Raw genomic sequence first — 72,089 nt, 5'->3', positions numbered from 1 at the left:
TCATAAACTACGTGGCATATTTAATTTTCAAATCCATGTTTGTAATGTAGTTATGTGTAGCGAAATATGTGATTGTGTGTGACAAACTATCCTAGAAAACCAATGACCTTAAAAATTGCCCAAACATTCATAGACTAATTTGCCAAAGAGTTATACCGAAACACGTGTTCCGCAAACCCGAATGATCGCCATAAAATAAGCGACGCTCGGGATGGCCTGTAACGAATCCCACAAACGATGTTACGCGTAAAGGACGTTATTAGGCAAGCACGCAAATCGAAGTCGCATAAACAGAAAACAGAAAACGAGAACCAGCCAGGGACGCATTTTCAACGCCCCTGGCTGGGCGCCAAAATATCGCACGCCCACTGCTGGGCGCTGAAGTTGCTGCTTGGCTTTCTGGTCAGGCGCAGCAGCCTCGGTGCCCAAGCAAAAAGAAAGTACGTAGCACAAAAAATGCTCATCAAAAGAATTGCTACGAGGGCGTAAGAAAAGCACTCGATTTCAAAAGGCGACTCGCGAAAAATTAATAACTCTTTGTGTCGTCGTTAGGCCTCCTACGACGGCAATGCTCGGCACCAAAACCGAACATGCTAACAACTATGAATGTCACACGGGCAAGTGTTTCGAAAATCCAAAGAACGACCAAAATAAAAAAAACCCCCAAAAAGTGTACCGACAGAAGAAAGAGCGAAAAGAAAACACCAATTTAGAGAGTCGAAGTCTAGACTAAGTAATGCTTGAAACTTTGGGAACCTAAACTTTAGCTTATCTTATGCCTAGGACTGGTCCTGCCACTTGGTGCCGATCAGGGAATCAACGGCTAGTGCGTCTCGAAGATACATCACCAACACCAGGTCTAGTAACTCCAAGCTCCGTCCGTCGTCCCTCATTTCAAGGATCTCCGCTTCCCCAACCTCGATTCGCACCTCCAAACATGTCCATCGAAGATTTGCGAGACCAGATGGTCCAAATGACCCAACTCATGGGCCAACTGAAAATGGAAAACGAAGCCTTAGCAGTTGCGCAAGCCAAAAATGACCTCGAAAACGAGAAGAGGATCGAAAAAATGGTCCTACAGCAAACCATGGGGAGCAAATACTTCTCCCTCGAGCCTGAACCTTTTTCTGGCAAATTACCAGAAAAGTTCAGTTCATCTGACTTACCAAAGTTCAAGGCCACGGACAACCCCCGTGATCATCTACTGAGCTTTGTGAATACCATGAACTTGAAAGGCGTGGACAAGTCCATATACCTACCTGCCTTTCCTTTGTCCTTGGAACCTGTGCCGCTCAAATGGTACTATCACCAGGACCCTAAGCTCTTCCCCACCTGGGAAGACTTTGTCAATGTCTTCATCAAGCAATACTCGTCGAACATGGATTTCCAAGTTACCATGCACGAGCTGGAAGTTCTCTTCCAAAAGAAAAATGAGGGTTTCACAACCTACTTTGCTAGATGGAGGGACCAGGCGGCCCAGCTAATCAATAGGCCTCCCGAAACAGAATTGGTCCAAAAATTCATTGACAACTTGGACCCGGCTTACAGACAACACCTTAGGTACCTGGGACTCGACACTTTCAAAAGGTTTTATGATGTGGGAATAAAAATCGAGGACGACCTCGCCAAAACCATACAGAGCAAACCTGCATATAAGACCAACACCTATAATCGGGGTAACACACCCCAAGCCCAAGAAGTCCATGTTGTAGAAGAGGCTCCCGCCCGAAGATACCCTGTAAGATGGGTCCGAGACCGAAAGTTTGCCCCACTCGGGTCAACTTTGGTACAAGCCTTTGAAAGACTAACCAATCAAGGAAAGTTGAGACCTATAGGCCCCACCCGTGACCCTCCGTCAAAAACAAATATTGGGTCGAAGGTACTTACTGCAAATTCCATCAAGGAAATGGGCATGACACTGAAAACTGCTGGCATCTAAAACATACGATCCAGGACATGATAGAGGATGAAGTAATACCTCTCCCTAACGTTGGCAAACCCAACAACAACAAGAGCCCACTCGGCTCTTGTCACATCTCTCTCGACCAACCAGAGAATTTCGACCCCATGGTGTATATTACACCTCAAGGTGCACCACTCGCTGTGGTACCTATGGATCGAATCGAGGGGGAAGTGTGCGGTGTGTGGAAAGAAGATGCTGAAGATATTTACCTATCTCAAGTCTCGGGCCAGGACCTCTTCACTGAAACTTGGCCCGGGTATGCTCTCATTGACATCACCCCTCAGGAGCCCGAGGTCGACAACCTCACCCGATCCGGAAGGATATACCAACCGGATATTCCCCCACCTCCTATGGACGACATCCCGGTTAGGCAAACTCCTGAGAACGGGCGGCACGCCACCGTCGCGGAAGTCATTGAAAATCCTCTCCTGAAACAACTGAAAAGAACCAAGGCTGAGATTACCATCTGGGATCTTATGTGTACTTCAAAGGAACATCGCGAAAAGCTCATTCGCGCACTTGACCTCATCTCAGTACCCACAGATATCACACCTGACTCATTGGTTAGCCATGTCACGAGAGATGCCGGAGAAAAGGCCATAGTTTTCACTGATAAAGACTTACCCAAAGAGGGGGTGCTCACAATAAAGCCCTTTAGTTAGTGGTTGGATGCAAAGGACAAAACATCCCCCTAGCGCTCGTAGATAATGGTTCGGCGGTTAATGTCTGCCCATTGCGAACCGCCCATTGCTTGGGGCTAGGAAGCGATGACTTCCAAACTTCCTCACAAGGGGTACGAGCTTATGATAACTACCGAAGGCCTGTGTTGGGAAAAATCAACCTTACCATACAAACTGGGCCTGTGGCACGCACCACGGAGTTTCAAATAAACGACATCAAGCCCACTTTCAACCTCCTCTTGGGGCGACCTTGGCTCCATGACTTAGGAGGTGTGGCTTCAACCTTGCACCAAATGGTTAAACTTAACCATAACGGGGTAATACTAGAAATCCGCGCCCCTCCTCTCGACGTCAGTTGTACTATGGTTGGAACGGCCGAAACTGCAGATGACCTTTATGGGTTTCAAATGGAAGAAGCAATCCAGTTCATCGAAGATTATGATCCAGCATTCCTAGACCCGCATGCATCCCGAGTCATCCCTAGAATGCTGTTGGCTCAAGGTTATTTCCCAGGAGCCCCATTGGGCATAAGGAAGAAGGAATGCACATTCCATCCTTTTCCCGACAAATCTACTCCCTTTGGCTTAGGTTATGAACCAACGGAGGAAGATATTGTTGACCGCCTATCTAGGCTACGCCTTAACAAAGCCAAACAAACCACCCTCCTTCCCCCATATCAAAGGACCCTTAACGGGATGTTTGTTCGGGAAGGAGAAGAACACCCATGATGTGATTTCCCTGAACCCTTTGTTCATGATGGCTTTCTAAAACCCGGATTTGAAATTTTCCATGACTGCCACACCTTGGATGAGGCACCCCACCTCACCAAGACTAAAACAGCTAAAATATTGGACAACCAGGCTCTATGGACATTGTTTAACGAATCGAGGCCTATGGAGAACGAGACTGTGATGACTACCCTAGCTTTACAAGATGAAGGTTTCGATCCAACCCGGTTAATCTCTCCTGCATCAACACTAGAAGAGGTCGGGAACGGATGGGTGAAGACATATCAGTGGGTCAACGCAAAAGGAATAGGATTCAAGATGAGTACCGGTGAAGGACCGAAGTTTTATGAGACTAAACCCCAGGCTTGAGCCATATAGAGCACCATTAGTAGTTCTTTAGATTGATAGAAAAAATAATAGAGACTTTAGATGGTCCTAAGGCCCTTTAGAATATGGGTCAGTTTTATTTCAGTGTGTTTTCCTTACTTTCCAAATCAATAAAGGCGTAATATTTCTCCTAAAAATTTTATTCTAACACTAAATAAACACCAAATGTACTTGCAAAATAAAAAAAATATAAAGAAGCGGCCCACTATAGGCCCAACAAACAAAGCCCACTCAGTTTTGAAATAATGCAATGTGAACCAGTTCGCGAAACCCACAAAATAAACCACACTATCCCATCCTCAAAACCTAAAAAGCCAACCAATGTCATCATGAGAGCCAATCCATGCAACCCAAAATCAAAAAGAAATCAAAAATTTAAAACAAATGCAAATGTTACCAAAAAAAAATAAATTCATAAAACATAGAATCCACCAACAGCTATTTCACATAGATTCCATCATACCCTCCACAAAGATCTTCATAAGTTCCGCACCCTAACTCCATTTTCAAAACTGTTTTGAGTCACCAATAGAAAAAATTAATCTGGACAAAAATGTGTTTCACGCTAACAGTCAAAAAAGCCTCCAAAATAGCCTCAAAATTAACTTTAACTACGAAGCAAAATATCAAGGCACAAAAAACGAAATAGAAATAAACGCAAGAACATGTGAAGCAAAAACGTCAAAATTGGCCGCCCAAGTTATTTTCAGCGCCCAGGGCTGGGCGCCGAAATTTCTGACGCCCCAGCCTGGGCGTTGAAACTCTCTGCCTGCCAAAAGTTTTCCTTTTTCCGAAAAGTGCTCGTCATTTTATCCGCACACAACGGAAAAATAACGAACACTTGGAGGGTACAGTACGTATACAAATAGGTTTACCAACAAATTGGTCGAATTTTACGCAACCTATGGAAAACGGCAGATGAAAATAATGGCAAATACTTAACTCATTTGACCGATTAAGTAATATGTTTCCACTTCGGGACATATCTACCGAAATCCGGCATACTAGAACTTATTCTAAAGCTAAGAACTACGCGCGACCTGATTCTGACAAGATACGTAGGCAATCCTTACCAAGGATTCGGTCCAAATAATAATAAAAAAAATTATATTCTTTGTGTAAAAAAGTGTTAGACATATAAACAAAATTGAATGGAAACTAAAAATACGCCTTTATTAAAATATAATAAGAAGGAAAACAAAGTGCTAGGAATAAAAACAAACACAACTGAAATAAATAGAGGGCACCTACACCCTAGCAAAGAACTACACTACTCTAGTTCTTCTGGATCATCAAATAAAGTCTTGAAGAGAGCAATGTTCGCAGGATCCACCCCCATAGTCTTCTGCGCTGCCCCAATATCAATCTCCATAAGAACTGGCTCCTGGACACTAACTTCCAAAGATGCCAAAGCTTTAGAAACATTCTCAGTTATAGCCCGCTCAGCCTCAAGGGCACAAACAGTGGTGGGAGAAGGATTACTATCATCAACTGGACTAGCCACTGTTTCTACAGGCGGCTGAGCCTTCCTAACCCATACATTGTTCCGGCGACGATCTCCGCGAGAGCTTGTATTTCGTTTAACAACAGCAGGCCCCTTCATGTTAGGCATCTTTTTAGGCCTGACACTGGAACGGGGAAGAACTTCCTTTCGCTTTCGATCAGGACGAGCTTTCACAGTCTTAAAACTATAGGTACGAGGTCTGACGGAATCAGGACCCTCATACTTAACACGAATACGAGGTATCAAAAGCTCAGCCGGCTCCCCATTACGAGCCTCGGTCCTCACATCCTTGTCATCGAAACTCATCCACAACTTATAGTTTTCAGAAAGACCCACAAACCCATTTGTAGCTACAGCCCAACGCGGGAGACCATCATAATACCTAGCCATCGCTAAGACCCGTGTTTGTGCAAAGGTCGCTACCTTAGGTGGTACCGTATCAGAAAAGGGGATAGTCTGCCTTAAACCATATTGACGCATGACTCGGTAAGGAAAAATATAAATGGGACAAGATAGCCCCAACAAAGAAATATAAACCGATACATCAGACCCCCCCTGTCATAGTAGTCAAACCCCACCATGGTACCACCCACTTAATAGAACAAATGCCATAAGTAAAAAGGGAGGTCCATTCGGCCTCGTCCTGGCCTTGGTGCAAGTATTTTCGGTTACCCAAAGCCATAGGGCGACAATGTTTAGGATCGGCAGGAGCTTCCAAAAGTCTAAGCCGTTCCGCAAGCCAAATCTGCAAAAACAGGTACGATCGAATCAAAAGAATGAAAAGAAAGAAAAAAGGTTCCTGGGGCGCAGTTTCAACGCCCAGGATCAGGCGCCGAATATTCCAGCGCCCAGCCCTGGGCGCTGAAACTCAGCCCCAGGCGAAAAGAAATATATAAAAGTGGCGTATGTGTGCGCAAAGAAAAAAATAGATTACCTGCAGTAATAGGGGGCTTCCCTTAAAAATTTCGGATTTGGCATCCTTCTTCAGCTCATCCGCACTCAGCAAAGTCTCAGCAACAACCAACGGCATAATAGAATAGCAACTTTCCATCTGGCTAATCAAGGGGATCAGCCTTATGTCACCGAACTCACCATTATTATTCGACAGCAAATAATGATTCAACAAGCAAAATACAAGGGCTCGAATGTTCAATTTTTGTTCGGTCATATTCTTACTAGGCCTAAAATGATGTTTTACGAGTTTTGCCAAGTTAACCTTATCGTCTACAACAAGTTCAGCAAACATGTTATCATCTAGCCCTAGGAAAGCCCTTATGGTTGTTTTACCCTCTTCAATAGTTCCAGGGGTAACAGGAGTAGCATTAGTAGGATAACCAAGGATCGCAGCAAATTCATCAGGCAAAGGACATATTTCGTTGCCCCGAAAGGAAAAAACATGATGATCGGAGTCCCAAAAGTTTAGGGCAGCATGCAGAAAATTATAATCAATATTAATTTGTTGTAAGCCTAAAAGTGCCTCTAAGTGGTATTCTTTTAACAAAGCTTTTTCTGTGGGAGTAAGGGCTCGTAGCCAACGCCTAACAGTCCGTTGGAGTGAGAAAGTAGGGATCGACATGGCAAAAGCAGTAAATAATTAGAGCACAGCAAAAAAGAGAGAAAGAATTTAAGAGTGGTGGAAAATAAGGACGTACCTAGCCCCTATATATAGCTGAACGCACCCAATAAACATCCTGATCCCATTCGGAAACGTGTTTAGAAATCCGAAAATCAAATATTACCAGGAAAGAACTTTCAGCGCCCACCTCTGGGCGCCGAAATTTTTAACGCCTGAGCTTGGGCGCTGAAAATGCAGCCCAAGGCCCAGATTTCACAAAAACACGGAATAGGAAAGAACTTAAGACCGTGTTGCTAAAACACGAGGCCCTATTACAAGTAAGATCAAGCCCAAAGCACCTTTAGCTCCCAAATAAGCAAAAAATAATAATAACATTGAAACTTGGTCGAAACTTAGACTCATCTCAGAAAACGCTCATGTACACTTTTCAAAAAAAAGCAAGTTAAATATCATGGTCATTCTTCGAAACACCAAAAATATGTGTCGTCAAGTCATTGGTTTTCCAAATGGAAAATGTCTGTCTGTCAAAGGGATAATCCGGGCCAAGCCAAAACCGGATGTCGCCTGAAAGCTAAAGTCGCACTCCACGGCTTCACTATAATAGCACACTACTATAGGAGGTCGCTCGCACATACGAGCGTGACCCCAAACATGATTACAAGACGCGAAAAACAACCGACGAGCCCCAACACTTGGGGGCTCGCGAAAAGTGGACTCCAACAAAGAGCGCGCAATCAAAATCACATTCCCTGACTTCGCCACGCACCATATCATGTTTGGATATCTCAAAAAATATATTGTTAAATATACACAGTGTGGACCCACTTATAGGACACATCTAATCAGGAAATATTACGACCCACCAACAGGTTGTAATCACCAAAAGCTCTTCTACATAGGCAAAATAAGAAATTCAAAATGGGCTCGCCCACCCTCAGCGGGCGGGGTCTGTGTCACTAGCCGCGCAGGTCCTCAGTTTTTCGAAGAATAAAGTCTTCAAATTTAAAATAGGCTCGCCATCTTCAGCCGGCGGGGTCTACGGCGCAAACCACGTAGGTCCTTATTTTTTTTTTTTTTTAAATATTCAAAACAAATTCGTCCACTTCTATCGGACGGGGTGTCCACCCTCAGCGGACAGGTTCGCCATCTTCAGCCGGCGGGGTCTACGTCACAAACCGCGTAGGTCCTTATTTTCAAAAACATCAAACAGATTCGTCCACTTCTATCGGACGGGGCGTCCACCATCAGCGGACAGGTTCGCCATCTTCAGCCGGCGGGGTCTACGTCACAAACCGCGTAGGTCCTTATTTTCAAAAACATCAAACAGATTCGTCCACTTCTATCGGACGGGGGGTCCACCCTCAGCGGACAGGCTCGCCCACCTTCAGCGGGCGGGGTCTGCGTCACTAACAGCGCAGGTCCTTAGTCGCAGCAGCGATAACTTTTATTGGTTTTCCCTTTTTCCAAAAATTAAAGGATTGGTTTTTCGTTTTTCCAAAAAAGAGCGATGTGTTGGATTTTCCTTCGTTTTACGTCCTATAAAAACAAGGGGGTTTTCTCGTTTAGCTAGCCCTGAAAATGAGAATCTTTAAAAATGTTTTACCTCGTGATTGGGCTTGGCCAGGCCCAATTACACTTTACAGCTTTAATTTCGAAAACATCTGTAGTTACTCCCAATGACAAAGTGAGGGAGTTTCTACGCATCTTTAGATCTTTCCAATGACAAAGTGAGGAAGTTTCTATACTATCAGTTGACAAATCCCAATGACACGTGAGGGATATGTCGACACTTCAAGTGATGACCCTTAAGTCAAATGTTATCACTCGGGGGCTCGTGAGACCCTCGCAAAACAGGTCACATACACCATGGCTTGTGTGACGCACTCCGTCTAATACTTTGACCATCGTATTACTCCAAGACTCAGTCAAAGTGGGGGCTAACAGTATAAACCTACTTTTGTCCCCATTCCCGCAAGGGAAAGGTTCGATGATGAAAGCATAAAAACTCCACTTGACAACGCATCTCCTATAAAATAAACGAATCTCGATTCCCTATTTCATTTCACCCGAAACCTGCTATTTATGGAAACCTGCTAAAAATAGTAACTGCCGTAAAAGGTAGCGTCTAAAAGTGGCAAATCATAAAAGATAGAAACCTGTCAGAATTAGGCGTTGCACTCCAACATAAATCCTAAATGAGATAGAAAACCGCGAGAATCCTATTCCTAATAGGATTCGGAAATAAGAGTTACATTTTAATCAAAATCCTAACGAGCCTAGAGTTTGTAACGGGCCTAGACGCATTCCGTCATGAAATTGATAAGCGCTAAAAGACTCGAATTAATCTCAAACTCTACGGATTTTAGGAATCCGAATCTGACTAAACAAAGCTGCCCAGACCCTATTTTCAACGCCTGGCTCTGGGCGCCGAAATCTTCGGCGCCCAGGCCTGGGCGCTGAAAGTACCTGGGTACGTCTCTTTTCCTAATTCTTTGCGGATTAGAACTCTGCAATTCTATCTTTTCACGAACTCTTCCCTATAAATAGGCTCCTAGTTTCGACGTGAAACAACACACAACAACACATAATATATTCTGAGTATTGACTCTAAACCCCTGAGCCTAAGCCTCTCGCTGCGAAACTGTCCACGCGTTCTGTCGCAATCGATCCATAAATCGAACAGAACATATCCTGTCCCATAATCGAGATTCGTTAAATAAGAAGGAGAAATAGCAAAGTCAAAGTGGTTAGTTTTCTGAGAACCGTGACGCACCCCTCAAGGGTGCGTCGTAATGTGTCCCTTTTCGACGATTTAACCGCTTTCCTCGCCCTTTTTATGAACTGTTAAACTAACCTAATATGATTGTTCTATCACGCCTAACAAATATAATATTTTTGGGAAATCGGATTATCATGCTAGGTCCCTTAATGTTATTTAAATCAGATAATCATGATCGAATTAGTATTATATGTTGCATATTGCTAAAATCAACTCAGATTAGTTTAATAGTTAACGCATGTCCCTTCAATTATTTATGCTGAGCTAGTAAGGATATCCTGCCTCTGGAGTTATCGACGAGCGAATTACTCCTCTCGGTAGTTACAGTCCCCCGAACCCTCAATCTCTACCTTGCGGGTGTATATTGAGAGATCCCCACACCAGGGATCACAAGGGAACCTACGGCCGTCGTGGTCAAACATAATTGCACTCCCTTTATGTTACGATAACCGGGTTTTGTCAGTTTTTCTCATTGTCGTTAAAAACTGAATGGCGACTCCTATATTACTAGTCAATTGGTTGTATACTCACAGGAAATCCAATTACACTTGATTGAATAAAAAGAATCGTCACACCCACGAGGGACAAGGTCACGCATTAGCTTCGCGCTTTTTCGACCCCCTCACAACTGGCATGATAGCTATTGTTGTAGGAAAACTTAATTAGATCTAGGCTATCTTCCCATCCACCTTGAAAATCAATCACACAAGCTCTTAGCATATCCTCTAAGGTTTGTATCGTCCTTTCGGTTTGTCCATCTGTGGCTGAATGGAACGCTGTACTCATTTTCAATGTCGTACCAAAGTTCTTCTGCACACTCTTCCAGAAATTCGAAAGGAACCTAGATTCCCTATCTGAAATGATATCCTTAGGAACTCCATGTAATCTCACTACATGTTTGATGTAAGTTTTGGCAAGTTGTTCCATTTTCCAGGTTTCTTTCATTGGTATGAACATTGCCTACTTAGTCAACCAATCTACTACTACCCAAATGGTGTTATTTCCACTTTTTGACTTGGGTAAACAAGTGACAAAGTCCATTGAGATACAGTCCCATTTCCAAATCGGAATTTCTAAGGGTTGGACCTTTCCTTGAGGTCTCCTATGCTCAATCTTAACCTTCTGACAAGTCAAGCATCTTGCCACGAATTCAGCCACTTCATTCTTCATTCTTGGCCACCAATAGACCTTCTTTAGATCTTTATACAGCTTATCACCTCCCGGGTGAACTGAATATGATGTATTGTGACCTTCTTTCATTAACTTTTCCTTTAGTTCACTACACTTTTGAGGCACGCACCATCGTCCTTTGTACCTCAAACTTCCATCATCGTGGATCTTAAAATCCATCTCCTTTCCTTGCGAAATCTTTTCCTTGATCCACTCTAACTTAACATCTCCAGCCTGATTCTCCCTGATTTCATCAAATACAGACAGTTGGATGGTTAAGGCATTCATCATTCCCTCAATACATTCTCCATTTACTATCTCTAGATTCAATTGTTCCATGTCTTTTCACAACTCGTTAGCAACTACTAACGCATTCACAATATGACTTGATTTCCTGCTCAAGGCATCTGCAACTGCATTGGCTTTTCCTTCATGGTATTGAATATCCGGATCATAATCCTTGATCAATTCCAACCACCTTCGTTGGCGCATATTCAAATCCTTCTGCGTGAAAATGTATTTCAAACTCTTATGGTCCGTGAATATCCTACATTTCACACCGTACAGATAGTGTCTCCATATCTTTAATGCAAACACTATGGCGGCTAGCTCTAAGTCATGGGTAGGGTAATTGGATTCATATGGTTTCAACTGCCTTGATGCATACGCAATCACCTTCTTGTTCTGCATCAATACACACTCTAAGCCATTCTCATAGGCATCACTGTACACATCATATGTGCCACTCTCATCTAGTAAGGTTAACACCGGCGCAGTTGTCAATCGCGTCTTCAAAGCTTGGAATGCCTCTTCACACTAGTCATTCCACTCAAACTTCGCTTCCTTTTTCATCAAGGTTGTCATTGGTTTGGCAATTCTAGAAAAGTCTTGCACAAAGCGTCAATAATAACCCGCTAAACCAAGAAAACTCCGAATATCGGTGACACTCTTAGGTGTAGGCCACTCACTAACAGCTTTTATCTTTGCAGGGTCTACTACAACTCCTTCCTTAGACACAAAATGTCCTAAGAATGCAACTACTCCAGCCAGAATTCACACTTCGAGAATTTGGCGTACAACTGGTTGTCTCTCAGGGTACTCAACACTGACCTTCAGTGTTTAGCATGGTCCTCCTCACTCTTGGAGTATACCAAAATATCATCTATGAAAACCACTACAAACTTGTCCAAGAATGCTTGGAATACTGGGTTCATTAAGTCCATAAAAATTGCAGGCGCATTGGTTAATCCAAAAGGCATAACTGTGAACTCATAATGACCGTATCTAGTCCTAAATACAGTCTTTGGTATATCATACTCTGCGATTCTCAACTGATGATAACCTGACCTTAAATCAATCTTTGAAAACATTCGATCATCTATCCTAGGCAAAGGATACTTATTCTTGATTGTGACTTTATTGAGCTCTCTGTAATCTATACAGAGTCTCATGCTTCCATCCTTCTTCTTCACAAACAAGACGGGCGCTCCCCAAGGCGATGCACTTGGTCTAATATAGCCTTTCTCTAGTAATTCCTCCAATTGACCTTTCAATTCACTCATTTCTGCCGGAGCCATCCGGTATGGGGCTTTCGAGATAGGTGCAGTTTCGGGTATTAGGTCTACGGTAAAGTCAATAGGTCGGTTGGGCGGCATTCCCGGGATCTCCTCCGGAAACACGTCCAAGAATTCATTTACCACTGCAATGTCCTCTGATTTCTCTTTTATCACATTCTCTAAGTCTCTCACATTACATAAGAAAACAGGGTTCCCTTTACTGACTAACTTCACGAGCTCTATTACCGTGATGATTCCTACACTTCTAGGTTTCTAAAAACGGCGATAGGATACAACCTTTCCTAAACTAGACTTCAAGTGAATCTTCTGCTTCTCACAATCGATCTTGGCTTTGAACATTGTCAACCAATCCATTCCCAAAATCACATCTAGATCTCCTAACTAAACTCAATTAGGCTAGACAAGAATATGGTCTTGGCTATGGTTAAAGGTACACCTCTATAGATCTTAGTACACTTCACAATCTCACCGGTTGGTATCACTATGGGTACTTCAATCCTTTCGGGTTCTTTCATCTCTAGATTCTCTAAGATACCCTTTGATATAAACGAATAAGTCGCACTAGAATCAAATAGTACTTTAACTAAAATGGAGTTAATAGAAAAAGTACCAGCTATGACGTCAGATGAGGTTTCAGCTTCCTGCCTAGTGATTACATTCGGCTTCCCTTGGGCAACTCCTTTGTTATAGCCACCTCCATTGGCATTTCCATTGGTGTTTCGGTTCCCATTTTTTTTATAGTTTCCCCCAGACTTTCCATTACTCTGGCCATTGTTGCCATTGTTACAATTCTGGTAGCCCTTTTGGTTTCCACCATTGTTTCCTCCATTCCGGTTCTGGTTATTTCGGTTATTGTTCTAGCGGTTGCCTTGGTTGGGTTTCCCATTCTTGGCCCAACACTCATATTCTCTATGGCCTGGTTTCTCGCAGAACCTACAAACAATTGGGTTTCCATTGCAGTCCTGACCTGGGTGATTATTATGGCAACCTCTACACTCATAGACTCTCGTTCCATTCCCTGCAGACTGGTTCTTATTCCCATTGTTGTTGTGGAAGTTATTTCTGTTTCCACCATGATTTCCCTTGAACTGGAAGTGATTGTTTCCCTTGTTCTTCTTAACGTTTCTCTGATTCTGTTGGCCACCACCTTGGTTTTGGTTACCAACATCCTTCCTCTTTTCACCAACTCCATTTCTCCTTTGCTGCAGACCATACAGATGGGCGGCTTTCCCATACAGGGTGTCAAGAGATGTAAAGGTCTCTCCAGCAAGTATCATTTGCAAATCCATAGTCAATCCACTCTAAAATCTCTGAGCCCTAAGCTCCTCCGTTGCCACCACTTCAAGTGCAAACCTTGACAGTTCTATGAACTTGGAATAGTATTCAGTTACAGACATCCCCACCATCCTAAACTCGATAAACTCTTGGGCTTTCTGCTTTTTCTCATATGGTGGATAAAACTTGTTTCTCAAGGCAACTTTGAATGATTCCCATCCAAATCCAGGTGTAGCTCTTAAGGAATTCTCACACCTTTTCCACCACAAATCGGCTTCTCTCCTAAGGTAATACACAGCACTATTAACCCTAAAGTTTTCTGGGAAATTCACAGCTAGGATAAGCTTATCGAACTCTCTTAGCCAGTTCTCAAGTGCAGTTGGGTCTACTTCCTCTTGATACAAAGGAGGCTTACTCTAGGCCACCTTTTTAAGCTGGATCAAGTCCTTGATTATTTCTATTATGTGCTAAGTTCTTCACTACTTCAGCTAGTTCCCTAACCACATCGGCAATCCCTTGGGTAGTCATGTCCCTTCTCCTGAATGAAACAAAAGAGTAACTTTAACAACTGGGTTTGGGCACTACCTTGCTAAAGCATTGCACTAACAAGTCACACAATTAGCACAAACATGCACCAAAATTCCGGACCCTTAAGGCAAGATTGGCGCCTATTATTGGGGCAATTCTCGCTTTAATCCGCGTCACAACGTTTAAGTTGGTGAAGAATTGAACCACCTTACAAGTACGATTTCATTGAAGAAATACATGAAATTCTTTTGCGATAATCGCTCAAAGAAAACTTAAAACTTAGAATTAGAGGTGAAAGAAAGAATTCTAAACTTTTATTGCTTTAATGAGAAAATAATAGATCCTTTGGATAGTACTTTATTCGAGAAACCACAAAATGAACCACTAAAACCATAAATAGTAGCTTGCTACTTTATTACTTCACTAAAATAAGCACTAGCTATTACTTTAGGAAAGTTTATAGATGCTACTCTACTATCCAACCTCCCTTACTAGCTCACTGTTCACTTCATCATTAGTTTCAGGCTCAACTTCAGTGTCGCTAGAAATCTCAACAGTGGGTTCATGAATGATACAATTAGGGTTTTCAATCTCAACAACATCATCATCACTATCCTCATTCATCTGGGTTTCCGTATCACTACTAAACTCTGTGTGGTTGATGCTTTCCACCTTCTTACCATCCTCAAAACTTTCTTCCGCCATCGCCAGAATAGTGGTCATAATCTCGATGTCATACCTCCACCTACCATCTGGAGTACCATACTTGTAGTAATTAGGAATGCCACTTTTAGTATGCATATCATGAAATCGTTGCTTCAGACCTATGTATGGGTTCCTATGGACAAAAAATGAATAACCATCTCGGCCATGACATCCTTTTTCCTTAGTTCAGGCAGATTCTGCACTGTAGCAAAATAGTTGCAAGCAAACTCAATCTTTTGCACGTAGATGTGCGGGGTTTCACAATCTAGCTTCTCTAGGTGTCCTAGGTTTGCGTACTTTGAAAGCAACATCTTAATCCTGAAAGTTCACAACTAAAAAGTTTTACTAAAGTGTTCCAAAAAAAAGTAATTTCATGGAGCCATACAATTTCAATGCACACATACATGCTTAATCATGAATCGTGATGCAATTAATCACATAAAGCAACATAAAACATGATTAAACTGAAGGCATAATCATACAATTAATACTTAACACTTAGCATTTAATCACATGCATACTCATATTAAATGCATACTTAACCTAAATATACCCTTCTTAATCTACCCTTTCTCACTCAAAAATAAGAATAATTTTCGAAATTAATTAAATAAATAATTTCAAATATACGCGAAATTATTAAAATTATAATCGAAAATTAAAATCATTAATCGAATAATTGGATTAATTAATTCGATTTTTTTCCAAAAATAAATAGATAATTAAATAAATAATAATTCAGCAAAATAATTGTTTTTTTTTTTGAAAATATGGAAAATCCGAATAAATAATTTTTTTTTCGAGAGAACTCCGAAAAAAAATCGGAAAATATTATTTTATTTTTTTTTGAAATTTAATTCGACTTTGCTCGAATTTAATAAAAATCCGAAAAATATTAAAGTAAAATCGATAAATTTTCAAATAACTTAAAATGATTGGTATTTGACTTTTCGAAATATTGAGTACTCAAAATAGCATTTTGACTTTAGGAAAACAATTTTCAAAAATCTTAAAGTTCCGCAAATCGTAGTTTAAGGATTTACCACCTTGCACTATTAGTAAATGCAAAGCAGCTCTTAAACTAAATCTCTGCAAATACCACTTTGTAGTATGCTTACAACAAAGAAGGATTGAAACTATGCTCTGATACCAGTTTGTAACACCCTAATAATTCCTTGATTTTTATAAAACATTTTCCAACTTAAAACAAAGGAATTACCAAGATATTACCGCCACCGTGATAACGGCTAAGGCTATTTACCAGAATTACGAAGCGGAAATAAACTAACTTTCAAAACGTATTAAATAGTCAATGGTCATAAACAACTTGGAACCAACGAGGCCCAAAAACCAACATTAAATAGTTTAGAAAATCCATTAACTAAGTTTCAAAACCATAATAGCAATAGTAAAAATAGTAACGATAGTCATGACTATAAAATTAAATAGAGTTTATAAATGCGAAAGAGGAAATAGTCTCTCATCACTATTCCCATGATAACTTCTCCTGCAAGTTATCTCTACCAACCTGCTTATTGAAATCTACTCCCCAACAATGCAAGTGCAATGATGGATCATCATAGGGTCATTAAGGCGAAGGCCATGACCGAAAGACATGAAGCACGAAGTCAGCGAAAGCTGAGTACGAACAAGCTAGAATAACATTCTATCCTAACATGCTTCACTCGAACAATAAAGACAATCCACATGCAAAAGCCATTCAAGTAAATCAATTAGTCATGAAGACATACTTAAGACTTGACACGACTCTTAACTCATTGATTAATAAGAATTTAGCTTCGAACGGATAAAATATAATCAAAAACCCACTGAGGGAAACAAGACCACTGAGGGAAACTGAGGGTGTAGGGAGCCCACCAAACACCAAATAATGTAGAGTCGGGCTTTCTACCGACAGTCGGACCATACCGACGGAATTCCTGTGCATTTAATAAGAGAATAACCAAAAGAATGAAACAACATCTTGTATCATTCAAGGAGTACGAGTTTCTCTGACACGACTCCCCCCATTGTTCATACTCAAGGTATATACGTTACAAGAGTTTTGAAGCTTATTCGGGTTGCACTTTACATTATTTAGTATGTTAAGTTCAAGACTCAACCCAAATACATAACTCACAAGTAATCAACAATTACACACATAAATACTTAAACAATGACTCTTCATTTTAATCCTTTAGGAATTGTGATCAAACATCGGACTCCAGTGATTTATTCCATACTTCCATCTCAAAACACTATTGAGACGACCCAGCATTGTTCTTCCTAACATGCGGGATATGCCCTTAGCACGATTAGTCCTTAGTTCAATTCACACAAACTCTTTAAATGTATTCTACACTTGCGGTAGAATAAACGATGCACTGAGGCAATATTCAATAGGCTCATTGTATGCTAGACATCCCGTACTATAGCATAATCATAATAACTTGCATGAGAAACACTCATACATGCATACCAATTTGAACAACATGCTTGACATAATTCACTGATTATAAAAGTCCATAACATGATAGTTCAATAGAATCTATAAAGCATTAATCAATCCATATCATGCTCATTCACATAGATTCAATAACAATTCTCAACATGCTTGTTCACACATCAAACATGAATTCACAACACATAAGTTCACATGATTCACATTCAATACACTTCATAAAGTCCTCAAGGGATGGGTGGTCACCCTAATCTCGAACGTACATGGAATAACTAAGTACGGGGGCCACTGTGCGAATCACGACTCACTATAAATTAACTTCTATAAACACAAAGGAGAAACTTAATTATTATTCATGTTTACTAAATTTCCAGCAACTATTTAAGAATCTAAAACCCTTGGTTTATTTAGAAATTAATCGTTATTCGTTAATTTAATAGTCTCAAATAGTCAACTCAAGTCCTAGCACAAAAACATTGACTTTTTGGCCTTAAAATCATTAAAAATCAACACTTTAAGCTTTATAATAAATCTGAAAATTTAAGTTGATTCCCATAATTTAAATCGTCATTAAATTATGTGAATCAATCGCTTGAACAATCGGAATTGAAATCTCACTAATAGGTCATTAATAAAATCATGTTTTGACCTTAAAAATTGACACTTTAATTAGCCCTTAAATCTGAAAACCATAATTCTTTTGAATTAAAATCAATCTCATCAATTTAAATACTAAATATTAAAACACGGTGTTCATAACCGATTCCATCAATTTAAAAAATCCAAAACAATTAAATAATCGTAATTAAATAATTAAAACAATTTAAAACTGAAATTCGAAAAGTTTTAAAAGTATACGATTTGATTATCAACAACAACACACACACACACACGGAAGTTGTGGTGGGTGTGTGTCCTTGGCGCAACACGGCAGCAACACACGAGCACGGGCACCGCACCTCACAAGCAGCAGCGCAGGACAAGCAGCAATAGCGCACGGGAAAGCGCGTTGCGTGGGCGAGCGGGCGAGGCACGTTCCTTTCTGGGGCGGTCTGGTCTAATCGAAGTCGGGAAACCGTATCCAAGCTCCGTGGCTAGTCTGCGCTCTTTGGACTTTTCAAACTTAGCGAACGCCCGTTGGGCCGAGTGTTCGCCCACTGATCAGTCTTGAGAAGGTCACCACCGAGCGAGATCGAGACCAGCACCATGGGCTTCTTATCCTTGGGTAAATCAACAATATGGGCGAGAGAGAGGAGCGACAAGGGTGTGCGGCACAGCAGCAGCAACGAGCACAGCGTGTGCGTTGGGCTGCGCACTACGAGGGCGAGAGAGAGCAACGAGTGTGCGCGTGAGGCGCGGGGCAGCACTCGGCTGGGCAGGCACAGGAGCAAGGCACTCGTGCCTTGGGGCATAGGGAAAGGGATGACGAAAAAGAGAGGAGAGAGAGAGAAAAAATTTCTGAAAATTAGGTGGGGATTTCATGAAAGGAAGGGGGTATTTATAGGTTCTCATCCCTTCATGGGCTAGGTTTAGGGTTTAAGGTTGGGCTTGCTTACGGGCTTAATTAATATTAATTCCTTGCAAGCCTTGTTGGGTTTGATCATGAAATTTAACTAGGCTTAGATTAAATTAAATTCGTTTTCAAAATACGACCCAACAATTCCCATCAAAATTGTGCCATCAAAAATACGACCCAACAATTCCCATCAAAAATCCGATTTTCGTAAATAATTAATAATTAAATTATTTTAAAAATAAAATACATTTAATTCCTATTAAATGCAATTAAATCCATAAAATCCTTGTAAATATAATAAAAATATATTTACAAATTATGAAAAATACGAGGTATTACACACAGCAACTATGGGAATCAAGCATATTGGAGAATGACTTTGATGTCTTTCAATGTTTTAAAGTTTTAAGTTTTGAATACTTTGTAAAACAGCCTGGTTAACCATTCATAGAAATGAATAATTTCATTTTTCCGTTTAATTTTTGTGGTTTATTAAATGATGAGTCCTTTCAATTTGACAAAATTCAAGATAGACTGTCAGGACCAGTCATGTGACTAAGAAACGTCTATCAAGTGAACTTGAATGTCAAAAGTTGAAAATGGTCCCTGGTCGGAAGTTTTCTAGAAAGTTGGACGCATAGAAAACGTCAGACGACTAGAATGCAAGATGACTAGTAGTTATGTTTCTTGAACTATGAGGACATGGCAATGTCACAATCATTTGCATAGATACTTACTTGACAAGACTATTATTGGACAAGACCTATGAAACTTTACTGTAAGAGATAAAAATCTGTCATAAGTAAATTTCATTATCTTATTAGACATTAATCCTCAATACATGAGTGATTTGAGATTACTTGTTTGAGAACTGGTTCCTTTGACGTTGTCAACCGTCGAACCGTAAAAGGAGATCATAACGGCAGCCTTCTTATCAAACGAAGTCTAAATTCAAGATCACAAGATTGGGATTGTCCTGACATAAATCGGGATGAGATGCCAAAAGTTGTATAAGTCCACTCGGAGAGCTAGAAATTGTAAAATGCATTTTCGTGCTCAGATGAATCATAGGCTATGATTATCTGTTTATTTGACCAGTTGGACTCTGACATCGAGGAATACCTCTGAAAGTAATAAGGATAACCAGTCATACCTTATGTTCACGAGCAGGCATCGAGCGACAAAGGAATTAGGAAATACACACTTGTCCTTAAGGATAAGTGGGAGATTGTAGGAAATAATGTTATTGGTCCAAAATTGCATTTAATGCCTTAAATGCTAAGTCTAATAAATGCGGTTCCATATTAATTAAGAAAGTTAATTATTCAGTAAGATCAAGTGATCTGAATGCCTAGCTAGAGGTCGCTCCAGTTCAAGTGAAATTAATGTTATTAATATCACAACTTACTCTCGACTGAACCCGTAGGGTCACACAAATAGTACGTGAACGGATCAAGTATTTAGGTGAATATTGTATTCAGTAAATACTCTAATTATGGATATTCGGAATTGACGGGTGTTGGTTTCAGTGGGAGCTAAACAAACTGTCAAAAAGCAAAAAAAGAATTTTCGCCAGAAATGAAGATATTACCGAAAACGGAAATATGGTTCATAACGGGAATATAAATATTATCAAAGTCGAAGATATTTCGGGAAACGGAAATATGTTTCGTATCGGAAATATTATCGAAAATAAAAATATTGACGGAATCGGAAATATTACCTGAAACGGAAATATTACCAGAATCGGAAATATTGTCGAGATCGGAAATATTGTCAGAATCAGAAATATTATCGGAAACGTAAATATTTTTCGAATCGGAAATAAATCTGAAATCGGAAAAACAAATCGGAAGCTCGACGAGCGACAAGCCAATGCATGGGCCATCCCATCGCTTGACGAGCCAGCCCGCAAGTGTATCGCAGCATGCCAAGACACAAGGCCCAGCGCGCAAGGCAGCACGCCAGGCCCAGCGTCCAGCGCGTGCGCGCCTGGAGCTGGCCAGCGTTCTTTAGGCCAGCGCACAAACAGGCTTCGAAGCCTTGCTTGTGCATCAAGGTTGGCAAGCAGCCGGCCAACCCTAATGTTTTAGGGTTTGGGTGTTTGGTATATTCCCAAAACTTTCCTAAATCGTTCTAGGGTTTCGGCTCCTAGGGTTTTTCCTATTTCTTATAAATACATGGCATGTGGTCATGAATTAAAGCACACAATTCAATAAAATTTTGCCTATCACCTAAAAGTGTCCCGAAATCATAAACCTTATTTTATATCCTAGTTGGTACGATCTAAGGCGGATGCGAACGTACTGTGGACTTTTTAAGGAGGGGCGACGTTTGGCGTTCTAACTTATTTTTGTTCGGTTCGAGAGCAGCAAGGGAAGGCACGCATCACAAAGTGTGTTCACTAAATTATGTTAAATGATTATGCGCGTCTAATTTGGATTCTCGCATTTATGGTTTATTCCGCATGACATTAGATTGTTCATAACCTAACAAGATGTAAGAAGGCGCCTCAATTTGGGAGTATATCAATAAGTTTGATAGTATTAAATCAGACTTAAAGGATACATATGTGAAGATTGATGAGGAAGACCAAGCTCTCATGTTATTACTTTCATTACCAAATTCATTCCTATGAAAATCTAGTTCAAACATTGATGCTTGTGGGTGATACTCTAACCATGGATGAGACTAGAACATCGCTTTAGCGGATGATCTTCGAAAGGTTGCTACAAGTGAGATGATGTCTATCAGTGGAGGAGAATACAGGGAACAAGCTCAGGGATTGTTTAAAACTAGAGGAAGGACCAATGAAAGAGGAAGAGGCAAGGGAGGAAAGCCTAGATCAAAATCTAGACCTCTTGCGGAAAGACCATGTTTCAGATATGGTGAGCTTGGACATTTTAAAGAAAATTTTCCAAATAAGAAGGTTTCATTCAAGAGGTCGGACAACAACAACAAATCCAGAGGAAAACAACAAGAAAAACAAGAGTCAAGTTTTGTCTCAAATGACGAGGAAGACAATTGTTACTCCATTTCAGAACAATGCACTGAAATATCTGGTAAGTGGATTCTTGATTCAGGAGCATCACACGATATGTGCCCAAACAGAAAGTGGTTTATAACTTATCAGAGTTTGGATGGTGGCACAATTTTGATGGGAAATGATCATGCTTGCAAGACTATCAGGTTAGGTACTATCCGAGTCAAGATGCATGATGGAACAATAATAACCTTGAAGGATGTGAGACACATCCCAGATTTGGAGAAAAACCTTATTTCTCTTGGGTTATTAGAGAAAAATGGTTACAAAATAGCCATGGAAAATGGAGTATTAAAAGATATTTGTGGTTCCTTGGTAGTGAAGAAGGGGATTCGTCATGGTAATCTTTATCCTCTTTTGGGGACAACTGTTATAGGTGATTTAGTAGTTAGAATCAATGGAAATAAAGACCAGACATAATACAAAAGTATATGGCGCATGCGCCTTGGGCATATGTCGGAAAAAGGTATATCGTTTCTTAGTGGACAAGGTTTGTTGAAGAACATGAAGAAACTACAAACGGAATTTTTTGAACATTGTATGTGTGGAAAAGCACACATGGTGAAGTTCTCTACAAGCAATCACAAAAGCAGAGGGTTGTTATACTATGTGCATACGGATGTTTGGGGTCCGGCTAAAGTCTCTTCCAAGGGTGGTTCCAGGTACTTTGTTACATTTGTTGATGATTATTCTAGATATGCTTGGATTTGTTTTCTGAAGCAAACGAATGAGGTATTCGACATTTTAAGCGGTGGAGAGCAATGGTTGAGAATAGAACAGGTCGAAAGCTAAAAACAGTACTGTCTAATACTGTACGGAGTACACATAGGGAGATTTCAAGGATTTTTGTGCTCAGGAAGGCATTGTGAGACACTAGACAGTAAGAGAAACACCACAACATAATGGAGTCGCAAAAACACTGAATCATACACTACTTGAGAAAGCTAGGTGTATGCGCTCTAATTCTGGGTTTGGCAAAGAATGGTGGGAAGAATTGGTTGCTGCAGCTTGCTATATAGTGAATCGATCCCCACATTCTTATTTAGATGGTGACATACCTTATACGGTGTGGTTAAGGAAACATGCATATTACAAGAGACTTAGAGTCTTTGGGTCTGCAGCTTATTATCATGTCAAGGGTAACAAGCTTGATGAAAGAGCCAAGAAAGCAAAATTATTGGTGTATCCAAAAGGCGTTAATGGCTATCGTCTTTGGAGTATAGAGGATTATAAATTTGTAATCAGTAGGGATGTGACCTTTGATGAAATATCTATAATAGCTTTATCTAAAGCTATGGTGTCAAATAATGGTGATGTTGGGACTATTTAAAATACTCAAATAGTGGAGATAAAATCTAGAGACCAACCAGATTCTAGTCATGTTCAAGTGGAGCATTCTGGTGTTAATCAAACTGATGAGGAGGATGATCTTGAACATGAGGAGATTCGACGGGAAAATATACATGTGTTACAACAACAACAACAGGAATCTTTGGAAACCACTAGGCCAAAGAGGAATTATAAATCAGTTCAGAAGCTTGGGTCAGAAAAATCTATCAGGCATTATGGGCATGTTAACTTGGTGGAATATGCACTCTTTGTGGAGGATGGTGAGCCGGTCACCTTCAAACGAGCTACCAAATAGAAGGATAAAGAGAGTTGGTTGGTTGCTATGGAGGAAAAGATGCAATCTCTTCATAAAAACAAGATATGGGAGGTAGTACCATTGCCCGTGGGAAAGACTTCTATTGTTTGTAAGTGGGTGTATAAAAGAAAAGAGGATCCTTCCAAGACCGATGGTATAAGATATAAGCCTAGGCTAGTGGCCAACGTATTTTCACAGAAAGAAGGTGTTGATTACAATGAGATATTTTCTCCGATGGTAAAACATACTTCTATTCGGGTGCTATTAAGTCTTGTTGCTCATGTTTATCATAAGACAACCTTCTTGGATGAAGAAACCTATATGTATCAACCTGAGGGATACAAGGTTGAGGATAAAGAGAGTCAGGTATGTCGCTTGAGGAAATCACTTTATGGATTGAAGCAATCTTCTCGGCGGTGTTACAAGAGATTTGATTCCTTTATGTTAAAGCATGGGTTTTCTAGAAGTAATTATGATTGTTCGGTATACATTCATAAACTTCGTGGAGGTAATTATATTTATCTTTTATTGTATGTGGACGACATACTTATTGCTTCAAAAAGCAAGGTGGAGATAAATAGTTTCAAAACTCAACTCTGTGAAGAGTTTGAGACGAAAGATTTGGGCACTGCAAATAAAATACTAGGTATGTAGATTAGAAGAGATAGATAAAATCGAAAATTATTCTTGAGCCAGAAAGGCTACATTGAGCGAGTTATTGAAATGTTTGGGATGAAAGGTTCTAAGTTGGTGATAACTCCATTGGCTCAACATTTTAGACTCTTTGGTAAACAATCTCCCACTAAAGCGGAAGATAAGACATACATGGATAATATACCTTATGCTAGTGCAGTTGGAAGTTTAATGTACACCATGGTGTGTACACGTCCAGATATTTCACAAGCGGTTAGTGTTGTCAGTAGATTCATGGCGAATCCGGAAAATGCACATTAGGAAGCTGTGAAATGGGTTTTAAGGTACTTAAAGGGTACTGTTGAAACGGGTCTGTGCTTTAGTGAAGATACATGTCAGGTAAATGGTTTTGTCGATTCTGATTATACTGATGATCTACATAAACGACGTCTACTACTGGTTATGTGTTTAAAATACATGGTGCTCCAATTAGTTGGCAATCAATGTTATAAACCACCGTGGCTCTATCTACTACAGAGGTCGAGTACATGGCTATGGCAGAAGGAGTCAAGGAAGCATTTTGGTTGTGGGGACTTCTAGATGATTTGGGGTTGAAGTAGGAATGTGTGAATCTGAGTTGCATGTGACAGCCAAAGTGCAATTCATTTGGCTAAGAATCAGGGTCATCATGCTCGTACCAAGCATATAGATCTGAGATATCATTTTGTTCGAGATGTAAAGAGGAAGGTAGTATGTCTTTTATGAAGGTGCATACAAATGTGAACCTATCAGACATGTTAACCAAAGTTGTGTCAGAAAGAAAGTTCCAACATTATTGAGGATAACGCGGTTATCCTATATGATAGAATATCGAATATAGTAGAGTTATGTTATAACTAGGCTATATGATATAAGATAGAAGTCTATATGAATTAGGAAACTTATGAATAGTAGGAGATCTAGTTTGTATTATAAATATAGGTGTATGCCCACGTATAACAAGACAACATATTATATTTTCCCCATCAATAATACTCCCTCCGTCTCTTTTTGTTTTTGACGTATTCCTTTTTAGGCATTTCAAAATGTTTTTTACATAAGAGAATATTTCCTTATATAAAACTGTTATTGTATTATTTTTTGGGCCAGCTTTTGTTTTTCATTGGTCAAATATTTTCAACACATTGAATTTGTTTACCATTTCCAACTTCTGCCGTTGGTTTCTTTGACCAACTGACCTATAATTACACACAGTCACATAATCATCCTCTCTCTCCTCACATTCATCTCTTCCTTCATCTCTTCCTGTCTTGTAAACATCGAAGAACAAGAACTCCCCCCTCTCTCTCTTCAAAATCTGAGTTTTTCTTTAAGAGTTTTTGAGAAATATCTGTAGTTTCCTGGACTAAACATCATCCCGATCAAAAGCCCTCAAGCAATTTTGAGAAATTTTAACTTTCTATCTCTACATTCAACTTCTCTCTCCTCTCAAATTATCAAATCTGGGTAATTTTTTTTATGTTTATGTTCTTTATTTTTGTTTTGCGAATAATTTCGTTTTCCGTGTCAAAAATCATATGTGAGTTCATTTCCGCAAGACTTTTCAGAAGTTTCTTAGGTATAATCGTGTTCATAATTTTGGGTTTTTTATGAGTGATTAATTATTGTAAAATTAATGATTTTTTGAAGCCACATGTTTATTTTTTTTCTCTAATGATTTACCCGTATGTACGTGGCTGAGGTTTCATTTTGGAGGGATTTGTAAGCTGGGGGCTTTGTATGGGGGATTGGCAGAGGTTACAAATTTTTGTGGGATTTCTAAGTTGGGGGATTAAACATGCAACTCCACTATTAAACATAAATTCCACTAAATTCGTTGTCTTTTTCCTTGTAAATTCATTGGTTTCAAAGTGATCTATCAGGGGGGTCAAAGTTTGTTAATTTATGATTAGATTTAGTTTTGATTTTTTATTTTGTTTTCTAGGATGGATAATCTCGATCCTGATGTTGTATTTGTTGATAGTGGTGACGGAAAGTCCCCATCTCAATCTGAATCGTATGAGTGCTCGGATCCATACTGTGATATTCCAAAAACTTGCAACGGGAATCACTCCTATAGCAACGAGGCTAAAAGGTGGCGTGCACGTAAAACACCTTGGCATTATTGGAATGATGAATATGAAACAACTTCTGATTCAAAGACCCGTTCCGACTCCGTAAAGGGGTATGATGAAGTTGTCAATCAACCTCTAAAGTCCCCTCTGAAGTCTCCTCTGAAGTCCCCTCCGAAGTCCCCTACTCCTGCTCCTCCTCCTAAGTCTCCTTCTCCTGCTCCTCGTGGTCCTGATGCTGGTGATGCCTACGATTGTGATGAGCTTGGTGATGATGGTTCTACGGGTGCTGGTGTCGATGGACATACTAGTGATGGTTGTCAATCACAGAGTTGAGTCCCCTTAACTAACTTTGTTTTGTTGAATTGAAACAAAAAATTGGTCAATGATTATGGATTAATGTTGGATTAATGTTGGTTATTATGAGTAGTATTCGAATTTATGGATATTATTATTATTTTGAATGTGATGGAATTATGAGTAAAATAGCATGTCAGACTTTGATGTTTGCTTATTTTGATTTGCTTTTATTGGTTACATGTCCCCTGTATACTTGTTGGATTGCTGGATAGATATCCCCCCTGTGTGTTGTTGATTGTCCCCTATATAGTTGTTGGATTGTTGGATTGTTGGATATGTATCCCCTGTATACTTGTTGGATTGTCGGATTGTTGGATAGATATCCGTTGCGTATTGTTGATTGGCCCCTGTGTATTACATTTATATGTTGGGATTAATTGTTGGTGTCTATTGAGGCTCTTTCTAAGTATGACAGGCTTGAATATGAATTGAATTTGGTGATGTATGGGGACAACTGAGATTTTAAGTCACTTCTTTCTGTTTTTTATCGATGATGAAATTCTCTACTCTGAAAATTTAATTTCAATGTCCCTGTTCATGTCGTGCCATTAAGCCACCGGTTTTAAACTGATTTGAGGCTTTTTCTGAGTATGATATGTTTGGGTAGGAATTTAATTTGGTGATGTATGGGGACAACTGAGATTTTAAGTCACTTCTTTCTGTTCTTTTTATCGACGATGAAATTCTCGACACTGAAAATTTAATTTTAATGCCCCTTTTCATGTCGTGCTATTAAGCCACCGGTTTTAAACTGATTTGAGGCTTTTTCTGAGTATGATATGTTTGGGTAGGAATTTAATTTGGTGATGTATGGGGAAAACTGAGATTTTAAGTCACTTCTTTATGTTTTGTTTATCGATGATGAAATTCTCTACACTGAAAATTTTATTTTAATGCCCCTGTTCATGTCGTGCCATTAAGCCACCGGTTTTAAACTGATTTGAGGCTTTTTCTGAGTATGATATGTTTGGGTAGGAATTGAATTTGGTGATGTATGGGGACAACTAAGATTTTAAGTCATTTATTTCTGTTTTAATCGATTGTAAGTTTCTTTTTTCTGAAAATTACTCTTTCAACTTCAATTTTCATTACATATCCACTCAAAAACTAGCACTCCCATTACAATTTTCCATTTCAAAACTAGCATTTCCATTACAAATTTGCATTCTAAAACTAGCATTTCGATTACATTTTTCACTCAAAAACTAACATTTCAGTTACATTTTCACTCAAACACTAACACTGCCATCACATTTTTCACACAAAAAACTTACATTTCTATCACCCTTTCACTTAAAAACAAGACTTTCACTACATATTCCTATTTTCATTAGATGTACCCTCTCCAAATGGAATTGGTACGATAAATTCTGCCTCACTTGAATTTCAATTGTCCTCTGTGCATTTTCTTCTTGAGTTGTTGCATTCCCATTTAGTTGATCATAATATGCGTGAACGTAATCCCAACATTCTCTAACTGCCCAACTAGGAGCCTCCACTCGAGTTCTGAGATTACCTTCTCTTTCCAACCTTTCTTTGTTAACATGAGGCAATACATAGCAGTTTGAGCCCTTTACCTTTAGAATTTCATTCATAACATATTGGTAAGACTGCCAAACATTGCCTAGAGTTTTGTGGTCTAACTCATTAAATGCATCATCAACTGCTTTTAGTAACATGTCAACATCCTTTGGCATATATCTTCTTGTGCATCAACGACTGAATACTCTGGAAAAATCCAAGGTCCAAAATGTTCAAATACGGGCTGTTTGGTGGTTGCTGATATAGAATAAATGTGAACCCGTCTTGATGTTTATGCTTCTGCCATTCTGGATCATCATATGTTATGTGAGCCCTTGCATTATCTTGTTGTATGTATATGGTTTTTGTCCCATTAGGTGGCCACTTTGCCTTTATTGCTGGAATTATTTGATGAATCAACAAATCACGTGTTACATTTTCGTTGATTGACCCCACAACTTTTGTGAGCACTGTCCCCTTTTCCCTATACTTGGATGATCTTTTTGCTACCTCCTTGTATGTGAATGGAAATGTACCTATTTTCCCATCGAATATGCATTCCCCTGCATTGTTCTAAACTGGCCTCGCCACAACTGTTGTGAACATTACTTTTGGCACATCTTTGCTTGTTGGTGCTGCTCTATAATGTGGTTGCTCTCCCTTAGCTAGATAATATCTCTGTGATTTTTTAGTTAGCAAGAACCACTTCTCATCCAAATGCACAAAATTAAACATCGGATAGTAAAGTGTTTTTGTTATGGGTATTTTACCCTCAAGCAAATGAAGCACCCACTCAAGCCTCCTGATTTTAGTTTCCTCACTCGAGCCAGGGTGTAATGGATTTGTGTGTGGTTTTATGTCCCCTCTCTTTATCATCCTCCAAATTGTTGACCTATGTATATCAAGCATTTCTTCTAGATCTCTAATGCATGTTCTTTTACCCATTTCCAGGGATTTAATTCTGTCTAATGGTGCTTGAATTCTTTTCCTACCACATTTATGTAATAAGTTATGAAGTGCATAACCTTTCCCAGATCGTTTCTGCCTCAATGCCCTATTCCACAGTGCACTAATTGTTTGTCTTGTTGTATTAAATGTTTCAGCAGCAAGATTAATAGACCCTGTTTTGAGCTTACCTGCATCTTTCCTGTCCAAGAGCCAAATGAGTATCTTGACCCGTTCCGGATTGCTGAGCCTGCGTTGCTTATGATGACTGCCTTGTGGGCCTGCTGCATTTGTTGTTGCATTTGTTGTTACATTTGTTGTTGCATTTGTTGCTCCATCTTCCTCTTCTGGTTGCCATAAACCCCAAAGATCTTGGTCTGTTTCAATTGGCTCTGTATTCAGATCAATATGTGCTTCAGTTGGTAATGTGTTTGTGCTTCAACTGGTTCGGTGTTCAGGTCGATTTGTGCTTCAACTGGTTCGGTGTTCAGGTCGATTTGTGCTCGAATGTTACCTTGTTGATCTGGAATTATGTCCCGAACCAATATATCTCCAATGTCTTCATCATCATATTCAATGGCAATGAACCATCCACCATCCATGTTTGAAGCAAAATAACGCAGGCGATGACGCTCCACTTAATTTTTTTTTACTGTATATTTGTTCTATAAGTTGACACACTTACGAGATATTGTGGATTAGAGTTTTTTTTTTTTTTTTGGCAGTACTTGAATACTCCATTTACGTTGGTTATTTTTATACTTGAGGATGCAACCAACAGTCACATTATGTCAATTAAGCAATATGTGTGCTTTTTCCTAATTGGTTCATTTGATAAATAAAACAATGTTATTGGCTGTTGTATTGGTTAGTGGATTAAGGGTTTATTTAGGTTTATTTTTTTTAATGAAAAATAAAAGCTGTCTGCACTATATCCAAAGTGACAATAAATGTCAGATTTTGGAGAAAATGAAAATAGGAATAATTATGGAATCCAAAGCATTTAAAAAGAAAAAGAGAAGAATCTTTATTATGCATTAAAACGCGTGAAAAAAAGTAAAACGTCAAAAATAAAAAGAGACGGGGGGAGTATTATTTTATCAAACATTGTTTGGAATTGCTAAATATTGTCCCATGTTAGGCATTACATGGAAAGATAAAAGGAAATAAGATTAGTTTGATCCCGGTCGAGGGTACGTAGGCAATCATTGTCAAAATGGTGCAACCGGATACGAATACTGCAATTTGTTCGTTCAAAATTTGGATGGTTTCAAAATTATGAACGAGGTGGAGAATTGTGGGATATTTGGTGGTTATAAACTTCTCTAATTTGAGTAAAAGAAAATCATGAGAAAGGAGAAGAGAAGTTTAAGGAGAAGTAAACGGAAGAAGTTAATTTACTAATTTGCAACAACGTATTACATTGTTTGTTTAGTTAAATTATTTTTAGTCATCCTTTAATTAGTGCATTAGACATTATAAAATGTTTGTTTGTAATGTAGAAACATAATTCATTCAATATAATTTGAGTGTGAATTAAAGAAAAAAAAGAGATAAATAATAAAATATGATACGGAGTAGATAGTTACTCCCTCCGTCTTTTTTTGTTTTTTACATTTGGTATTTTGCACGCGTTTTAACGACTAATAAATGTGCATTGAAAATCTTCTAAGTTTTTTATGTAAACAATGAAAATTACGTTTATTTATAATGTTTTCACTCTTATCAAAATTATGATATTGAAAAAATGAGAAAAAGTTAATGTTCATATGGGAAAATGTGATAGATTAAATGACCAAATGGATTTAATTGGTTAAAATAATAATTGGACACAAATTTTTGTAGAATATTAAATCATTTATGTGATAATATAAAAGGAAATGTAAAGAATATTTTGACACACACAAAAAGGAAAACGTAAAGAACAAAAAGAGAGAGTAGCAAATGTAAAAGTAATGTATTTTTAAAAGACAATATTTAATAAGCACCTCCGGACTATTGGTTAAATAATTATTTGAGTATGAGGTAACACAAATTCTTATTTACAATGGGTGTACGATAAATATTGTACACCGAAGTTAAAGTTAACGTAAAATGCATAAAAGTTACCCTTATATACGTAAAAGTTATCTATTTTTTACTAATAAAATTTTTCATTTTAATTAAAAGTATTTCTTCAAAATCACTAATAATGTATTAAATTTATCATTTAGCCCTTTTAAATGATTATCTATCAACTTATTTTTTAATAGTGTAAAAGTTAGAGAAAATTGGGTAAAAATTATAGAAAACTGGGTAAAAGTTATATTGGTGTATAATAAATTTATTGTACAACTTGTGCATACAAGACCTTTTGTTAAAATAATTATTGTACAGGTAAACAAAATTTGTGGTGTCATTTTATGTCGACCTTTGAGTAATTGAGAATCCAAGGACAAAGAATATAATCAGCGGGACTGTGGGTCAACAAACGTAACTAACATAGGGACACTGGAAAGGAATAATAGTGGCGTTACGTGGTGCGACGAGGATCAGCTTCGGACGACATTGATGGTCGAGCCCATGCAACTCTTTCGGCCTTCCTCAGTTCCCACTTCCTGTCTACCATTCTATCAGTAGCTTCCAATTCTACACTCAGTACTCGTTTTTAATCCCTCTATTTCTGTTTGCCTTCTTTATAATGCGTAGTAAAATTCATTTATTACAAATTAATTATACGACAATTACAAAGATTTAAACCTACTCGTCATAAATATATAAGAATTAAATAAGTACGGAGTCAAAGCTTCTTTTGAACAAAGTTACGGAGTATAATTGTAGTATATCGAACCTTTTGTGTATACTTTTTTTTTTTTTAATGTGATTTCTGCTCCGTTTAATCAGCTTGTTTTCAATTTTATATCAAAATTGTTCATATAAGTTCAAGAAAAATAAGTGAAGTTAGGTTAATAGAACTCATCCTTTTTAGGATCATTAACTTTTGCGGGACAAATGTAGTTGTTAATAATAGACTTGACCAGAAAATTAGGTGTGAGCATAGGTTGCACATCCGTATAGTATAGAGCATCTGATAAACAACTTCAAAACTAAATTAATATACTTTCTCTATTCCAATATAACATCATTGCATCATATGGATTTGCACACAAAAAAAATACAAACTTGCCCATGTGATTACAATTTACAAACATCAAATGCCCCATGTGGTTACAATTTACAAACATCAAATAATACAACTAAGTGTTTAGATGTATGGGTATATTGAGTTTATACAGTAAAAACATCTATTTTATTTTCTATAATAAAAAATGTGCAACATTTGTAAATTTCCTTTTAAAAAAATTATGCAATAATATTGGAACGGTTGATATACTCCCTCCGTCCCGGAATACTTGACTTGTTTTCCTTATCGGGCCGTCCCTTAATACTTGACCTGTTTCTAAAAATGGAAATATTCTAACAATATTATATTATTTCTCACTCCACCCCTATTAACCCACCTACCCCCTACTCTATTCAAAAAATAATTAAAAATTCAACCCCTACTCTCTCCCAACCCCACCTCTTAACCCACCTCCCACTAACTACATTAAAATAATACCCCACTATCAACTACTACCTATTAAATTAAATAAGTCAATTCAAGTCCCTTAAACTCTGTGCCGGTCAAACCGGGTCGAGTATTCCGGGACGGAGGGAGTATAAAATTTCCCTACACTAAACCAAAAGGACCTGATGGTCACAAATGACCCGAGCTACAACTTGGACTTGAAAAGTGAACCAAAGTATTTGACATGTATTCCACAATTAATAAAGAGAAAGAGAGTGAGGGATAGCTCAATTGGTTAGAATTTTCATCCCGGTTCCAAGTGATCCTTAATTCGATTCTTATCCCGTCCTTGTGACTCATTCGCCCAAAAAAAAAAAAAAAAGGCAGAGAGGTCAAACTTGACCCAGGTCTGATGTCGCGTCCTTTTAATAGCAGGTCTAATTATCACACTTTCGAAAATAATAATCGTAAATATAAATAGCACCGATCGATCGAACCCCTTCCGCCTCGCTTTCTTTCTCTGTTTTTTTCAGTTTCAGTTTCAGTTTCAGCAAGAAACTGGAAAGTGAAAGTAAAGAGGATATTTCACCGCAATCACATTCCCCGAAAAGTCAGTTTTCATATTAACACCCAGAATTAACATTGTTTCAAGAATCACCATCACTTTCCAGTTTCCAGATATAGTACTCATATTGCCTTACAGGTACGGCGTATCATCTTCTTGTATTTTTAGGCCAATTACATATTCACGTTTCGTTAATTCTTCCTATTTTTGTTCAAGTTTTCGCAGCATTTTTACACACAATTAGTTGGTCCACTGATCTACCAGTTTATCCATCGACTCACTACAGGTTTGGACTCCTCCTCTCTCGCTCTTTTTCTATGTTTGTCTTTTTTTTTGTCCGAAAGGCAGTATAAATTACGATTTGAACCCATATTGTAACAATGGTACTGCTGATATAGATGTCGTTTATCCTTTCATTTTCGAAATTAACATCAAACTACCTTATTACTCGCCTAAATATATTTTATCTTTTTTTCTGCATCAATCAATTAATCAAATTATAAACTCTCTCTATTTGGTAAAAATAGTTCGCATATTTATCTTTTTTTTTTTTACAATCAATTATACTCCGTCCCAGATTAGTTGTTACACTTAACTTTGCACAAAGTTTTAGGTGATAAGTGGTTATTTGGTTATCAATTGTTATTTTATTGAAAAAGTAGATGTGATATGAGTTAATGGGGCATTTTTTTTAATTGAATGAGAGAGGATGTGGGGACAAAAACAATTAATGTGAAGAGACAGACAATATAATAATTGTGGGGTCAGTCCTAATTTAGAAGTGTAACAACTAATCTGGAACGAAAAGTGAAACAACTAATCTGGGACGGAGGGAGTATGTTGGTTTTCGACATACTCTTTAGAATCATGTACTCTAATTTGAAGTATAATGTTGTACCGTACGGTATCAAACAAAAAAGAGTTTAACTATAATCAACACATACACAGTGAACATAATAATATAAGTGGACAATAACTTTGGATTAATCATTTTTTTCTTTGCATATACGTACTACTACTACCCGACAATGAATACATTGATCAATTATACCAAAAATATACCTACTACTCCGTATACTATTATTATTATTATTATTATTATTATTATTATTATTGTTGTTATTATTGTTATTATGCAAAGTTGGACCAGAGTTTAGAAATAAGCTGTAAATGGAGTACATGTACAACTTAATTATGGAGTGCATAGTTTACTAGTTGGATTATAGTCATTCTTCTGTAGATCGAATATAAAATAGTTGGATTACATGATTAACTTTTGCGTGACAAATTACAAACATCAAGTAATACAACAAGTGTTAAGATGTAATCAACCTCAAGTATAGTACGGAAACGTACTAGTGATGTGAATCGAGGGATTAGGCCAACTCTTCCTCGATGAAGTACTCTGTAGTTTGAAAATGCACAGCTATATTCCTGGAATTACTGTTATATAAGAATGGTACAAATTTGACATGAAACATAAAAAAACAAATGAAACATAAATGGTGTAAATCCATTACCGATTTCGATTTATTATTCTAGATACTAGGTAGGCAATAGGAAATAGGAAATAGGAATGACTTCACCAGTTTTTGAGTGTGACTATACGTTACAAATCACACAACTATTTACTATTGATTTTGTCCACCGTCTAGCATAGCTCTCTTGTTTTTTTTTACACAGCACGCCAATTTGCCTTCTCACTACTCACTACTCACTACTCACTACTCACTACTCACTACTGTATCTAATTTTAATCACATGCATACAACATTTTTATTAATAATGCGGCACCCAAATTTTATCATTCTTCAACTTTTTGGATAACTTTTACATAGGGTTCATGAGGTTAATTTTGTGTCTTACGGGCTACGCTTTAGAACATCATTTTATCTCACATAAGTACGTATTTATGTCGGATTTTCGACAATCCAATATGGGTATAGACCTAATTATTAATTTAAGTGACATAGGTTTAGACTTTTTTCTATTTGTACCACTATATTTTAGGGCTACTTTTGTATTCCTCGATCGGTTTTTAAATTTTGGTTTTGTAAAACTTAGATGACTAATCAATCTATGTCGGATTAATTCAATAAAGATCGAAATATTTTGATTTGTGGTTTTCTAGTTGGACAATAAATGAAGAACAATAAGTGCTAAAATAAAGAACACCAAATTTATAGTGGTTCACTCAAAAAGGGGCTTACTATTTACCGCCCCATATTACTCAAAACCGCCCTAATATTTTACCCATATACCCCCTTTATTTACCCCCTCATTTTAGCATTTACCATTATCCTTTACCTTTTCCCTTTTTACCGCCCACCCTAAACATAATGTGAAATAATTTTTACATGGCCGAGACTACCGGTGGAACATCAAATTCACAAGAGGACTTTTTTTCGGAAAAAAATATTCAGAAACTTATGCATTTCTAGTTTGTACCATGGTACAGACTTATGAAGTTTAAGCCTGTACCATGGTACAGACTTATGAAGTTTAAGCCTGTACCATGGTACAGACTTATGAGTTTTGAGCTCCGACCATGGTATAGACTTATGTAGTTTAAGCTCGTACCATGGAAGGAGCTTAAACTTCATAAGTGTATACCATGGTCGGAGCTCAAAACTCATAAGTCTATACTATTTAATGTTTTGATTTGTTGTTGAATTTGATGTAATTTGTTTCGGAGAAAAGATTAAGAGACTTATGCATCTTAAGCTTGTACCATGGTACAGACTTATGAATTTTAAGCTCGTACCATGGCAGGAGCTTAAAATGCATAAGTCTATGCCATGGTGTGAGCTTAAAATGCATAAGTCTATGCCATGGTGTGAGCTTAAAATGCATAAGTCTCTACCATGGTGTAAACTTAAAATGCATAAGTTTGTGGAATCAAAATTAAATTAGTATTTTTTTAATTTATTGATTAATGTACTTATTGACAAATAAAATTGCTTGGTTTAAATAATTTTTTTATGGGTGTATGGTGGTAGTTTGGATGAAGATACTTTCTCTCTTCAAAATAGATGGGGTAATTAATTTGGGAGAAAAGTTTCATTATATAAGGATATTAAAGTAAAATAATGGGGCGGTTTTGAGTAATGTGGGGCGACTTTTAGCGCTCTACCTCATAAATGAGCTACATCCATTTTGGGGAGGGGGCTTAATGCTTGTATTAATCACTTCAATATTTGAGGAGGTATTACAAGTAGAAATGGTGTGAGAATGAGTTTAGATCTACTTTCTCTCTCTAACTATCTTGTGTTTATGTGTTTCACTCACTATAAACTCACCACCAAAAATCAGAAATAGATTAGTTGGTATATATAGTACCAAAGAAGAAATAAGATCAATGAAGTAGAAAAAGCCACGTAGCCCAAACAAAAGGAAGGAGAAGATCCCACTCAGTTGTGTGCCCGCACATAAATTTTGTGCGTGCGCCGACCCTGTTGTATGCACGCACAGAAATTTTGTGCGCTCGCACAAGCCATTTTGTTCGTGCGCACAAGTTTCCTAAAAAACTTGCAGGAGCCACTGTGAAATCTGTGCGTGCGCACGCCTTTAGGTTGTGCATGCGCACAGTACAAAAGAAGCAAATTGCTTCATTTCTATTCTTCCTTAAATTCTTCTTTGCATAATTAGCAAACCCAACTATATTAATCCTCCATTAAGGATTTTATTCACCTATTCACAACAATTCTCCACCTTGAATTCAATCCTTCACACTCATCAACCTTGAGTAATACACAACAAGCTTTCCCCAATATGCCCCCTTTAGGGCTCACTTCAAGAATGGAGTAAGACCAACTAAATCCACGCACAAAGTGAACTTAGTGGTTGACAATGGCTTTGTCAACATGCCCGCGAGATTGTCCTCCGTACCAATTTTCTCCAAGACCAAGCTCTTTTTCATTAGCTCGTCTCGAACGAAATTGTACTTCACATCAATGTGTTTCGTTCTCTTGTAGAATGTGTTTTGGCTCTTTGACAAATGAATTGCACTTTGACTATCACAAAACACACAAATCAACTTTGAACATGGACTAACCTCTCTTACAAGACCATATAGTCACTTTGGCTCTTTGAATGCCTCGGTAATCGCCATGAACTCGGCTTCCGTAGTTGAAAGTGCTACAACATCTTGTAGCGACGATTGCCAACTTACTATCGTACCACCCAAGGTAAACACATACCCCAAAGTCGATTTTTGATCATTCATATCACCTCCATAATCCGAATTACAAAAGTCTTCAAGTACGTTTGCATCTCTTCCAAACTCAAGACAAACGTTTGAGGTACCATTCAAATACCTGGATAGAAGAAAGAATAAAAGAGAAAAACACAAAGGTCGAGTACAAGTACATGGATAGAAGAAGAATAAAAGGAAATACACAAAGGTCAAGTACAAGTACATGGATAGAAAAAGAATAAAAGGAAATACACAAAGGTCAAGTACAAGTACATGGATAGAAAAAGAATAAAAGGAAAAAACACAAAGGTCAAGTACATGAGATAGAAGAAAGAATAAGAGGGAAACAAAAAACCTACATAAAATTTAACAATTTCAAAAAGTTAGCCAAATTACGATTTAATTCTGCTAATCATGTTTCACCGACAGAAAGAAAGAGTCTTGTATCCGCATTCATACTTCCTCCGATTTTTTTAGTTACAACACATTATTTTTCACGATTTTCAATGCATATCTTGAGCAATTAATATATTTAATTATCGATAAGTAAAATTATAAAAAATTGTTTCGTAAAATATACATTAAGACGAATTTAACAAGATTTCACATAAATATGTTTTTCCTAAAGTATAGATTATCAAAAATAAATAAAGTAGATTAATTATATAATAATACAAAAATTAAAGTGTTGCAACTACTCCCTCCGTTCCTAAATAAGTGTCACATTTCCTTTTTTGGCGTTCCCTTATAAGTGTCACATTTCTATTTTTGAACATATACTTTTTCCACTTTTCCATACAATTTTCACACTTTTCCATACACTTTTCCCACTTTTCTATAAATCATGATTACTTTTACTTACACATTCTACACTTTTCCACTTTTCAATCCCCACGTCCACTTTTATTTGTACTTTATTCAATTAAACAATTATCTACTTTTTCCTTTCCCAAAAAAAAAAAACATTCTCAATCATTAACTCTTACACACTTTACAATTTTATTAATTATCGCGCCGGAGCCCAAATGTGACACTTATTTAGGAACGGAGGGAGTATTTTAAAGCGGATGGAGTATATTTTTTGAACCCGAGAAGTTTGTTTAAACAATTTTTTATCATGTCTAATTTTGTGTGTCCAACCTGCTACAAACAATCATGCATTTCAAATTTTAATTTAGATTTTCTAAGCCTTTAGGTAGGAATCAGACAAAGATAGAAGGAAATGCATGGTATGATGGGACTTTTGGGGAGACTTGTGAAGGAAAATACTCCGTAATGTTCAAATTTCTACACCATATGTCCATGTGTCAATCACAAACTAAGTACTGCATGTACTAAACTAGTTACGGAGTAAAATAATCCCCTAAAAAAAACGAGTAAAATTGTTTAAAACTCAAATTCCTCCTATTTTTGAAAATATTTTTCAGGGAAAAAAAATACGAAAAATGATAAAGATCGCAATAAGAGACCTTTAAGTCGTGTCACAATGATAACATGACCTTACAAAAAAAAGTATAAATTTTTTAATATTCTAATTTGTTTCCCTCTTTATATCGACTACCTTATTTACATATTTTCAAAGTAAAAATATTGCATTGATAATAAAAATATTCCGATAACGTATAATATACGTGGTGACTATATGTACCAATTAAACTCCGACACATTTTTAGTTATCCCAACTTACAACCTTTACCCCCTCAAAAAAAAAAAAAAAAAACTTACAACCTTTATCATCACCCAAAAGAATAGACCAGTGTATTACTTTTTTTTTTGTCATTTTTGTGAAATAAAATAAATTAGAAGAGTTAAACACACTTCATAGCATATTACTAAAGTGAACATTAAATTAAAATGAAATTGCACCAGAGCCCGTTACCTCAAAATGTCTAATCTTTATTATATGTTAATAAACGTGCAAAAGTCTAAACGTAACAAACAAAAAGAAACGGAAAGAGTATTATTTAATTGGTGAAGTCATTATTCTTTTTGAATGAGCAAGAAAGACAATATAAATTACAAATGGTCGGGAGGATTCGAACCTGAGATCTATCGTATACAGACGCTCAGTCGCCAAAACATCATTGGTATTGGTGGAACAATTAGTTATACTATTACAAGTAGGGGTGTTCATGGGTGGTTCACCGTCCCGAAACTTGATGGGTGGTTAACCGTTCTGAAACTTGATTCGGTTCGGTAACCGAAAATTTTGGTTCGGCATTTTCATGAACCGTAACCGTACCATTTAAATCGGTTACCTTTTAAACGGTTAACTGAGCTTTTGATACGGTTACTCAGTTAACCATAAACCGCTAATCGATTTTATTATTATTGAATAGTTAGTTATACTACTATAACTAAGTAGCTTTTTATTTTTAGCTCTCCAACATTCACATTTTTACTACTCAATATGTACCTCTTTATTACACTCATCTATATACTATATATTAAAAGACGTTTATAAGAAAGTATACGGACATGTGACTCTCTGCTAATGGTTCCTTCGCTCTATGTAATCTTCATATACATATATATTATCTAATTAACATGGTTTGTGTAAGGTACAAACCCATGACATTGAATTTAAACAATAAAGATTTTTACCACTAGTTATTATGTGTTTCATGTTATCATTGCAAAAAAAAAAAAAAAAATGTAATTGTGAATGTTATTAACATAGTAAACGTTGGGTCCAAAAATTAGTTCACCTTATTTTACGCCCATTCACATTTAAAAAAAAAATAGAAACAAAAATGTACAGTGAGTGGAGCATAACATTAAGTAAGGAAGGGATGAAGTGCTTAATTTTGGGCATTATAATTTTCTTGAATATTTATTAATAATGTTGTTCTTCCATTCTATTATAAAAGCAATTTGTTATCTAAGTAAGGAGTTAATGCAAAAAAATCATGTACATAGACGATCGGCAAAACGTACAGTTACACGATGGCAATGGAAGTTTAAGGTAGGTGGTGTGTGGTATAGCCGCATAGATGAGGTGAGTAGTGGTATTCCCAAGTGGCTGATTGGACGGTGGTGGTGGTGGTGGTGGTGGTGGTGCACTAAAAGAAGGTATCTATTGCTTTTTCAACTATGATCCGGATGTTAGATAATTAAAAAGGACAAATTGTGGATAACCCTAGCTTAATTTCTCACCAACTCAATCATTTTACCAACCACATTTTTAGTTTCCCTATTACGTGTGTCAACAAGTTACATGTCATAAATATAATGGAGCAATTTAGTAATTGGCTTTAACATTCTGGTGGAATAGTCCCACTATTTAGAGTGCATGTGATCCTAAATTATAATCTTAATGGTTGCTTATGGTCTTTGATCTCTACGGAATTGAACTACTCCGTATTTATTCATGTGAATGGAATCGTTCTTCAAAAGTTTGATTTTTTTTTAAAGTATAACTTGTAGGGGCCATTCACATATAATTCATCCACTTTATTCATGGTTAAAAACGTCCCTATCCTATGTCAAATTTTAAAAAAATAAGTCCCTATTTTGTATGTACAGCTGACATATATAGCCTAATAAGTAATAACGTATACAATAAAATAAGTTTTGAAAAAATCGATCCTATATTATTCTGATAAAAAGAATGTAAGATATATACTTTTTATTTTCATTAAACTATAAATAAAAACATAATACTTCAACATATATAATGCTTAATACGTACTACTCTCTCCGTATTTTTTTAAGAGCTACACTTGGCCGGGCACGGGTATTAAGAAGAATAATTGAATGAAATAAAATAATAAAGCAAGTGAGGTTGGATAGATATTTTAATAATTAAACATGCGGAAACTTTTGTGTGAGACCGCCTCACAGGAAAGACCGCCTTGTTGGCAGTCTTGCTGGCAGCCATGTTGGCGCATGTGCTGACGTCAGCATGTAAATTTTTTTTAAAAAAAAAAAATTTCAAAAATTTTTTTAAATTTTTTTTTTTCGATTTTTTTTCCAGGTTTAACTAATTGGACTTCAAGCTTAACTAATTGGACTTCAAGCTTAACTAATTGGATTTCAGGCTTAACTAATTTGATTTCAGGCTTAAATTATTATTTTTTTATTCGAATTTTTTTTAAAAAAAATTTGAAAATTTTTTTTTTTCAATTTTTTTTAAAAAAAATTTGAAAAATATTTTTTTCAATTTTTTTTTTCCAGGCTTAACTAATTGGATTTCCAGGCTTAACTAATTGGACTTCAGGCTTAACTAATTGGACTTTAAGCTTAACTAATTGGACTTCAAGCTTAACTAATTTGATTTCAGGCTTAAATTTTATTTTATTTTTTCGAAATTAAAATTTTTAAATTTTTTGGGTACTAACTAAACTAGTGTAAAACATAACTAAAAGAAATAAAATCATAACAAATTGAATAACAAAATAGTTAAGGTATAAAAACAAATAGTTAAACTTATGAGTCGAATAGTTATTAATTTAAAACAAACTTATTATTAACTAAAGCTCATAAAATATTAACTAATTAGTTGCAATGCTTAACTAATTGATTTCATTGCTTAACTAATTGGTTTCAGTGCTTAACTAATTGGTTTCGTTGTATAACTAATTAGTTTCATTGCTTAACTAATTGAATCTCAAACTTAACTAATTAGTTTCAGTGGTTAACTTAATTAAATCCAGTGTATAACTAATTGCTTCCAGTGCTTCACTAATTGGTTTCAGTGCTTCACTAATTGGTTTCAATGCTTCACTAATTGCTTGCATGGTTTAACTAATATGTTACATTGCTTAACTAATTTATTACATTGCTTAACTAATTGATTCCGAAACTTAACTTAATAGTTTAATTTTTTAACTAATTGATTCAATTGCTTAACTAATTAGTTTCAATGCTTAAAATTTTATATCTTAACTAAAACTCTGAAATTCGTTATCTAAAACTCAAAAATACATAACTAAAACTCAAAAAATCTTAACTAAAACCAAGAAAATTGTAAGTAAAGCCCTGAATTGAAACTAAAATATACGTAACTAAAACTCAAAAAACTTTCACTAAAACCAAGAAAATCGTAACTAAAACTGATAAATTCATAACTAAAACATAGAAAATCAGAAATTTTAAATTAAACTCGAAAATTCGTAACTAAAATTAGAAAATATTAACTAAATTTCAGAAAATCTTAACTAAAACTCAGAAATTTAATCTTAACTAAAAGATGATAATTCTTAACTAAAATGAAATAATTCTTAACTAAAACAACAATATTCGTAACTAAAACAAAATCAATTATAACTAAAAGAAGCATTCGAATCGAAATTAACTAATTCTTAACTAAACCATCAACATTCTTAACTAAAAGAACCATATTCTTAACTGAAACAAAAGACCTAAAACTAATTAAATAACAGCAATCAATTGCTCATTCGCGACACCGCAAGTCTTAGCAGCCACCGCAAGGCTTCCATTCTGCATCAATTAGTCCGACTACCACACCAACAACATGAACAACACTGAGCACCAGCAAGTCCCGAGCACCGCAACTTCCAGCACCAGGGTGGCGGCTGTAGCCTCCACGGCAACCACCAGAAGCAACCACCAGCGGCAAATCCTCCTCCTGTCAGAAATTCAAAAATAGAAAAAACCTAAATCAAAAGAGGAAATTAGAAAAACCTAAACAATTCAATCGAAACGAAACATAAACCTAATCAAAACAAAAACAAAATCGCATACATAAAAATCAAAATCCAAAAAATCCGGCAACATGATAATTTCAGATAAATAAAATTAAAATCTACAGATTGTAGAAAATCAAACCTTTTTCCTTCGCCATTTATCATCATAATCGACTTCTACCTTCTTCTCTTTCCTTCGTCGTTCTACTCCTTCTCGAATCTTGATGGCGGCGACGAGATCAAAAATCAGTATGGCCGCGGCGGATCTTGCGGTGGCCTAAAACCTAAAATCATTGAAGCCGCAGCTTTGCGAGGAGGTGACCCGCGCAATGCCTCTAACACCCGCGGCTCAACCCGTGCAACGCCACCAACGCCAACGCGGAAGGCGACGACGGCAAGGACGGATACTTCTCCTTCATCTCTTTCCTTCGCCGCGCAGCTCCTTGCTTCCCTATCCCGTCGGCCACCGACTTCTTACGGCAAGAGAGCGGCTCTCCTCCTTCTTTTGATTCCTTCATCGCTATTCTCTATCATTTCGCGCTACTCGCCGGCCACCGTAATATCTCCGCTGGAAAGTGGAGGAGCTCCGCCGCCTGCTTCGTCATTTCCGTCATCAATTTTGATGAGAGTATGGCGGCGTTTAAGGAGAGAGACAGAGAGATTTGGAGGAGAGAGAAAGAAATTAGGGTTTTGAAATGAAAATGGGAAGAAAATGGGTATTTATATTTTCATAAAAAAAAAAGTTTATAGTTCTGCCACGTCAGATTTTACGTGGCATGTTAGGTTGCCATCAAGGCGGTCTTTTTCGTAAGACCGCCTTATACAAAAGTTTGTATTAAACATGTGGGGACAATGTCATTTTGGTGGGTGGAGGGTGGGGTGGGTTTATGAAATTATTTGTTTAATAGGATGGTGGGTGATAGGGTATATTAGATGTATTATTTAATTAGATGGTGGGGTTGATAAGTTACTAAAAATGACAACTGTATCTCTTAAATAAATACGGCCGGAAAAGGCAAGTGTATCCCTTAAATAAATACGGAGGGAGTATCATTTAATTTTAAAAACACTTATGTTGAATTTTACACCATAGACCTTCAATCCAATTTGCAAACTGTGCACTCAGATGTATAATATGATTTGCATTAGACGTTGGAGTACACTCGATTGGGACACAAGGGCTCGGGGTAATTACTAACATGCGCTTTTCTAGCACATATCTTCTTAAATTATTAGGTACACCCGGGTGCACCATCCACCCAAGGTATTTTTATGTAAATGGGTGAACCCTTTCACATTTTCTCCTCACATGTAAGGGGAAAATGTGATAAGGTACACCGGGATGTACGGTGTACCTAATTCGTTCTACATATCTTCCTCTGATCACATGAGCTTTTACTACTCCTTTCATTTTCCATTTTATTTGTGCGTTTAGCCATTTGCACGAAGCGTAGAAGTTGAAACCTCATCTTTTTTGGTTACTTCATCTCCCACTACCTATTATAATCAACCCCTTACCAAATACAAACTACAATGCTTTATCTCCCTTCTTAATATCAACCCCTAACTAGTTTAATAACAACTATTCTAAACTACTATTATTAGTTTTTGTCTTGCTTTATGTTGATAGGAATTTGGACCCAAGTTCAGTGAAAATTATTAGGTGCACTAGGGTGTACTGTACACCCAAGGTATTTCTATGCCCATTGGTGGTCTGATGATCCTTATCACATTTATGGAGGAAATTTGAGAGGGGCCATCCGGGTGCATGTAATATGTCCTACAAGTTCAGTTAATAGGTGAAAGTTGTTCAAATAGGATAAGTACCAAAATAATTCATGTACGTTTTATACGGAGTATTTGAAGATAGGTGTTAAATTTCAGGGAAATATAAAACAGGTATGGGCTATCCATTAAGGAGGGGGAAAGTTCGGTCCACTTATAAGCCCAATTGAAATTCCACACTAAAACCAATTAGCAATAGTGTGAGTGACTCTACAAACTTATAAGGTGGTATTTTCTGTCATATTTCTCCAATATGGGACAGTTCACATGTGGACAACATAGGGTTTCAACATTAGGTGAATATAAAATGTACCTTTGTTGTTTATTTTTATATTTTATTATTGAATGTGAAAATTAAGTGCTTAAACTTAAAAAATTAGAAATTAAAGGCAATAATTTGTTAAATTAATTAATATCAATATTTTGTTAATAATAAGGTTTATTATCACCTAATTAATTGATATAAAATTATTTATTGAGTGAAACATACTTGTATTACTCCATTAATATTATTGATAGATTTGAATTCATTTTTCTTTGAAATTGAGCTTTATTGATCTTAGACTGATTTCTGCCTAATACAACCAATTAAAAAAGCCCTTTACTGAATACAATACAACTTAAAATACTAAATCGGTCTTGTTGACATCAATTCACCAACAACTGGAGTATTACTTTGTGTAGAGGGTTTTTTTGTACTCGAGCATAAACTATATTTGCGAGTGTAATACTTGATTTTAACAATAATGTTTATATATACTACGTATGACACAAATATATGGTTTGCGTATTCGACCATCATTTATGTCACTTCTTGCATCCGATAGTATAGTTTCAGGTTTGTTGTAGTGCATGTATCCAAGTTTAATGTAAATTGTGGTGCGAAGGGATAGAAACTGCGTAAGCTTATTTTGCTCTTTGCATCTAAAACATAAGCATAGTTGGTGATATCAAAGCCAACTTTTAACTACTAAAATGAGTAACAAATACAATAATTATTGTTATCATCCACTTTTTTAGGAGAAGTGATTCAATATATAAAAACATGACAAATTAAGTAATTAAATACAGTGTAAAGCTTTTTAAAAACAAGGCAGTTGACAAGGTTAATTACGAGTATTTAGTGAGTATTATTAGGAATCACAATAATTTGGTTGGAAGTTAGTGTTTAGACTGAGTGATAGCCTGTGTTACTACTTAGGTTAGTATTATTATAATTTGACTAGAAGTTAGCGTTATGTGTTACTACTTTAAGTTAGTTTAGAATATATGTTTGTATGTTTCAAGTTGTTTATGTGCAGTAAAGAGCATATTTAATGATTGGCTAAGATGGCCGATGAGACTTTATTATAGGTCCTTCATGATGTATAGATGCTCCTATGAGAAGCGTACACAATAGTCTAGATTATATACAAACAAACATAAGTTTAATTTTCTTTTTGGGGTTTAAGCAATAAAGACTACTTTGGTTTATTGCAAAGTAGAATGTATGAACGAGCCTTATCTTCGCCTACCCTACACAAAAACACTCCAATCTATTTTCCACCACTAATTCAACACTTATATATTGCTATATTGTTTGCCTTGAAGGTTGAATAGTAAATCATGCGTGTTTCACTATTTTATATTTGTATTTGCTACTCCGTATAATGCTAGCAAGGGACAACTAGACCTGATTATCGAGTGTGTCAGGAGTTAAGACTGGTACGTGCAGATGGGGCAAATTATAAAAAGGTCACCTATAACAAATGGGTTAAAATGGGTTGGGTCATTAGAGGATCGATATAGTTGCCGAGCTTGCAAACTAGCAAGGAAATATGAGAAAGAGGAGAGACAAATGCACAAGTAAATACAAAACATTATTTTAATTTGAAATTATAGAGCTATCATTTCAACTCTATATCGACCACATACAAAAGCTTGTCTAATATGTCATGTACATAACCTATTTTGAATCACATGATTTGATAAATGAAAACTATTCACCTCTAGTAGATAGATTGTTATATATAAAACTTAAACTCGGCCATTTGTGATACTAAATAATAACAACATATATTTTTGTAACCTGAAGTTTATAATTTTCCTAAAAATAAAAATAAAAATCTTGTATATAACCGAAGAAACAAAAAAGTTGAATAAATTGGTAAATTATTTGTTAACGAAAGGGTCAAGTAGATGCATGTCGTGCAAAGATTGATTGTAGATGATATCACTGTCAAAAACACCTTGGAGCGTCCTAGTGGGCAAAGGGCAACTGGCCACTATTGTACAAAGTTGTGGGAAATAAAAAAGCTAGATGGCAAACGGAAATGAGTAGTTCCCACTTCTATTCAACGGCGCGTGGACCCACCTCACTTCCCTTCACTTTCACCTTCGTCTTGAAGCTAGATGACTCTAAACTTTTTAACTTCTCATTATACAAGTAGACTGCTACGGATTACGCTTTAGATACTACGGAGTACCTAGCTAGAGTTGTACTTGTACTTGTACTTGTATTTACATACATTTTATTTATTTTTTTAATTCTCAAACTTAAGTCAACACTATGACTATCTCCTTAATTAAATGCATCAGTAAAAGAAACAACATATAAATATAAGTATAACCCATTTAAAAAGTGAGGTACATTAATTATCGAAGTTACATGTCATTCTTTTACTCCAAATCTCCAATTGAGAAAACAAAAGACATATACTTTAATTTTGACTCTAAAACAAGAAACTAATGAACAAATGAGAAATGCTTGATTTGTAATGAAAAGATGGTTATCTATCTCATATTCTCATATTCTCATATTCTCATCTCCATCCACCAATCAAATATAACTCTTCTCTCTCCTCTCCACATAAATACATAATCTAGACTCTAAATTCTACCTCTCTCTATATTCTCCAGGATGCAGCCACGTCACGCTCGTCGAAGATCATTAGAGGTAATTCATTAATTAAAATTACATACTCTTTAATCTCTCTGGAAAACTATTAGTATAGCTAATTAACAAACACATTACAGTTGAAATATATAAAAATTAATTAATAAAAATGATTAATCCAATAAACTGGAAATACTGTAGAGATATGGAGGAAGTGGTACTAGTAACGGTATCGGTATGAGTTGGGCTGAGTTATGTTGTTTGGGTTGCACATGCTTGCAGCTGCTGTGGCCTAGAGTTGTACTTCGTAAATGGTTGAATATGTCGTCTAAGGATTCCGATTATAGTGCCGATACTGATGTTGAAGATAACGATGACGACGACAACGACAATTATAACGGCAACGATTTCAGTCCTCTACCTTCTGTCAATGAAGATGAAGGTATTTTTTCCAGATGTTTTTATGTTATAGTCATTCTTTTTTCTTTGTAATATTATGGAATTAATACTGTTTACTAAATGATTGCTACTCTGCACTTCCTGTTGTTTACCTACTTCCATTGGGATCATTAATTGCTATTCATTTTAATTGTTTCTTTTTCATCTCATAAAAGTCTCAATTTTGATGCTGACGCTTGTTTAGAATTAAGGGCATACAGATTCAATTTACATTTATACTGTATTGGATTTCCTGTTTTTGGGGTTGTATAATTTTGCAACTTTTTCATCTTATAAATTAGCGAGATGATTTAAAGCAGAGAGCTTAAATTTATGCAATTGGCAGAGTTAACGACATTGAAGGAGACTTCGATTTGGTTTTAATTACTTGCATATGAGGTTGCAGAGGTTGCAGACTTGCACAAAATATATACCAAAGCTATCCTATGTAACATGGTTAAATACTTGCATATGAGGTTCTTATGAACTCTACCTTATTTTGTCTGTCCATGGATAGTGATAGTGTATCCTTTCCTTTAATGTCTGCTCATATATTAGCACATTTAAATTTCAGACAACCTACCACGACTGAAAAGGCGAAACTCTGAAACTTTCAGGGCTCAGTATATACACACAAAGGATATCAGGTACTTGTTCCATCATGGATAATTTATGTTTTCAAATTAATGGAATAAAAACTATTCTTGTTTATTTTTCTGAGCTATGCTTGCTTATTTCTTTCCTTCTGGCTTGTAGAGTATGTGTTGGGACATGGAATGTCGGTGGAAAATTTCCACCTAATGACCTTGATATTGAGGAATGGGTAAACGTCAATGACCCATCTGACATATACGTGCTAGGGTAAGATCTTCATAGTAGTCTTAAAGCATATCCCTATATGTTCTCCTCCATCTTTTTCGACAATTTGTAATAGTTTTATTACCTCTCTTGGTTTATATGATGCTGCCTTCAAAGTTCAAACCAGCTGCGTACTGCATCTTCTGCATCATTCCCTGACACATGCAAATATTTTGTTCAACGCCATTGTATTGTTTCTCTTTAGCTTGCTGTACTACTAATCCTCGGATTTACCCTATTCCTCAATCAATATTAAAATTATATTCACTGCAGAAGTAATTTTTTTCTTACTTTATTTTTGGCAAACAGTCTCCAGGAAGTTGTACCACTGAATGCTGGAAACATTTTTGGTGCTGAAAATAAAGCAGCAGCCTTGAAATGGGAAAGTATCATTCGAGAGACACTTACTAGAGTTCCAGCTAAGAAGAGATTTAAAAGTTACAGTGATCCCCCTTCTCCATCAAAGTTCAAGCCGTCAGATGATATTCCTGATATAGAGGACGAGATATCACTTGGTTCTGATAGTGAAGGGGAGGAGGAAGTGCATCCTGTGGATGAGGAGCCTAATGGATTCTATGAAGTTAGAGACAAACTGGTGAGCAATGATGGGATATATAAGGACCCTGAAGTTTCAAGAGGTGACGAGATTCCTTATTCAGAAGTTTGTATGGAGAAGGATTTGATTAAGCAAACTATATCTCCAAACAGACTGCGAAGGTTACAGAGTTTTCTGTCAGGCCGTGTGAATGAAGATGATGTATTCGCCACTAATCCAGTGACTTCAAAATTAACTAAGACCCTAAGTGGAACAGAAAGGATTGGTTTGTGCTGGCCTGAGCCACCCCTAGATTTGTTTGCTCAACGTGTTTTGGAGAGACCATTTAGCTGTAAGTCAGGAAAATCTTTGAAGCTGAGTAAATCATTTAGGGCATACAATTCTTTCAAGATAACGGGTAACAACAGGACATTGTTAGATGCTACTGCGCTTGCAGAACTTGATCTCGAGTCACTTATACGACGGAAAAGAAAACCAGAATATGTGAGGATAGCAAGTAAGCAAATGGTTGGAATTTTCCTTACTATATGGGTTCGTAAGGACTTGCGTAAACATATACAGAACCTAAAGGTGTCTACTGTTGGTGTTGGTGTAATGGGCTATATTGGTAACAAGGTATGTCTCTTTTGTTTCTTGATTTCCCTTCCTCCCTGCTCTGACCTCCTAACTTCTTAGAATTTGTAGCTGAAGCTTCATTCTCACTTTCTGTCCTAGAAAATCTCTGATAGTATCACCTATCTACACAATTACGAAAAAAAACATCCCCAATCTGCTTCCCCTTTAAGAATCTACTTACTATATTCTGCTGACAGTTTTTCTCATATCTTCCCCCTTGTTTTTAATAAATTTAAATCTGCGAGTTCTATGTATCTGTCTTTTCTATGAAATTTAATTTTATCCATTGATGCAATGCTACTTGCCTTTTATGCCTTGTGAAACTTTATGGAAGCTGATCATGCAGTCTTACTTGCATCATCTGGAAACTAATCTTTCTTTAGTTTTCCAGGGAGCAGTTTCTATCAGCATGTCTATATATCAGACTCTTTTCTGCTTTATATGTACTCACCTGACATCTGGGGAAAAGGAATGCGACCAACTAAAACGAAACGCTGACGTGAATGAAATTCACCGGAAGACATTGTTTCGCACTGGTTCAGGTCTTGGAGTTCCTAAAAGCATTTATGATCACGAGTAAGCTCTGTTATTTCACAGTTCTTGTTCTGGATTTTCAGCAAGTGGTCTTTTTCTCTCCTGTAGTTGTATGTTTGTATTCATGCACAGACTTGGAGATATAGGGAATGTGCTTGGGGGTGAAAATGCTGCTAAAATGTATTTGGTTGGTCTGATATATGGCATTACATGTTTATCTTTTCAGAAGAATATTTTGGCTTGGTGATTTGAATTATCGCATCAACCTGTCATATGATCAGACACGGAAGCTAATATCCCAAAAAGAGTGGTCTGAATTGGTTGAATATGATCAGGTATAAGCTCGGATCAATTACTCACTGAGTTCCTAGTAAATAAAATTTTTTGTTATGAGATTTTCAAATTATCCAAATTTGTGTAGTTTTACTTTTGTGAGACTGTGGTCACTTTCAAAACAAACATGAGAGTCGGGACATGGCACTAATGCGTAGTTGTTTGGCCAATTGAGGTATTATATTACTTCTTATGTCGTTGATGGGCTCAATTCTCAACTGCCCTGCATTTAGAAATTACAAAATATCAGCAGAAATTTCATCTTGTTTACTTCAAACATGTTTTCCCCTCTTAATCCTTTTGTTTTATACGAATTATATCTCCTCGGTCAGTCTTAGTCTGGATTTCTTTACATAGCTTGTTCTAAGCTTAGGTCAAATATTCATCTGCAAGATATGATTGTTATGGAGTCAAACTGTTTAGTTTTCTGCACAGAATGTCACGAGTTCATTGATTGTGAGTGTGCAAACGCTGACTTTGTAGTTCTACTTTGGGGTCCAGAAGTCTCTATTTCTTGGCAAGGTTGTGAAGATAAGTTGTGGCATCTGATAAAGCATCATTTGTGAATGGTTGAATGCTGAATGTCTAAGGGTGTTTTTTCTGCTGACCTGTTGGTAACAGTAGATAGGGAAACTAACCAGCTTACAATTAGTAGATTTTGATTGTTGAGGATTATTGAGTAGTAAAACTGGAAACTCAATTTTCTTCAAGTCCGTGAATTAGGAGCATATCATGAAATTTTAATTTACGTAGCCATAAGTTGTAGGGCTGTAAACAGAAAACCTTATCCTGTCATACCTTGTTACACCAGTCAAGAAGATAACCACTGTAACGGATGATTTTGCTTAGTGATGTGTATATATGGGGTATGAACTATTAAAGAAAAGAAATGATACTAAGGGTATGTGAAAAATATCAAAAAATAAACAATGCAAACATTTTGGGAACATCTAGAAAGAAATAAGCGGCGAACACAGAACACAAAAAGTAGTACTTAGACCTATCTCAAACAGTGGATGAGTGGAAATACCTTTTCTTGTGCCGGTTTGAAGAGATTTTGTGCAGTTAATACTTGATTACACTACTTCCCCAAGAATAAATTTTTCTTTGATTTATAATTCTAGGTTTTGTAAGCCTCTCTTTAGCTACCTTGGGAGTGGGAACATAATTTGAAACAAACCAAGTATATTTCTTAGCGTTAAGTAAAGTGTTAGTGTACTGAACATCATGATGTGGTATAGCCAAAAATAAAGTTTTATTGGGTTGCACCATATCGAAGTAAATGAATCACTATAGCTGCTGCTCATCAATTATAACATGAAGTCAACACTCATCAAGTGAATATTATCTTTGTAAGACATAAAACTTCACTTAATAAACCACAAAAAGAATTTAGTCTTTCTTGTCCAGTGTAAATGCAAACCTAGACTCTGTTTCTGAATGTATAACCCCTTAATCTATTGTTTTATTTGCAAAGAGGTTTTGGCTTTGATTCGAAAAGTAAATTTTGATTTTTACACACTGCTCATCCTAAATTCTAGCCGTGAGGTTAAGAGGGCCAGTTTAAGTTGGTTAATGATGCTAGTTGCAAACTTGCAATTCTATTTTCTAATGTTTATGATAATAAGGTGACTTTTTTGAGAATGTGGAATCGTCTTGCGCCATATGTACTGAGATTGTTCGGGAGACATGGTCCAAGCCCGGTGAAGAAATGAAGAAAAATGGAAAAGATTCTGCTCCAAAAGCTTCGCTTTAGCGAGTCAACAAAAGCATAGCTTTTGCTATTACATTTCGTGAGCGAAATAAACCTGCCTTACTGTTCCGTAACAGAATCTTTTTTTCTATCAGGAGGCCCAAGGACTCCCATGCCTATCCGGATCATTGGTCAACTACTTTCGCTCTATTTTCACGGAATAGTATATATATCATATAAAAAAAAAAGACTTTCTGTCCAAAAGCTTCTAATAAGGATTGAGCATTCCTCTCCCGTAAGTCGAGAGATTACTTACCTCTCCTTTGACTTGGATCGCTTGCATTAGCATCGGCCACTTTATCAAACATAGCATCATCCAGACATTGGTGGATGAGGGTATGGGCAAAAGAAGAACTATTCTTTATAAGATAAGAGCTAACCAAGCCCTTCAGTCGACTCAACAAGAGCTATCGGGATCACTCCCAGCCATAAGCAACCCCCTTACTAAACAGCTACCGCTCTTGCTATACTTTTGCTGCTGAAAGCTCCCGATCACTCTTCACTCTATTTGAGGGATTTGATTCAAGGGCCTAGATAAAAGGTTATTCAATTCATTTGAAAGTAAGGTTAAGGTAGTTTACTTGAAAACTGGGATGACACACAGTATGATGTTGGGTTTTCATTCTTTGTATTACTTTCCTATACTATATCATGATCCCTTTGCTTCCAAGTAACAAAGCCTCCACCTCTCAGCATTGTCAGCGGGTGGGAGTTCTGGTGTACTTATGCAGATTATCCCGATCGGCGATGGAGAGGTTTCCGATTGAACCTTAGGGGGCGTTTGGTTGGGGGTATTCAGGAAAGGGAAAGGGAATGGACTGACATCATTCCCTTTGTTGTCGTTTGTTTGGCATGTTTCACCATTCCCTTTACCCAATTTCATTTTTGGGTTACCCCCAAAACCTTCTACCTTGATTCCCCACCCCCCCCCTAGACTTTTCCATTCCCATTCCCCCCAACACCTCTCAAAAACGTTGACCACCACTTGACCAACCTTGACCAACCTAGGTCACCTGAACCCCCACCTCACCCAGCCACCAGATCAACCACCGGCGAAAAGGAGAGATGGAGACGGAGGGGGCGGCGGCGAAAAGGAGAGAAGGAGACGGAGGGGGCGGAGAGGGGCGGCGGCGAAAATGGAGAAGGAGAGGGAAGGGAAACGAAGAGGAGATAAGGAGACGGAGGGGGTGGGGGAGAGACGGCGGCGATAGAGGGAGAAGGAGAGGGAAGGGCGGCGAAGAGGAGAGAAGGAGACGGAGGGGGCGGGGGAGGGGCGGCGGCGACAGAGAGAAGGAAAGGGAGGGGCAGCGAAGAGGAGAGAAGGAGACGGAGGGGGGGCGGCGGCGACAGAGGGAGAAGGAGAGGGAAGGGCGCGGCGGCGAAGAGGAGAGAAGGAGACGAAGGGGGCGGCGCCGGAGGGGAGGGGGAGGTGGAGGTGGTCAGAAAAAATGGTGAGAAGGAAGGTGAATGAAATTAATAAAAAGCTCCCAAACAACATTTTATATCAAAGGGAATGATTTCCATTACCCTTCTATCCCATTCTTGATTCCATTCCGTTTACCCCTTGCGAACCAAACGGCCCCTTAATTCTGCTACTTTGCAGTGGCTGCATATTACTTTCCTATCTGTCTGAATAATTGTGAAGTGTACATGGTTCATCTTTCCCAACCTATAGAAATTGTTCCAAGATGACCAATAGAAAAAAAAAAAGCGGGAAAATTTGAAAAACAGGATCTTCTAGCAAAATGTTATACCAAACAATTGACCATGTATGCTGCTAAAAACAAATATTGGATGCTGAATTGCTGTTTGTTGCAAATATAAGATGGTGATTGTTCACGTTATTGTCACATCGATTCTATATCATCCATCTTTGATGACACATGCATACATGAATATGAAACCCCTCTAATGTGACAGATATGGAAATTGATTTATAGATTTAACAGATTATGATTTGAGCTTGTCTTGTTCGATAGAAGATGCAAGTGTATAATTAGAAAAAATGTAATTGCCTTCTTGAAATTTCAAATGATGTATGCTTGTGTATGGCAGTATGAGTATCATCAAAATAACAAAACAAATTGACTCCATTCCTACCCTTTTCGCAAGTGTTTAGAAGGATTTTTTTTTGGAATTATGGTACAGGATCCTAATTGATGTAAAATAGAAATTGTCGCAAGTGTTTAGAAGGAAATTATGGTACAGCAAATTATGGTACAGGATCCTAATTGATGTAAAATAGAAATTGTCTCAAGTGTTTAGAAGGAAAAATTAATGCAATTCCAAATTCCTACCCTTTTCTGAATAACTATATTTGTTGAAAGGTTATCCATTTTGGTGTCATTATTCTTAATATGGTGGCACTTACAACTGCAGCTTGCGAGAGAGTTCAGAAAAGGCCGTGTATTTGATGGATGGTCTGAAGGTATATTAAAATTTCCACCAACTTACAAATATGAGATGAATTCTGATAATTATATTGGAGAAGATCCAAAAGTGGGGAGACGTACCCCAGCATGGTAAGCAATTATACTATCTTTTCCTGAAAAAGTTGGTGCCTTTTGCTATCTTGCTGTTTTTATGGTTTTTTTCCCATTTTATGTGGGGTGTGTTTATCTCTTCTCTACGTCTTATCAAGTTCACATAGATCACCTGTTCTTGTCTTGGATGCTCATTCAAAGTCCCCCTCCCTTCTCCCTGTTTTTCTTTTTCCTTAAACATGCCTTGTTCTTAGGTTGTTTGCAATTGGAACTGTCGTAGTCATTGGTTTTCTCCAAGTAATTGTTCCCCAAGCAAAACAAAATCTCTGTTTAACCTAAATCAATTAATCCCTTCCCTTTTGCAACTCCTACATCAGCAGGAAAGGTTTTGATGCCTACAACTCAAAATAGTTTAAGCTCACTATCAAGCAGATTTTCCTGTCAGCAGGTAGTTTAGATTTATGTCACTATGATTCTTCACCCCATACCTTCCCAACCTGTATCATACCCGTGACCTTGCATACCCATGGTGGAGATAAATGCGATCCTTCAAAAATACCAGGAAACCTAGAAACTACATGTATCCAACTATCCATGTGAGACAGTGTTATCTGAGTCTAAGACTTTTTTCCAACTCTAAGCATCATAGGTTTAAGCTTTAAATGCATTTAAAATGTTGAATTACGTTTATATCTCTATTTTAATTATAATTCCAGGTGGAAGTATACTGGTAGGATACGAGTATGGAAAAACAGCAACCCAAACATCTAGCTAGGAATAAACTCTAATGTATCATTTAACAAGCTCTAAAGAAGAAATTTTGAACTGTTTATGAAAATAACGAGGCACAAATTGTCAACAAAACAAACATGATCAAGATGATACATGTCCAATACATGACATGCCTTCGTTTAGCAGTCCTAAGGAAATCTAGAAAACTTGAGATAGAACTAGTAAATCTTTTAGGTTTTATTCACTTAACCCTTGAAGGAAAGAGTGTGTTCCAGCTCGTTAAAGCAGAAGTCTTACTGAGCTGCATTTTACAGTTTTTTTGTTTCATAGATAACACAGAAGGATTGCTTCCTTGATTAGAAATGACTATTCATATGCCCTTTCACCACCAAGAATCAATTGGAGCTGAGTGGTTGAGCTCTCCACCATTGAACCTTGAGATTTGAGGCTTGGAGGTCTTAAGTTATCATGTAACACAGCCTTACGGAGTCATTATAGGGGGAGTATTGAGAAGCTTATGTAACTAGCACTTCTAGTTAACATTTCTGATGAACATAATTAAAAGGATCATCCATGTTTCTTTTAATTTCAGCATTATCCCCAGTATCCAATTCCAAGTTCTCTTTGTAACCATGACCGAAATCCCTCTCATTCTTTAACATTATTAGAGGGAAGTAGCGCAAACTTTCAATTTTGGGAATTCAGAAGTTAATTTTCCATCTACTCTTCACCTTGTATCAAATCGAGTTCAAGTCACAACTATTACTCTACCTTTACAGCGGGGTATCTCTAAAACCCTTGAAAGAAATAACAAATGCATAATTGTACATGATTTGTTTCTGAATAAAGTCGATGGGGGTATAAAGTAATTTTCATCCAGCAAAACAAATCCTATACATTTGTCAAGTTACATGACTTTTTTTTTTTATACATATTGATTCTGTGGATGTGTTTTGACTTCCCACACCTTCATTTTCAGACATGCCTGCCTTGAGGCAGGCTGTTTAGCTAAGATGGTAGGTTCTAAGTTCCAACAGTAATAATATGTATCCTAGTTAGGCTTACAGTATTGTCCAAGTAAGATATCTAAGCTTCATAGTGCTGTGTTCAATTGTCTGGATTTTAGGTGTGACCGCATTCTCTCATTTGGAAAAGGATTTAAGCAACTTGAGTACAGAAGATCTGAACTCACGCTGTCTGACCATCGACCTGTCACTGCAACATATGATGTTGAGGTTGAGGTGTTCTCTCCTAGAAAGTTACAGCGGGCCCTTACATTTACTAATGCAGAAGTGCAAAGTGAAGAGATTGTGTTTGACCACAGAATGAATGCAGTATTGACCCACTTGAGATCGGAAGAGGCAAGTAAAAAACAAATCTTTGTTCTAATATATATTGATCTTCCCTTGATACTGAATGTTAGGTTGTTAGTGTGAACATACATTATTTGTGCAACTGTCATTTGTTGTGCTTCCTTGCAACATACAAGCTGTGAATTGCAAGAGTAAATTGTCCAGCGAAATAGCAAATTAAGACCCTTAATTAGCATTTAGCATATACAGTGTAATAATATTTCAGATCATTGTTATTATTTGCTGCAGGACATAACTAGCTGGGTACACTGACTTAGTGGCCGCGCTTGAACTGGATTCTGTGACTTGGTCGTGTGTTTATCATTCGATGATTGTGTCCTCCGTTTGTGGTACACGACACGGGTACTTGTACAGTTGTTAACAAATACGTAGGTAAGAGCAGAAGTTTGAGTGCATCATTTTTTTGCGACAGTAAACATCAGATCAATCAGGAACTCCCATTCATTCAGAGGTTGATATATTTGTACATTGATGAAACAACCTTAAAGAGACTTGGGTACTACACTGTATTTTTTTTAGAACCCCATAAATTTGTTATGTATGACACTACAGTAATTGTACTACACTATGTCATTATATGCTCTGTAACAGCTCAGTGTTTAACTGACATTTGCTCATGCAGTTGAATGGATTATCCTATAATTGTGCAATAAATCCTTCGACTCTTGGTCCTAAATGGTAGATCACCTATGACTATGACTTTTCTAGTCAAATTGTATCTTCTTAGTTCTTACAACATTCATTTTCATTTTTATGTTACATGGAGTAACAAAATTGTGAGATCTGTTCGAAACGAAGATGTCAATCTCATTTGCTACATTTTCTTTGGCAAGGCGTTCTTTTTACTATCCTAGTGCATAATTGATAAAATGATAAAGTGGTAATTAAAGACTTAGATGTATAAACTATAAAGGGAGAATTACAGAAAGGAAACTTCACATGGATGTTGTTGGTTAAACCACGAACCTAAAGAGACCAAGCGTACAATTAACCCAACAAAAAAGAGATGTTTGTATTTTACATACAACTTTTGTTTATACATGTAATAAAAACCAAGTAATTTGGTCTTATGATGGAACCCCGGACATGGAGCGAAGGTTCTCAACGATGGAATCAATTATAGAATGAGATCCAGCAGTAGCAGCAAATGGCAAATGCTTAGGTGCTTCAGCTCTGTCAAAGTAGAATCCACCAGAGATCAATTTATCTTTGGGTCGTAAAGCCAACCATATTATGGTATCTGCACCTTCATCCCATGTTCGAAATTTCCCAGAAAACCTAGCAATTTATCAATCAATATTTACAAATCAATATATTTCTGATTTACTAGTAGTTTAAACACTGAATTTGATATCAAATGATCCTCATTCTTCTTAATGATTGATTGTGTTTCAAGTTTGATTTTAATATTTGTTCCTGTGGTACTGTTGCTTGATGAGTGCATTTAATGATATAGTAAGTTGGTAACATCTGCATACACTTAGGAAGGCAGCTACTGAGCTGCTTTCTGTCAGGATTATGATATAAAGAAACCAAAAATCGGACCCCAACAGGAATACAGGATGCAGAAGTATCCTAAAGTCCTAAACTAAGCTTCCTTGTTAGAAGCTTCAATTCAATTTTTCTTGAATAATTTTTAGGTCTGAGAGATTGGTGGACGCTCTGTATATTTGTGCGAGTACAGAAGAAGGGAAGAATCTCTTCTAACAGAAGATGTTAAAGCAAGGGTAACTACAATAACAAGATATTTAGGTAGAATTAGTTCGAGTTGCTACATCTGTCTTGATGCAAACCACTTAGCTGTAACTAGAAGTTCCAAACTAAGCTAAAAAGCTCTCATGGTACAAGTAAATTAACATGGAATAAGAGTTAATACTTAATAGGTTTCCAGGAAAATAAAGTACAACAGAACAGAGTTAAGGTTATACCTTTCGGAAAAATCTGGCAAACTTTTTGCAACTCCAAGCGTCTCAACCCAGCCTGGATGCATTGTGTAGAATCCAATATCCTTATCCTTGTACTTTTCAGCCCATTTTTCTGTTAATGCAACCTGGTACAAACAAATGATGCACATATTGGTTTAAACTTTTAGCTTGTTCAAAAGTGAATCTATCAGCTATGTATGCCAAAGTGTTCATCGCAGTAGCCGAAGGACCAACATTTATATAATAAGAAGGGCGTTTCTCATTACTCAATGGAGAGTCCAGCGTTTATCGCCTATTCAGGAACTAAGAACAACATTTCTCATTACTCAAAGGAGAGTCCAGCTTGTTGGAAGTTCTTGTTAGAAATGCAAAAGAAAAGAGTGGGAAAAGTGAAGAGGGAAAAACTCCCATATTGATAAAATACCAACTTCATTCCTTGTTTATACTTGGGGGCTTGAGTGTATTACTTGTTTGAGAAAGTGTGAGAGTGGTATGGGTGGACACATACCACACGCGCGCGCGCCGGCCGGGCGGGTCGGACATCGGATCTTGGGGAATGCGATGTGCGCGGGTAGCCGTTTTATGGTTGTGCTTGCTGTTGTTCTGATTGAGAAACTACCACCCTCATGGAAGGATAATCTTGTTGAACCCAATGGTAATGCCAGTTCTGATAGGTTTAAGGGGAAGACAGTCCGTTCAAGCCTCAAGGTAAAATTTAGAAGTTCAAGGGAAACTGTTTTGAATGTGGGAAGGCTGGTCACAAAGTCAAGAAGAAGTCCGATCAGAATCAAGCCAACCTTGCTGAAGCTTGCTTCTGATCCTAACAATTTTGTTGTTGTTGTTTCAGAAGCTAACCTGACAGGTGATGTTGCTGAATGGATTGTTGATACGGGGACAACCAGGCCACATCTGCACCAACAAAGACACTACCTATGAGAAGATTGGTGGTGAAAATGTCTTCATGGGTAACTCTGCTTCCGCAACTGTCCAAGGCAAAAGGAAAATCGTTCTCACTCTCACCTCTGGAAAAACTCTTACCCGTACCAATGTTTTGCATGTTCCAGAAATGCATAGGAACCTGATTTCTGGTTGCTTTCTCATGAAGGCTGGTTTGAAGCTTTCCTTTGATTATGATATACTAGTTTATTACTCATAACGGGGAATTTTTGGTAAAGGGCTTTTGTAATGGTGGGTTGTTTACTCTTGGTATTTCAATTAATTATGAATAACAAAGCTAATATTTCTTCTATTTATATAGCTGAGTCTATTGATTTGTGGCATGCAAGATTGGGTCATGTTAATATTACTTCGATTAGTAGACTTAAACACTTGAATCTGATTCCGAGTTTTTCTAAAACTGATTTTTCAAAATGCGAAGTATGTTTTGAAGCCAAGTTTGCAAAGAAGCCATTTAAATCAATAAATAGACAAACAAAAGTACTAGAACTTGTTCATAGTGACTTGGGGGATGTTAAAAATTATGAGAGCAGGGTTGGTAAAAGGTATTAAATTACTTTTGTTGATGGTTGTTCTCAATTTACGATGGACTATCTTCTCAGGTCAAAGGATGAAGCTAAGAAAATGTTCCTTAAATACAAGGCTGAAGTTGAAAATCAGCTAGATAGGAAAATTAATAGACTTAGGAGTGATAAGGGTGGTGAGTATAACCCTAAAACTCTTAAGGCGTTTTGTGAACAGAATGGTATAGTTCACGAAACAACAGCTCCATACACACCCGAACAAAACGTGGTTGCTGAAAGGAAAAACATGACTTTGAAAAATATGATGAATTCAATGTTAATTAGTTAGTTCTGGGCTTCCTGATAATATTTGGGGGGAGGCTATTCTTTCAGCTTGTCATGTTTTGAACAACGTGCCTCATAAGAAGTTGTACAAGACTCCTTATGAGCTATGGAAAGGTCGAGCGCCAAGCCTGAAATGCTTGAAAGTGGTCCAGTGCCTAGCAAAAGTTGGCATACCCAGTTTCAAGAGGGATAATATTGGTCCCAAAACGGTTGATTCTATCTTTATAGGTTATGCTTATCAAAGTGCTGCTTATCGTTTTCTTGTTAAGGGTGCTAACAACTCTTATGCAGGTGGTAACATTATTGAAGCGAGAGATGCTGAGTTTTTTGAAAATGCTGTTCCTTTGAAAATCTCTTGCACCAGTAATGATGTGCCATCTTCTAGTACTTCTAATGTTTTTCCCATTACTCCTTCTGCTACTAACTAGTCTTACATGCACGCGATGCGTGCGTGCGAAAGTGTATAAAAACAAAACATTGTGTTAATCCATCTAATCACCTCAAAAAATAGGCAATTTTTTTTTTTTTTACATAGTTTATTGAGAATTATTATTGTTGAATTACTTCAACAAATATTCAAAATTTGAGAATTACGGAGTATTATTGTTGAATTACTTTACCAATTATTAAAATTCAAGCATGGATATAACATAGGTCTATTGAACATTATTGGTCAAAGTACTACTCCGTATTAGTTTTTGTTACGATTACACTTAGGGAAAAATATTTGAAACGGGTCAACTTTTAGGCCAATCCGTTTATAATGAAAATTTACATAATACTATGAACCATAAATATTTTACAAAACTTTATTGAACATTTCTGATGATGAAATATACGGGTAAATACTGGAAAACATAAAATCAGAGAAATTTATGCTGCAAAGCGCCTACCTTAAAATCTATATCGCACAATTTAAATATACAAACAACCATAACTTAGTCACCGTGTCTTTCAGTATGTGCTAATTTCTGTAATATGTTTAAACTCAACTAAAGTGATGGTTAAAATTAGTCATTGTAAAGTTGTCCAATATAATTCTACCCGACCCGCCCGGTAACCAGATCCACTCCGTATGATTCTCAAACTTGAATTTAATCGGAGCTCACTTCCTCCACCACCACCACCTTTACCCATACCCATCAAAATACTACCTAAATTATATTTCCTCTTCATTTTCTCCTCTTTCACAAAGACTCGGTTTTGCAGATTAAAAAATCCAAAAACAAAATAAGAAAAAAGAACCCTCGTTTTATAAGATCGATCATGGGTTGATCAGAATTAGCATGGTATAAAATTGCATCACCGGGATTTTATAAGATCGATAAAAATAAAAATAAAATTAAAATTGTAAAATCAATTCGTTTTTTTTTTGGAAAGGGGGATAAAAAAAGCTCAGATAAATATTGGATAAAGTTCAATTCCCCGATCTCCACAAAGGAAATCTCGTAATGAGCTGGGATTGATAACTAACCTATTTATTTTCAATATAAAAAAAGGAAATTGATCAAAATTAAACCAAGAATGAAGAAAAAAGATGAAAATGTTCCAGAACTTGAGAAGGAAGAAGGATGAGTGTATAGAGTACGAAATTTTGGTTTGAGATTTATATGAAGTGGGGAAGGTAGAAAGAGAGGCGGAAGAACAGAAATAGGTTTAGGGTTTATCGCAAGTTAAACGTTGAAGGGTACATTCGTCTTTTTGATTGGGGACACGAAAAGTGGGATTACCGAATTGCCCCTCCCCTCTTGCCTTATATAATAGAGAAAGTGATTCTGATTTGGGGCGAAGGTGAAACAAAAGGGCAAGAAAGGAAATCAGTTATGGTGATGATTTTATTAATGCTTTTTCTAACTGAACCTTTCTTGATTAATGATGATTTTTTGTATGTCTTTATTTTAGAAGACAACCCTAGAACCTATGAAGAGGCAATGAGGTCAGTTGATGCAATATTCTGGAAGGAGGCTATTGATAGTGAAATCCAGTCAATCCTGAGTAACAATACTTGGGAATTGGTTGATTTGCCTAGAGGGTGCAAGCCTATTACTTGTAAATGGATCTTTAGGAAAAAATTGAAATCATGTGGGTCAATTGACAAGTATAAGGCAAGGATTGTGTAAGGGATTTTACTCAAAAACATGGCATTGATTATTTTGATACCCATTCTCCTATCACTAAAATTCAACCATTAGTACTTTGATTGCTCTTGCTTGCATTAATGATCTTGTGGTGCATCAAATGGATGAAAAAACTGCATTTTTGAATGGTGATTTGGATGAAGAGATTTATATGGTTTCACCTGAAGGTTATGTTGTTCCAGGTCAAGAGAACAAAGTTTGTAAACTGGTCATGTCATTGTATGGGCTTAAGCAAGCTCCTAAGCAATGGCATGACAAGTTTGACAAGACAATGACTGGTAATGGCTTTCATGTAAATGAAGGTGACTCTTGTGTTTATTCTAAACATGATTTATTTGGTTGTGTGATTGTTTGTCTTTATGTGCATGATATGCTAATTTTTGGTACTGATTTGGATCGAGCGAATTTTTGAGGCAAATGTGATTTTGAGAGTAAAAATTACTAGAACTCCAAATGGCATCTGTCTTAGTCAAGCTCAAAATGTTGAAAAACTTCTTAAAAAGTTTGATTCATTCAATGTCGATCCAATTAAGACCCCTTATGATATAAGCATCCATTTAAAGAAAAAATAAAGGTGACACTGTTTGTGAATCTGAGTATGCTAAGATTATTGGTAGTGTCATGTTTCTTATGAACTACACTACGCCTGACATTGCTTATTCTGTGAGTAGGTTAAGCAGGTACACTCATAAACCAAGCAATGAGTATTGGGGTGCTTAAAGCCTTAGAGGCGTTTACTTAGGTACTTAAGGGGTACCATGGATTGGGGATTGCACTACTCCAAGTTTCCAGGAGTGTTGGACGGATTTTGTGATGCCAACCTGGTAACCGACAATAATGAAGTCAACTCCACCAGTGGTTATGTCTTCACCCTAGGGGTGGAGCTATTTCTTGGAAATCTTGTAAACAATCTTGTGCTGCTATGTCTACTATGGAATCTGAGTTCATTGCTCTTGAATTGGCAAGTCATGAGGCAGAATGGTTGAGGAACGTGCTTGCAGATATTCCACTGTGGGGGAAGTCAGCTCCTTCAGTTGCACTTCATTGTGATTCGCAAGCTGCTATTGCCGTGGAAAACAACCATGCCTACAATGGGAATAAGAGACACATTCGTTTGAGGCACAAGGCCGTCAAAGAATTATTGTCAAGTGGAGTGATATCATTAGACTATATCAAGTATGAAATGAACATCGCGGATCCGTTAACGAAAGGTTTATGTCAAAAACTAGTTTTGGAAACATCGGAGGGGATGGGCTTGAGGCCCATTGGATGAATTGTAAAGTAATGAACTCCTACTCAGAATGAGTTCTAAGGGGAACATTATGTAATAATTCAAAAGCAGACATTTTTATTTTGTCCATCCATTAAGATGTTTATTATGTGCTTGCTACAATTGGAAAGAGGATGATTATATGGCTCTTAATGAACCCGTATCCATAATTTTGATTGTGTGATGTAGCTCATACTTGATGGGATTAACCTACTTAGGTGTGGAAGTGATGCCGCTTCCTATGAGAATTGCATGGGCTATTCTCTAGAGCAACTATGAGCATCCAGGTTATGCGTATAACCAGTATAATGCGTCACTTTTATTGGCGCAGATTCACAATATTATACATGTTCAATTGTGTGCTTTGAGTGATGGATTTCTAACCTCCTATTAAGTTCAAGACGAAAGTCACTTGATAGGAAAGAGATCCTAGCTTGAATGTTACTAAGTGTTAATTCAAGTTGCAAGACATTGACACTTTTTCAATTGTTTGACATTACGGGAAACTGTTCCGTTTTTATTATCTAGCCGTTTTATGGCTGTTGCAGTTCCCAAAACTCTTTGAATATATATTTCTTCTTCCGTTTCTCCAAAAAGAAAGCACACAGAAATCAAAACTCATATTCTCTCAAACCCTCTTTTGTTTTCTGGCAAGTATTCTGGTGATCTGGTCTCTAATCGAGACTTGTGAGTGCACACAATCCTTGGTGCCGCGTTAACCATGGAGGACAACCACAAGAGTTTTACTGCACCGGGGTAGCAGTGGTTTGGCCACGGTGCGACAATCGTTCAGATCGTAATTCGTAACATCCAGATAAGTTGTTCTAATTGTTTATTTGCTAACACAACTTTTTAGAATAAAGTAATCAACAGGTTGCTGTCGTATATAGACACATTTTATCATCACAATAATGCTATGAGTATTGGTCCTATGGAGCATATTACGATACTTGAGAACACTAAACCATAAGAACTAAAATAAATCACCGTATATGCTACAACGCTTTGTAATTTTATATGAAAGTTCACATACGAAAATACTTGAAGCATCCACCAAGTAATTAGGTTCACCAGGGAGAGGACGAGGACACCTAACTGAATGTACAGATGCCGGACTAATAACTAGCAAATAAACCGATTATGCCTGAAAAATATATTAACACTGAGCATAAATACTTTTACTGACCTGAACTCGCTTGTTTCGAGCATACTGCGCCACCCCGTCAAAGTTTTCCTCACTGAACTTCACAAGAAATAAATAGTCACAAATTATATCTGGTTCATGTTCATATAAAAAACCCTTCAAAAAGAATATTAATACAAAGAAGCTACTTTTCCACAATGATCACTCACCTGCAAATCTTTTGTTAAAGGAGAAGTGTACATGCCACCAGAAGAAACTGTAATTACTCGTGCATCAGGTGCAGCCTTTTCTAATAAGGGCAACATTGACTCTGTCAAGGCATAAGTGCCCAATATGTTTACAGAAAAATTCAGCTCGAAACTGGAATGAAACAAGTGAAAAAGACATATTTATTAGTACTGCATCCAAGAATGCATGCATCTGTGCACAGCAACACACTTGAACAAGTACATCATGAATGACCAATGGGGGTGGGGGTGTGGAGGGGTTCTGTACGGATAAAATATCAATGTAAACATTTCTGCTATACAGAAGAATTATAAGTTTACCCTTCAGAAGTTGTGACGCGGTTAGCCTCAAGAATGCCAGCATTATTGACCTAAAGCAGTTAAGAAAATCAGACAAGTAACATTCAGTTAAGTTATATGAACTACAGAAGAAAGGGTTATAAATGATAAGGGTCATAAATTATACAGTACAAGAGATGATAGTTCACATGAAAATCAAGTTTACCAAAAGATGAAGAGGGGCACCCTTGGAAGAAAATTTTGCACTTAACGACTTGATGTCACTAACAGATGACAGGTCGCATACCTGCACGTGATTTAGAAGGCAATTGTAAATTGTAATCAGCAGATTCTATAGTATCCAGTTAGCATACAAGAGATCCCATGGAGTTGAAAGAAATAGCAGAAATCAGTCAGAATTGAAACAAGATCATTTATGATTCCCTAAATATCAGTTATTAAAACTTAAAAAGAGTAATGTAAACCTCCAGGTAAACATTCTGATTTCCAGTTTTAGTTTGAATTTTGGAAAGAGCAGCTTCTCCCCTCTCCTTACTACGGCACAGCAAGTAGACAGATGCCCCTCTGCAGACAATTATTATTATAAATAAAAATAAATGAATGAGATAAACACAAAGTTCTGAAAGCATAGGCAATAGTAATACCTTGAAGCGAGGTCCTGAGCAGTTGCAAATCCAATGCCGGTATTTGCTCCACTAACCATACAATTCTTTCCATCCAATCTTCCTTGCATATCTTCTACTTTAAACTTGTTTGAATGTTCCCTAAACCAAGATTTTTGGACTTAATATATGGACAAAGCATATGATAACATTGTCACATTCAGTTTAATCATTTCAAATCATTTACGCTGTTAACCAAGTATATCCCTCTCTTAATTTCAACCATGCATAACTTAAATTCTGAATGCATCTGCAATTGTTCTATAGTTCTATAAGATAAGCCAAATCATGAGAATTTATTACTAATGTCGGACACAGGGAGTTCATTCTCCTAATAACCCAGTCTACTTCAAATAGCAGCTAATCACTAATCACATAATTATTACTCATCACAATTATTTCATTACACAATTTAATTTTAAAGGGATATACAAAAAAAAAAAAAAAAACTTACATGAACCCAGCCTTGGTAAAATTTAGGTACCCATAAACACCAAAAGCTGTTGTTCTCCATGCCTTCATTTCAATTATATAAAATAAAATGAGCAAAATTCATAGCAAGAAAAGAAATGAAAAAAAAATAGAAAATTTGAGAAAGAGAAAAAAAAAATACCTTGAGAAGAAACATGATGCAATCTCTAACAGAAATATGAATTTGAATTTTTATCATTTTATTTTATTTTCAATTGATGAGTTTAACTAAAATGTTGATGGGAGTTTATAAGGGGCTTGAGAAGGTGCCACGTAGCAATTAATACCACCATTATCTTTCATTTTCAGGTGCCCGATTTCATTTTGGGCATACCGGCCCATTACTTTAAAGTCCGTAGGTTAGTGAGCCTACTTTTAAAAACTTATACTCCCTCCGTCCCGGAATACTTGATCTGTTTTCCTTATCGGACCGTCCCTTAATACTTGACTTGTTTCTAAAAATGGAAATATTCTAACAATATTATATTATTTCTCACTCCACCCCTATTAACCCACCTACCCCCTACTCCATACAAAAAATAATTAAAAATTCAACCCCTACTCTCCCCCAACCCCACCCCTTTACACATTTCCCACTAACTACATTAAAATAATACCCACTATCAACTACTACCTATTAAATTAAATAAGTCAATTCAAGTCCCTTAAACTCTGTGCCGGTCAAACCGGGTCGAGTATTCCGGGACGGAGGGAGTAACTAATTTTTGGGCCCGGGCGATGCCCCAGGTTACCACTTACCACATTAGTAACATTTTCATTTATTTATTTTTATTTTCGCAATGATAACATGAAACACGTCATGTCATAGTGGTAAATGCTTTATTATTTAAACACAAGGTTAGGGGTTCAAACCTTATGCAAACCATAAATCGCATAGAGTGAATGACTAATAAGCAGAGTGTCATGTAAACTTCTTTTGCAACGCCTTTTAATATATACTCCCTCCGTCCCGGAATACTTGACCTGTTTTCCTTATCGGGGGGTTTCCCTTAATACTTGACCTGTTTCTAAAAATGGAAATATTCTAACAATATTATATTATTTCTCACTCCACCCCTATTAACCCACCTACCCCATACTCCATACAAAAAATAATTAAAAATTCAACCCCTACTCTCCCCCAATCCCACCTCTTAACCCACCTCCCACTAACTACATTAAAATAATACCCCACTATCAACTACTACCTATTAAATTAAATAAGTCAATTCAAGTCACTTAAACTCTGTGCCGGTCAAACCGGGTCGCGTATTCCGGGACGGAGGGAGTAGTATAGATGGCCCTCTTAACAAAGAAATTTATTCAAATATTTACTAGGCAAATTTGTCAAATACAACCTAGTAAAGTTCTCTATTTGTCAATTACAACTTCAAACTTCTAATTTTGCCAATTACAACCTTAAACTTGTACATCCATTTTAAATTACAACCCGAAATAAATTTCCGTCAAAAATTACCGAAAGATGATGTCATAATTGTATTAAAAAATTAACGAAGTACATAATATCTATATAAAAAAGTTTTTTTTTCGATTTAATTTTAATTCTTATTTTTCGATTTAATTTTTTTTTAGAAATTATGTATTTATTTTAATAACATTATGACATCATCTTCCGGTGATTTTTGCCGGAAAATAACTTCGGGTTGTAATTTAAAATGGAGGTATAATTTGAAGGTTGTAATTGATAAAATTAGAAGTTTGAGGCTGTGATTGGCAAATATGAAACTTTATTAGGTTGTATTTGCCAAATTTTTCTATTTACTGATTGAAATAATAGATCAAACTGACTTTAGCTAGACTCCGTTTTATTAGACTTATTTTGTTTAAAGTTATATCATTCGGAAAAAATCTATTTGGAAATAACTTATTTGTGTGTGAAAATTTCTTTAAAAAAATATTTTTGAATTTATCTTATCTTAACTTATATGAACTTATTTTATCTAAAATAAGTCAAACATAATAGACCATTAACTTACTACATTAATTTGATATACAAAGGTAATGATGCTGGATAAAAACAATTGAAGCAATTTTACTCTTCGCTCAACATATAATTATTAACTAGTTTTTTGGCTCGGACGATACCCTGGGTTATTACATTAATAATTTTCACAGTTACTTATATTGTTATTTTTTGTAATGATAACATGACACATGTAATAGCTTAGTGGTGAAATCTTTATTGTTTAAATTCAAGGTTAGGGGTTCAAACCTTATGCAAACCATGTTTGACATTTTTATGTATGTAAAGATTACATAAAGCGAACGACACATAAGCAGAGCGCCACGAGTCACGTACACTTTTTTATAGACTCCTTTTAATATATAGTATAGATGACTATATAGGTATCAATGCATCTCTAGACGCATACCAGATGAAACGACAACGTTTCTTATTAAAAGAAACACACTCCATTTCATGATGTTACTAGTTTTTGGACTCAGTCAATGCCCCGAGTTACTACACTAACAACATTCACATTTACTTATATGTGTTTTTTTTTCAATGAAAACAAGAAACATGTGTAATAGCTTAGTGGGAAAAGATTTATTGTTTAAACTCAAGGTTATGGGTTCAAACCTTACGCAAACTATATTTGATAATTTTTTTAATGTATATAAAGATTACATGGACGGAACAACCCATAAGCGGAGCGCCACATGTCACGTATAATTTCTTATAGACGCCTTTAAATATATAGTTTAGATTCACTGCACTTTTCTCTCTTCTCTGACCTCTCTCAATTTCCTCTCTTCTCTAACCTCTCTCCATTTTCTCTCTCATCAAACCTCTCACTCTATCACATTAAACAACTGTTTTTGCTCCTTTATAACCTTCAATTGCATTTAAATAAATCACAATTCAGTAAAATTGTTCACAGTACTACAAACTAAAGGCGATTTTCAAGTTTTGAAAACCCTAAAAATGGATGTGCGTGAAGAATTGAAACCTTGGAAAATGGTAGCGTGAAGAACGACAATTTTATAACTCAAAATCTGCAAATAAACGAAGATCGAAGCAAACGTAAGTGTAATCACAACATTTTCATTGCACTGCGCAATTTTTTTTGGCAAAAAATATAATGTTCAAATTAATATATGTAGATGTTCATTTTTGTGAACACCATTTTCATGCTGCGATTTTAGATCTATCACCATACATGTTAATTTATAAAGTTTGGTGTTCATAATTGTAGAATGACCGATATTTTCTTTGCACTACGTAAATTTTTTCGCAAAAAATATAATGTTGAGATTATTATATGTAGATGTTCATTTTTTTGACAACAAATTATGCTGCGATTTTAGATCTATCATTGTGCATGTTTAGTTTATAAAGTTCGATGTTCAGAATTGTAGAATGAACTACATTTTCTCTGCACTACGTAAATTTTTCGCAAAAAACATAATGTTCAAATTAATATAGGTAGATGTTCAATTTTATGAACAACAATTTTATGCTGCCATTTTAGATCTACCACCATGCACGTTTATTTTATAAAGTTTGATGATTAGAATTTTAGAATGAACAAAATTGATCATGTACAGATTTTATAAGTAGATGTTCATTATTATTTACTAAAAGATAGGAAGTGGCGCTGTCTAAATATTGTCAAGTAGGTGTTCAAACTTGATATTGTGGACGAACTTAATTTGTGGTGGAAGCGAGTGCGTATGTTCTTGATTTTTGTGTGTATTTTAGTGTCAAAATTATTTTATTTTAGTGAGTTAGAAGTTGTATGTGGATTTAAAAGTGATTTATAGGTTGTATGTGGTTTAGTAGAAAACTGGTCATGTTCAGATTTTATAACAAAACGTTAATTATTCTTTATTAGAAGAGGTTGTATGTGGATTTAAAAGTGGTTTAGTAGAAATTGGTCATGTTCAAAAATTTAAGAAGATGTTCATTATAATTTATTAAAAATATTTGTAGATGTTCAAATTAATACTGTTGATGAAATTACTATGTAATTTAATTTCTTATGCAGATATCTAAAACTGTTGAATTCACTAGAAACGAGTGCGTCTATTATTGAAACGTGAGTGAATTTTAATGTTTAAATCTAAATATTCTAGTGATTTAATAGTTGTTCATTACGAGCTAATGTTGTCGCCTCAAGCGTGAGCTAATGGTCCCTCCTTTAGCACATAATGAAATGCAAAATAACCATTTAGCACAATTTAGTGAACACACTTTGTGATGCGTGTCTTCCCTTGCTGATCCCGAACGGAACAAAAACAAGTTCGAACGCCAAATGTCATCCCTCCGTACAAAGTCCATAGTAAGTTCGAATTTGCCTTATATCGTACCAACTAGGATATAAAATAAGGTTTATGATTTCGGGATCTGACTTTCAGGTGATGGGCAAAGTGTATTGAATTGTGTGTATTAATTCATGATCATAGGCCATGTATTTATAGGAAATAGGAAAAACCCTAGGAGCTAAAACCCTAGAACGAATTAGGGAAGTTTTGGGAATATACCAAAAACCAAAACTGTAACACCCCGACAATTCTCCCTTTTCTAGAATAACCCTTTTTATAAATATGAATATAGAGAATTATCAAAGTATTATCTCCCGTGTGAAAACGTAACGGCTTATTCATAATTTTGCAGCGGAAAACCTAAAACTAACTTTGAATTTATAAATAGTCAACTACGGAGTTAACTCCAAAACCAACCAACGAAAATAAAGTCAATGTAACTAATTCAACAAGTTTAAAG

General features: G+C 36.7%; 3 protein-coding genes across 7 annotated transcripts; 2 read left to right on the top strand and 1 right to left on the bottom strand.

Moving 5' to 3' along the window:
• Positions 1-25,425: 25,425 nt before the first annotated feature.
• LOC110784052 (uncharacterized) lies at positions 25,426-29,979 on the top strand. 2 transcript variants are annotated; one of them, XM_056843950.1, is made up of 3 exons: positions 25,426-25,676; positions 26,155-26,612; positions 29,269-29,979. In XM_056843950.1, exons 2-3 carry the CDS (start codon positions 26,156-26,158, stop codon positions 29,370-29,372), a joined length of 561 nt encoding a protein of 186 aa, XP_056699928.1. In that variant the 5' UTR covers positions 25,426-25,676; position 26,155; the 3' UTR covers positions 29,373-29,979. The 2 variants fall into 2 exon arrangements, with proteins under 2 accessions (XP_056699928.1, XP_021844148.1); XM_021988456.2 differs by having other exon boundaries at positions 29,266-29,979.
• A 3,146-nt stretch (positions 29,980-33,125) lies between these two features.
• LOC110784059 (type IV inositol polyphosphate 5-phosphatase 3) lies at positions 33,126-58,054 on the top strand. Of its 4 annotated transcripts, none has more exons than XM_021988459.2 (12): positions 33,126-33,360; positions 33,439-33,508; positions 47,749-47,785; positions 48,008-48,167; positions 48,738-48,810; positions 48,920-49,024; positions 49,331-50,192; positions 50,584-50,768; positions 50,953-51,061; positions 55,192-55,334; positions 57,154-57,388; positions 57,629-58,054. In XM_021988459.2, exons 3-12 carry the CDS (start codon positions 47,750-47,752, stop codon positions 57,650-57,652), a joined length of 1,932 nt encoding a protein of 643 aa, XP_021844151.1. In that variant the 5' UTR covers positions 33,126-33,360; positions 33,439-33,508; position 47,749; the 3' UTR covers positions 57,653-58,054. The 4 variants fall into 4 exon arrangements, with proteins under 4 accessions (XP_021844151.1, XP_021844152.1, XP_056682999.1 ...); XM_021988460.2 differs by having other exon boundaries at positions 33,167-33,360; positions 33,448-33,508; XM_056827021.1 differs by lacking the exons at positions 33,126-33,360; positions 33,439-33,508 and having other exon boundaries at positions 47,501-47,785.
• Positions 58,055-58,278: 224 nt separating this feature from the next.
• Positions 58,279-67,578, bottom strand: LOC110784058 (uncharacterized). Its single transcript, XM_021988458.2, has 10 exons — positions 67,485-67,578; positions 67,326-67,387; positions 66,854-66,973; positions 66,674-66,773; positions 66,415-66,495; positions 66,231-66,280; positions 65,892-66,042; positions 65,725-65,781; positions 59,329-59,450; positions 58,279-58,678 (listed from the first exon to the last, which is right to left on the bottom strand). Exons 1-10 carry the CDS (start codon positions 67,539-67,541, stop codon positions 58,468-58,470), a joined length of 1,011 nt encoding a protein of 336 aa, XP_021844150.1. The 5' UTR covers positions 67,542-67,578; the 3' UTR covers positions 58,279-58,467.
• Between the last annotated feature and the right edge of the window lie 4,511 nt (positions 67,579-72,089).

Source organism: Spinacia oleracea, chromosome 4, assembly GCF_020520425.1.
Source record: "Spinacia oleracea cultivar Varoflay chromosome 4, BTI_SOV_V1, whole genome shotgun sequence".
Taxonomy (NCBI): domain Eukaryota; kingdom Viridiplantae; phylum Streptophyta; class Magnoliopsida; order Caryophyllales; family Amaranthaceae; genus Spinacia; species Spinacia oleracea.
The sequence above is the reverse complement of the archived record's forward strand: the minus strand, read 5'-3'. Positions and strand labels throughout refer to the sequence as shown.

What these genes read in the sequence shown, in the direction of transcription:
- LOC110784052 (XM_021988456.2), top strand. Translation starts at nt 26,156, where the DNA reads ATGGATAATCTCGATCCTGATGTTGTATTTGTTGATAGTGGTGACGGA. An exon ending in TGATGGTTGTCAATCACAGA is followed by an intron (nt 26,613 to 29,265) that starts GTTGAGTCCCCT and finishes TAAATGTTTCAG; the next exon opens with CAGCAAGATTAATAGACCCT.
- LOC110784059 (XM_056827020.1), top strand. Translation starts at nt 47,750, where the DNA reads ATGCAGCCACGTCACGCTCGTCGAAGATCATTAGAG. An exon ending in TTCTGTCAATGAAGATGAAG is followed by an intron (nt 48,168 to 48,737) that starts GTATTTTTTCCA and finishes TTTAAATTTCAG; the next exon opens with ACAACCTACCACGACTGAAA. An exon ending in AATTGGTTGAATATGATCAG is followed by an intron (nt 51,062 to 55,191) that starts GTATAAGCTCGG and finishes TTACAACTGCAG; the next exon opens with CTTGCGAGAGAGTTCAGAAA.
- LOC110784058 (XM_021988458.2), bottom strand. Translation starts at nt 67,541, where the DNA reads ATGATAAAAATTCAAATTCATATTTCTGTTAGAGATTGCATCATGTTT. An exon ending in GCTCAGGACCTCGCTTCAAG is followed by an intron (nt 66,774 to 66,853) that starts GTATTACTATTG and finishes AATTGTCTGCAG; the next exon opens with AGGGGCATCTGTCTACTTGC. An exon ending in CTCGAAACAAGCGAGTTCAG is followed by an intron (nt 59,451 to 65,724) that starts GTCAGTAAAAGT and finishes TGTTTGTACCAG; the next exon opens with GTTGCATTAACAGAAAAATG.